Source organism: Aegilops tauschii, chromosome 5 (genome assembly GCF_002575655.3).
Source record: "Aegilops tauschii subsp. strangulata cultivar AL8/78 chromosome 5, Aet v6.0, whole genome shotgun sequence".
In the NCBI taxonomy this organism is placed as follows: domain Eukaryota; kingdom Viridiplantae; phylum Streptophyta; class Magnoliopsida; order Poales; family Poaceae; genus Aegilops; species Aegilops tauschii.
The window spans coordinates 459,966,279-460,037,951 of record NC_053039.3 but is presented as its reverse complement, the minus strand read 5'-3'; the positions used below and the strand labels follow the sequence as shown (position 1 = coordinate 460,037,951).

At 51.7% G+C, this 71,673-nt stretch overlaps 2 protein-coding genes and 1 long non-coding RNA gene across 3 annotated transcripts; 1 reads left to right on the top strand and 2 right to left on the bottom strand.

Moving 5' to 3' along the window:
- Nucleotides 1–40,218: 40,218 nt before the first annotated feature.
- On the bottom strand, nt 40,219–41,787 carry LOC109738147 (ricin B-like lectin R40C1). The gene is made up of 2 exons (XM_045229148.1): nt 40,868–41,787; nt 40,219–40,770 (listed from the first exon to the last, which is right to left on the bottom strand). Exons 1-2 carry the CDS (start codon nt 41,348–41,350, stop codon nt 40,390–40,392), a joined length of 864 nt encoding a protein of 287 aa, XP_045085083.1. The 5' UTR covers nt 41,351–41,787; the 3' UTR covers nt 40,219–40,389.
- A 5,094-nt stretch (nt 41,788–46,881) lies between these two features.
- Nucleotides 46,882–58,244, top strand: LOC141023014 (uncharacterized). The gene is made up of 5 exons (XM_073499319.1): nt 46,882–47,571; nt 47,675–47,987; nt 48,141–48,334; nt 48,515–48,988; nt 57,990–58,244. The coding sequence occupies exons 1-5, from the start codon at nt 46,882–46,884 to the stop codon at nt 58,242–58,244; spliced, it is 1,926 nt and encodes a 641-aa protein (XP_073355420.1).
- Nucleotides 58,245–61,741: 3,497 nt separating this feature from the next.
- Nucleotides 61,742–65,091, bottom strand: LOC109764733 (uncharacterized). The gene is made up of 3 exons (XR_002233233.4): nt 64,915–65,091; nt 62,361–62,466; nt 61,742–62,247 (listed from the first exon to the last, which is right to left on the bottom strand). It is a non-coding gene; the product is annotated as an uncharacterized lncRNA (long non-coding RNA).
- Between the last annotated feature and the right edge of the window lie 6,582 nt (nt 65,092–71,673).

Sequence of the window (71,673 nt, the reverse complement as noted above, 5' to 3'; positions counted from 1 at the left end):
AGCATCAAAGACAAAGGACCGCCCTCTTGGGGCCGGCTGGTCCAAGCGGCCGGCTGCTAGAGGGCGGCGGCATCCAGAAGACGGCCACTGAGTGGGCCGACTCCTAGCAGGCGGCCTCGAGAGAGGCTGGCTCCTAGCAGGCGGCTCCTCATGCCCTCGAAGTTAGCACCCACATAATCACGACGACACAGGGCGTGGCTATAGTGCGGCCTGCCACCCCGGAATCCAGGGCGGAGCGTGGCCACAGTACAGCGCACTGGGTGGACATCCCTCGCCCGGCGCGGCACTGTTGCCACGCAGCCCGTGACATCATCCATGGCAGAGAAGGCCATGCTTCCACGACGGGTTGTTGGTACGGCCCACAGGCGGCGGGCCCTACCTGTCCGTCAGAAGCTAGAAGGCGGCGAGCCTTGACCAGTAGGCTCATGGGGAGGCCGGCTCCTGACCGGACGGCCCTCCCCCGTCCTTGGAGTTTGTGCGCCATTAACCAGAAGAGATGGGAGTGGCTACAGTGAACGCCCACCAGGCGGCGGGATTGTAGCCACGCTCTCCCTGACAAAACACACATCATCAGAGGCATTGCCACAGTACTAAGCAGCCGGCAAGACCCGCAAGCGGCGGACGCGGCCTGTCGGCCATGTACGAGACAACCGGCGGACCCCAGCTGCCGGCGGAGAAGTCGGCCACCAGAGACACTGACAACCGGGTCCTACCACCCTGCAAGATTACCATTGTACCCCTGGGGGGTAGGCCTATATAAACCCCCCAGGGCACCCATGCAAAGGGTTCAACCTCTTAGACCACCCGCACACATAGAAAGAGGAGTAGAGCTAGCCCTGCCCTTCTTCCTCCTCTAGCAAGAACAGCTCAAAGAGCAACTTGTAGCTACTTGTTGAGATAGTGATCATGCGGAGACCCCGCAGAGCAGGACCAGGGGTGTTATCTCCTAGGAGAGCCCCGAACCTGGATAAAGTGTGCCGACGTTCGTGTATACGCCTCATCCCGTTTCCAGGCACCGGCGACCACTACAAAAAAATACACTTCCGTGATGATACGTGTTTGTCACAGTAGGTCGCATTTTCTGTCATGCATGTACATCCATGACAAATTTATGACAGAATCAAGATAGTCATACCTGTGCTGTCGTAGAAGTGTTCCATGACATTGCCAAAATTATCATCACGGAGTGTCCACTTCCATGACGATAAATTGCGCGTCACAGAAGTGCTTTCGTCAAGGGTGACCGACACGTGGCATCCACCGTAACGGAACACCGTTAAGCTATCGGGTCGGGTTTTGGATCCGATAACCCGTTAACAGCCCCGACCAATGGGGATTTTCCACGTGTAAAATCATCATTGGCTGGAGGAAACACGTGTCGGCTCATCGTTGGGACAGATGTCATCCACTCATTGGACGGAAGGCGCCTATGATACGTCAACACGTGGCATGGAACAACAGAGGCCCATTCCTGTGAAAAGGCCGGCCCGTTTGACTTGGTCAAAAGGTGGCGGGCCGGCCCATGGAAAGCCTGTTAACGGCATGTTCGCATATAGCCCATTTACAGCCCGCTAACCCAAGGCCCGTTACGCCCTATCCGAATTAGGCCCAGTAGCGTCATCTGGGCCATCCAATATGATTCCAGCCCATTTTCACTTCTGGCCCATGTATGGCCCATGACGTCTTTCGGCCCATATGAGGCCCTATGTAACTCTTGGCCTATTAACGGCCCGTGGTGAAACTGGCCCGTAATGAACAGTGTATCACTTTACACCCATTAACGGCCCGTGGTGAAACTGGCCCGTAATGAACAGTGTATCACTTTATACCCATTAACGGCCCGTGGTGAAACTGGCCCGTAATGAACAGTGTATCACTTTATACCCATTAACGGCCCGTTATTCCGTTGGGCCGTTTCCAGCCCATGTTATCTTTCGGCCTTCTCAGAGCCCATTTATTCTTGGGCTCATTTCCAGCATTCGTTTACTTACGGCCCGTTACTGTCATTTTCTGCTTGTGGGCCAAATTCAGCCCGTGGTTACAGTCGGCACGTTTGTGGTCCGTTAATATGTTGGGCCGTTTTCATAGCGTCATCAAATACGGCCTATTAACGATGGCCTGTTATGGTCGGCCCATGAACGGACGATTCCAACTCTAGCCCGTTTACGACCATAATGCGGCCTGCTATTGGCCCATGTTTGGCCAATCGATCATACGGCCCGTATAAGGCCCATTGATGATACGGCCCCTAGAAGGCCCATTGTTTCTACGACCCGTAGAAGGCCTACTGTTTCTACGGCCCGTAGAAGGCCCACTGTTTCTACGGCCCGTAGGAGGCCCAGTGTCACTACAGTAAATATTAGCCCATGGTTATTGTGGCCTAGTTTTAAAAAATAGGTTATTGCAGCCACTAGCAAACCGCGGAAAAAGAACTGCACTGACTACAAGCAAACAAATAAACAAGACAACAAGGAAATAAATAAGCAAGCAACTTATGCTAGGCTATCATGGCTATTACACATATTACATCCACTGGGCATCAAAGTTCGCCACCAGTGCAAATATAGGGAACAAAGCAGCATATAAACGCCGCAACAAAACAAGTCCAGAACTGAAATCACTTCAGAAGAGTTCAAGAAACAATATCCTGGGTACCCATAATGCTGGCAAGATGCTTAGCAAGCTTATTAACTTTCTCTTGTTTGGCGCTTAAACCCTCCAGCGCTTGGTGTTGCACAAGAAAGTACGCATCTGAATTCTGCAGGGACTTCCTCAGTCCTTCGGCTTCTTGCCGCAGCACAGCTGACTGATGCCTTTCAGCTTGTAGCTGAGACTGAAGAAGCCGAAGTGATTCAGGCAGCGAGTTCGAAGAGCTTGTGCCAGCGGTACTGGCCAGTAACTCGAACACTACATCAACGCAGGACTGTGGGGTTTTCTCACTGTCTACAAGATCGTTTTTATCACCTTTCTTGGAGACCAACAGGTTTGTCTCACTATCTTGAACCTTATCTGCATTACTTTCTCTACCATTGCATAGTGGGGTGCTCTTCTCCAATATTCTGTTTGCATACTACAAGAGAAACAAGCAGACACATCACATGTTTAGCTTGTAGTATACGAAACCCATTTTGGTAAACCGGTTCAGTAGTAAGGTGGACAGGATAACAACATGAAACAAACATATATCTATGTACTATGGTCACTGTATTGTCCATGTCATTCTAGTTTATGTTCCCTAATCAAGATAGAGACAGAGTTCAACTCATATATTTTTAAGACACAGCAGCATAGACAGAATATAAGTGTGAGAAACTACACAGCATTGGCAGCACTTGTAATGTGCATCAAATGAGAACATAACTATTTATACAACTTAAACTGAAATCAACATAGAGCAAGAAGTTAGAACAACAATCTAGTTAAAGAAATAGGTTTAAAACATACCTGTTGCGCCATTGGAGTTTCAATTGGATCCTTCAAATTCGAAAGTAGTTGGTATGAGTAAATACAGTGATGCAACGGCAAAGGAGTATGGACCATAGCTACGGAATCTGACCTGAGAACAGTTGCTCTTCTGCTTTAAACGTGGAGTTTGGGTTAGCTGTGGTGGTCTTCGTGCTTTGGGCACTGCAGTAGCTTTACAAACTGCTCGTGTGGGGGTACTCTGTGGTGGACATGGTGCTTTGTCAACTATAAGTGGGTTACTATCCGTTGGGGTTGCGGTTAGATGGGTTGTAGCTGGTTCTCTGCCCAACGGTGTAAGTGTCCAATCTGGAAGAGTCTCGATTATGTGTGGTGGGGCTAGTTTGTGGGCCAGTACAACCATGGTTCTATCTACATCGACGGGTAGCACTGTCTTTTCTGAAGAACGGGTTTTTGCTCCCTTAGATACTGCCATCACCCCCTCCAATTCAAATGGCTGATAAACAAGAAAAGAAATTGAACGTATAGACATTGTATGATAGACAGATGTGGTAATTCACATATATGTTGTCTAACCAAACATGACAACATGACACAATTTCACATATATGATGCCTAACTAAACATGATAGCATGACACAGTTTCAGATATATGATGGATAACTTAATAGGATATAATGGCATAATTCAACATATGATGAGTACCTAAACAGGATGACATGACAAAACTATATGATGTCTTTCTAAAATAGGTTGGGATGAAATAATTCACATACATGTTGTCTAAGTATACAGGATGGCATGATATAATTGACATAATTGATTCATATACTAAGCAGCTGGCACTCGCATGTATGATCTCTAAACTAAGCAGATAGAATTCAATATTGTGCATATGATGTCTAAACTAAGCAATGCAAGACACCATATGCATCATATGAGAAATATAAACATTGCAACTTAGAGCATACACCTCAGGTGGGATATAGGACTGGTCATCTGTCTCTGAATCCTCCTCTGAGGAGCTCCCTGTAACCATCGAGATATATGCTTCAACAGGTACCATTGCCTGCTCTGAAGACCTTGTTTTCACTCCAAATTTTTCCATAACCGGCTCAAATGGCTGATACACATGAAGAGTAGTTCAATATACACAGATTGTCAACAAATGGAATACGTAATGAAAAAAAAGATGGCATGAGATAATTCACATATATGATGCCTGGCTCCATGGCGGTGCATAATTCACATATATGATAACTGGCTGAAAAACATGGCATTGCATAATTCACATATCTGATATAGAAAGCAAACAGGAGGCATTCACACAAAGCATGTCTAATCTAAGCAGATGGCATGGCAATGCAAGACACCATATGCATGATATGAGCAATATAACCTAGCCAAGTTAGAGCATGCACCTCGGGGGGGGGGGGGGAATACGACTGGTCATCTCTCTCTGAATCCTCCTCTGAGGAGCTATCTGTAACCAGCAAGAAATCTGCATCGACAGGTAGCACTGACTGCTCAGAAGACCTTGTTTTCACTCCAGATTTTCCCATGACCGACTCAAATGGCTGATGCACAGGAAGAGTAGATGAATGTATAAACATTGTTGGCAAATGGAATACATTATGGAAAAAATAGGGCACAATACAATTCACATATACGATGACTGGCTAAACAGGATGGCATTGCATGATTCACGTATATGATGCCTGGCTAAAGAAGATGTCATTGCATAATTCCCATATACTCCCTCCGTTCCTAAATATTTGTCTTTTTAGAGATTTCAAATGGACTACCACATACGGATGTATATAGACATATTTTAGAGTGTAGATTCACTCATTTTGTTCCGTATGTAGTCACTTGTTGAGATCTCTAAAAAGACAAATATTTAGGAATGGTGGGAGTATGATATAGAAACCAAACAGGTGGCATTCACACAATGCAAGGCGCCATATGCATGATATGACCAACATCAACATGCCAGGTTAGAGCAAACACCTCAGGGGGTAAACAGGCGTGGTCGGCTCCTTCTGAATCTCCATCTGAACAGTTATCTTCCTCTGGAATACAATCTGGAAATGCAGGAGGGGGGGCACTTCGCCCACCATGGAGCAGCGTCTGCATGACATTATATTCGCACGCAACGGTCTTCTCTTTTTCTCTACATGTTCAGTACGATTGTGTACAATATCTGACATGCATAATAAAAAAATAGTTAGATTTTGTAAGGCCTAAGGGGTGCATGCAAAAATCAAGACTGATGGTAGCAAACGAGTGGATGGATCCAAAACTAATGATAGAAGGTAGATTATAGCTTCAGTTTAAAAAGATAGACAATGGATCATCTATTGTTTGTTGCCCACCCAACATGAACCACATAGAAGACCCCAGATGAACCAGATAGTAGATAGATACTATTCGTTGCTGGCTCGATATGAGACCCATGGGCAATTCAAAACTCAAGATTGAACGATAAAGTAGCATGTAATAATAATCGATGTATAACGTAAGCAAACACGAAAGACTGCGACCTCTCTTCCGGAACTGTGTAGTCCTCAGGTTCATCTGCTCAGTCGATGATGGCAATGCAGTTGGCAGGGCTGCCGGCAACGGGGAAGATGATCTGAGGCGGCGAAAGGAAGTCTGCAGGGGCAATCTCTGCTGCAGTGAACACTTCTGTCGATGGTGCACCTCAGGTGGGGTGGATGACGGCACGGCAGGAGCAGGACATAACACACAGAGTTTTCTTTGACGCCTATCTGAAAATGAAGTAAATCTGTAAGGGCTCCTTAGAATTGGAGGATTCTATAAACGCAGGGACAGGAAAAACACAGGAATAGGATAGGAATGCACGTGCAAAACAGAGCATTTGGAAACATAGAATTTCAGTCAACCTGGGTGTTTGGCTCACATGAATTGGAAGAACAGAGGAATGGGGAAACAAAGTGATGCGACGAGTGTACAACCTCTTTGGCATAGCCTTGTGGACCTCAGCATCATTGGGTTGGACGTGGAGGATGGTGATGATGCTGGTGTGACTGTTGGAGGCGGGGAAGAAGATCCGAGGCCTCTGGAAACGGCGCCGAGGGTACTGCTCCGCTGTGATGGACAGTTCCGTCGTTGGAGCAGCTCCGCTAAGGTGTACGGCGACGAGGCTGAAGCATGACAAGACAGCCAACGTTAATCTGAAGTGGGACCCTAATATCATCTGCAATAGATGATGTAAAATACATCACCAAAAAATGCTAGATGTAAAACGCATCAGCCGCGCCACAGCCGCTCCGACAGATGCTGTAAGTACTGTTCACTCTGAACTTAACTGAAGAAAATGAACTTCACAGTCGAAACTGAATTTTACTGTCGAAACTGATTGAACTAGTAACAGAGCATTGCAATAGATGTTTAGGGCGTTCGAGCACTAGTAGCAGAGAAGCAGTGATCTAAATCAGCAAACGCTCGAGCAGGGAACGCACTAGCAGAGAGCAAGTCATGCAGTAGCACCGCGAGCGAGTGCTAAAGCAGCAACTCCTGTAGCTGCCAGAGGTCGTGCAGCAGCAGCAGCAGCGCAAGCGAGAGCAAGAGCAGAGCAGCAGCACGAACGAAAGCAGGAGCAGTGCAGCAGCGCGACCGACAGCAAGAACAGAGTCGCAGCGCGAGCGAGAGCCGGAGCAGCTGCAGCTAGTGCTGTTGTGGAAGTCGCCGCTGAGGAAGCAACGACATGGGGGAGAGACGTCGTGGATGATGTGGCCGGCGACGGCGCCGTCGATGGAGACACGCCATGTCTGCTCGGCATCGAGCACCGGCAGCCCCGTGAGATCGAATAAAAGATAAAATGCAGCGGTGAGTGCAGAACCTTCTTGGTGGTGCCGAGTTGGCCTCGGTTTCATCGGAGGAATTGGTGAGGGTGATGCGGTTCCGGTGGGGCAGGTCAAGACTGCGCTGTGGGGATTGAGGTGGCGTGATAGACGAGGCGAAGTCAGGGCAGCTCCTTGGAGGTGGAGGACGGGGCGGCTGATCCGGCGGGATGACGAGATCGACAACGGATCCTCATCCGGTGCGGTGGATGAGGGACAACGAGCTGTTGCGGTGGACGACGTAGTCGGGGAAGAGTCTCCGGCTGGGCGGCGGTCGGGAGGCCGACGGAGGAGCGTGGGGTTTCGCGGGTTTTGGCGGCCTCGGTGTACGAATGGGGGGGGGGCGAAGGGGGAGGGGGAGCCAAGCTTAGGGACGCGCTTGTCCGAAATGTAGGATAAGTTACCAGCGTACCCCCACCGGTTTTGACACCGCGACGTGGAGCTTCATTTCCGGCTGAGGGGTAGAAGGGGGATTTCGCGTGTCTGGGCTGCGGGAGCGATTTCGGATGAGGAGGGAGTTCTCGCGCGCGTCCAAATTTCGGGATAACAAGGCGCGGCGCGGGTTGAAGAAGCGGGAGTTTCAAAGCAGGTGAGACAAAAGATACTCGAGCTTGAAAATTTCGGGATAACAAGGTGCGGATTCCTTGTTCGGCAGAACAAACTTAACGTGTAAAAAAACAATTCATACAAGACACAAGAGAGTCATGTCCCCTTTTACTATATTGCTATAGATGCCATTGAAAAAACTACAAGAAAAATGAAAAAAAAATCGGGAGAACAAGATTACCCTGCACAGTACCAAATCGATTCGCACTTCCCTCAACAACAACAAAAAACAAATCAATTCCCACCAAAGAAAGAGTAATGTCCCTTTTTATATGATTACAGATGCCATGATCTCGAATTTCAATTTTTGAATCCACGTTATGTTGAATTCGAATATATCGTTAGGTGACCTTGCGGTTTATAATTGATGTAGTCGTACATTTTGATCTTCCATCATATATGAACATTTTACTCCACCATGTGAACATATATATTGTCGTCTACCATATGGACTAAATTTGAATCAATTTTCCTTATTTGAATACGATTGTTGTCAAGTTATACAATAATTTAAATATTATCTTGATAACAAAAAACATACATATAGCAGTAATCATATTTCACTATGAACGACATGTACCATACGCTCTCCAATTCAAATATTTGTATCCATTTTATGTTGAATTCAAATCATAGTACATTATTGGTCTAGGTAGCGAGATGTTTGGGATAATCAAAACCCTGTTTTCATACGTATAATTTTTGGCTGAATTGGGACAAGTTTTGGTATAAGCCTCTTGTAAAACCGGAGATTCTCTCAACAAGCCTCGTGGTTCCGAGAGGGAACGTGTCACCTTTGTGTGCGAAACGATATACGCTGCCTCCCCCCTGATTTTATTTACAGAGGCAACATAGAACTATATGAGTGCCCTGTTAAATTTTGGAATTATTTCGGGTTCATTTGGCCTTTTTATACATTAATTGAGTTTCTGGACTTTTAATGTGCATAATCTAAATATGAATTGCATGCACATGCTCCGGTGCACAAAGTGGGTTGAAAAATCACATGTGTGTCCTTGGTTAAATTTCTAGGTCCCATGGAAGAAATGAGAATGAAATTCAAACATCTGGGCGTCATGGCTCGGCCGAGAACATCGAGAAACTTTGATTTTAAATTCATGTAAATCCAAAACTCGCCTAGAAATCATGAAACTTGGCATGGTGTCATGTCATGGCACTAACATGTTGTGGTAAAAAAATGGGCCGATTTGGAAGCTCGTGGTTCTAAGAGGGAACGTGCCACCTTTGAGTGTGAAATGATATACGCTGCCCCCCCCTTGAGTTTCTTAACAAAGGCAACATAGAACTACATTAGTGCCCTGTTAAATTTTGGAATTATTCCGGGTTCGTTCGTCGTTTTTTATACATTAATTGAGTTTCTGGTCATTTAATGTGCATAAGTCAAATTTGAACTACAAGCACATGCTCTCGTGCACCAAAGTTGGTTGAAAAATCACATTTGTGTCCTCGGGTGAATTTCTAGGTCCCATGCAAGAAATGAGAATAAAATTAAAACATCTGGGCATCGTGGCTCGGCCGAGAACATTGAGAAACTTGGTTTTAAAATTCTTGTAAATCCAAAACACGTCTAAAAATCATGAAACTTGGCATGGATGTCATGTCATGGTACTACCATGTTGTGGTAAAAAAATTGGCCGAATAGGAACAGATTTTGGTATAAGCTTCTTGCAAACCGAAGCTTCTCTCAAGAAGGCTCGTGGTTCTGAGAGGGAACGTGCCACCTTTGAGTGTGAAACGATATACGTTGTCCCCCTTGAGTTTATTTACAAAGGCAACATAGAACTACATGAGTGCCCTGTTAAATTTTGGAATTATTCCGGCTTTGTTTGGCCTTATTTACACATTAATTGAGTTTTTGGTCATTTAATGTGCATAATTCAAATTTGAACTACAAGCACATGCTCCCGTGCACCAAAGTTGGTTGAAAAATCACATTTGTGTCCTCGGGTGAATTTCTACTCCCTCCTTCCATCTATATAGGTCCTAATGCGTTTTTCGAGGCTAACTTTGACCAAACGTTAGAGCAATAATATATGACATGCAACTTACACAAAGCATACCTTCAAATTTGTATGTCAAAGGAGCTTCCAATAATATAATTTTCATAGTATACATCTCATGTGCTATTAATCTTGTCAATAGTCAAAGGCTGTCTTGAAAAACACATTAGGCCCTATATAGATGGAAGGAGGGAGTAGGTCCCATGCAAAAAATGAGAATAAAATTCAAACATCTGGGCATCGTGGCTCAGTCGAGAACATTGAGAAACTTGGTTTTAAAATCATGAAACTTGGCATGGTGTCATTTCATGGTAGTACCATGCCGTGGTAAAAAAAATTGGCCGAATAGGAACAAATTTTGGTATAAGCTTCTTGCAAATCGGAGCTTCTCTCAAGAAGGCTCGTGGTTCTGGGAGGGAACGTGTCACCTTTGTGTGCATAATTCAAATTTGAAATACAAGCACATGTTCTAGTGCACCAAAGTTGGTTGAAAAATCACATGTGTGTCCTCGGGTAAATTTCTAGGTTCCATGCAAGAAATGAGAATGAAATTCAAAATTCTGGGCGTCGTGGCTAGGTTGGAAACATTGAGAAACTTAGTTTTTTAATTCCTGTAAATCCAAAACACGCATGAAAATAATGAAACTTGGCTTGGTGCCATGACATGGCACCAACATGCTGTGGTAAATTTGCAGTCCGATTTGCGAAGGCGCACACATTAACAATCAACAAAGTCATTTTGGAACAAGTGCTATCACGTTACAATCGGAAACACAAGTATTATTGAAACCGTGGGCGTTCTACTTACTAGTACCATTTACGTGCCGCCACGCGTCCCCATTTTTTATTAGCTAGGAGGCGCCGTGCAGGGTAGCTATTTGAGTACGAGAGGCGTGCGATCAGACCCTTGCGCGTGCTTATCGGGAGGAGAGCCCTTTGACCTCCATCTGCCGTCCACCTCTCTTCCAAGGTCTCCATTAATGGCGCCCGAGCCTCTGTTTAATGGCGTGGCTATGTCTCACTCGATTGAGATTTAAGAGAGAAAAAAGAAAATCTGAAAGCACGGATCTTGATGTAAGATCCAACGGACCTATATAGCATCTACTGCGACTTATACCAAGACTGATGAATATATAAGGACGATTATTATTTTTTTGATCAGAGAAGGGCTTGTCCCTTCCGATTTTCATTACTGAAAACCACCACAATTCACAAGAAGTTCAGCACAACTCCAGCCTAACACGAAGGACTAAAAGCTACCAGATTGAAATCGCAACATCCCAAGAGGCCAACAAAGGCCAAACATCCGCGCTAGAACCCAACATTTCACAACCGACGACACAATCCACATCCTAAACCGATTATTACATCAAAAGAAACCAGGAAACTGAAGGAAGCCCAGCAGGAACTAGAAGAACAGCAACGCCAGGGTCGCCACAGCAAGAGTTTTCTTCATTCCAGCCTTGCAACATTGATCTTCCACAAAAAGATAAGGATGATTAATTGTCTTACATAATTAGAATGATAATTAAAAAAGCCACATGCAGCTACGCCCGAAATACACAAGGGCAAAAGAAGAAGGAAGACAAGGATCTGGCTCGCTGATCTGTACTTTCTTGATGCGTTGCTGCAGGCCGCGGGAACTAGTCTCCGCGGCGAGCTCTTTCGTGTCCTCAAGACGCTGCTTGAGAACATCCATGGATTCCTCCACTAGCCTTTGGCGCTCGTTGCGGAGCATGTCATTCTCGTCCATAAGTTTCTTCACGATGACGCCGGTCCTCTTCAACAAGGCACTGGTCTCCTCCTGCTGGTCTGCACTTCGGACGATCTTCTCCCTCAGCAGGTCGCGCTCGGCCCGGAGCCTCTCATTGCCCTGCCTTAGTTGCCGGATGACGACGGTAGCCTGTTCAAACGAGAATTTCATGTCGTCCTGCAACCTCGCCCAGCCGGAGATCTGATCCATCTGGCTATGGACGATCGCATGCATGCGCCTGTAACAGTCGTCGCCTTCCCGCGAGAAATTTTCCCAGGCTGCCGCGGCACGGCGGGACATCTCTGTTGCTTCTGCGGCGCGGCCGGACCAGTCTGCTGCATCGACAGCACGGCGGGACCTTCGTGCTGCTTCAGCGGCGCGGCGGGACCTCTGTGCTGCTACTTCCGCGCGGCGGGACATGTCGGCTGCTCTCGCAGCGAGGCGGGACATCTCTCGTGCTTCCACTTCCATGCTCGCCTCTCCCTGGTGGCACTCTCTCGACCCAGAACTCACGCTGGCCATGGCAGACGCAAGGGAAGGATGCTGAATGACTTGTTTGTTTTTGTGGATGAGGAGTTGAGGAGGAATGTGCAGTCATCTTGGCATACTAGTATTTATAACCGAGTACTAATACGCTCCTAAGTGGGAAACCGTTTACGTTGTGATCGGTGTGAACAGGTTTGCAATTAAATATAGCATGGTACTAATACGCTCCTAAGTGGGAAACCGTTTAGGTTGTGATCGGTGTGAACAGGTTTGCAATTCAATATAGCATGGAGTAATTTGGAATGTGACGAGACGCAAGCTCAAAATTTATTGACGGTTCTAGTTTCGAAGTGCGGCACTATTCCCGGATGGAGTACTTCTTTTTCTACTCCCTCCTTTCCGGTTTTATAGGGCTTATCTCAAAATTTTAGTTTTTCCATTTTATAAGGCTCAATTTGGTTGTTCCCCAACACATGTTCAGATTCCAAGGTGCATTAAATCATTGCATGCAAGTATTAAGAGAAAATTGACCAATGCATGTACTTTATGCATGCATGCATTGCAATTAATGCATTGATAAACATAATTTTTTGAGAAAAACAAGAGCATTAATTAGGTGCTTTTGCAACTACAAAAAATATTCCACCACTCACCATCTTGGTTGGTGAGATTTTTGAATTAAGCCCTATAAACCGGAAAGGAGGGAGTACTGCTGTGTACGTGCAATAACTGGCACCATCGTATACATATCTTACGGTTAATGGGGCGTTCGACAGGAATAGCCGTGTGGCGAGCTCTCACACACGCGTCTATTTTTTCTCAAAAAGGAGGATGATGACCCCCGGCCTCTGCATCTGGGAGTCACACACGCATCTGTAGCTACGAATTGTAGTGTTCTCAACCATCCGATTGGCTCTATCATGGATGTACCTATATACTAAAACATGTCTAGATACATCTATATTTTGACAAATGGAAGGCATGTATTGTGGAACGGAGGGAGTGCTTGTCATAAAAATGGATAAAAAGGGACGTATCTAGAACTAAAATACGTCTACATACATCTCCTTTTATCCATTTTGATGACAAGTAGTACTTCTTACCCAAAGGAACTTTATATCCAACAGACACAAAATATCCGTTCGACTGTTGGAAATTACTGATCTGGTGTTGAAGTAATTGCTGCATCGCCACCAAAACCCACCATTTCTTAAGCTAAAGTAGACCAAGGTAATCCCTATATTAGCATATTACTAAGATAAACAGAAGGCAATGTAGAAACATTTAGGACGTGAGCTTGTCAATCTGAATGTGGAGGGACACAAGCTTAGCCCCGGCCAGCAGCTTGGGCTGAACTGTCAAGAAGGTCAGCTCCTGCACGTCGATGTCGCCAGGATCCTTGCTGCTTGCCACCTCCATTTCCACCTTGATGGCGTCGGTCGTGCCTTTGGGCTCCCCCGGCGGGCCGTTCGCCCACAGCTTGGCCACGTAGTGCGGCAGTGGGGACGCCCCCGCTCTGATGCAGACGACCGACACGGCAATAGGCGCGCCGATGTCGAGCACGCCGCCGACCAAGAAAAACGCGCGGCGGTCCTCCTCCGCGAACAGCAAGAGCCGTGGCTCCGACAGTGGCACTTGCAGCTGGAGCACCTTGCCGTACTGGATCCTGTGCACGGGCATGGGATGCGCGGTGCTGATGTGGTGGTAGAGTGCCGGCGGCGGGCCTTCGTAGCCGCAGACGGGCATGGGGCATTTGCAGGGCGCGAGCGGACACACGCTCTAGTGATCGGCGAGCTTGTGGTAAGTGACGTAGAGCCCACAGCCTTCGTGCGGGCACTCCACCCTCACCGACGAAAGGACGGAGTCCACCGCTGTGTTCCGCACGTCGAAGCCACCGCCACGCTCGCACTTCTGGCACTGCCGCTGGTTCCCGGGGCGCTCGACGCGGCAGTCTGCGCAGGCCAGGTGCCCTCCCTTGCACTACAGAAATCAATCGAACAACACATCAATCAAGAAACCTGCACCTTGCTCAATCAGCCGAACGGACGAGGTGTATTCGAACCTCATATAGTGGAGGCGTCAAGGGGCGGAGGCACAAGGGGCAGTGGAGCACGGTGAGGTCCATCGAGACCTTAGAGAGCTCCATCGCCGGGTCCTGTTCGGTCTGCATGATCTCGCCCTCCTCATGCACAACCATCTCTCGACTTGGGTCGGGGTATTACAAAGCTTTACCGTCACATATTTTATACTACTTCAAGGTGCATTAAATCAACACATGCAAGTATCAAAAGGAGAGTCACGGCATGCATGCATGCGTTGTAATTAATGCATCGGTAAACGCAAATTATTGAAATATATCGAGTGCAGTGCTTTGATGTGTCGCGTCAACTCGTACATCAACGAGAAGTTTGATTATCCTCTCCCTCGCAGACTTAACTGCACCTGCCTTTGGCTGTATGACAGGTTGGCCACACACCCGTCGGGCCCACCTGTCATACACGCAAAGGCAGGAGCGTCCCTCCCTCGCCCATGAGCGTGGTGGCTGGCAAGACTAGGAGAAGCTTTCGCTACATGCTCTCCCTCCCGCACGCGGTGGACATGCACCAGTTCAATCTGTGTCAGATGGCCAGAAGCGTACTGTAGTACTCCTCCAGTGCAGTAGTACTCCATCATTGTTCGACTTCCCGAAGAGGCGAAGAGCCAAGCGTAGCCCGGACGCTCGTGTGGCAGTTTCATGTGTAGAGTAGTCTAGGATAGCGTGTACCGTGCCTGTAAGCTTAAAATCGTTGGGGTCGGCTCCATGCTATGTGGCCATCTCGAAGTTTTTAAAAAATATATTAAAATAGTCTTCTGGCCCTACCTGACACCCTGGTGATTGTAGTTTGCATGCTCATCTGGTCAAGACAGGAATATATATTTTAATTTGTTTTTTTTCGAAAAGGGGGGACTCCCCGGCCTCTGCATCAGAACGATGCATACGGCCACATATATTTTAATTTGTGGTGGGTAAATGTTAGAGGTTGCAGCAAATATATTGTACACTGCAGGTCTTTCAGCCAAATTTAGAGGCAAGCATGTGGGGCCAGTGCTATGATGTGTCGCGACAACTCGTACAACGAGGAGAAGCTTGATTTTACTACACGCCTTCTCCCTCACCCATGCGCGCGGTTGCTCGCAAACGAGGACATGCTTTTGCTTAGTAGTACTTCTACAACAAGCTATCCGTCCCGCTCGCGGTGGACGGACATGCAGCAGTGGATTCGACACTATAGAAGCAGTAGTAGTAACATCATTGTTCGTCTTCTCGAAGAGGCGAAGAGCCAAGCGCAAACCGAACGTTGCAGTTGCGAACATTGGAGCACGCATATAGCCAGGCTCTTGCATGAGACAAAATTGCTATGTGAGCCCACTATTGTACTAGTACGTACAACTACTTGCTAGTATAGCCCTGTAAACCAGAAAGGAGTATTTGCCCTTCTAGAGATTTCAACAAGTGACTAGACTACACCGAGACGGAGTACATATGGAGCAAAATGAGTGAATCTGCACCGTAAATAAATACGTACTAGTTCTATCGTTTTCCTCTCCGAGGTGCACAATATTGAGTATACTGACTAGTCTCTTTTTGACACGCATTTACGTTTTTTTACACAGTACAGACGCAAGCGCTCATATACACGCGCATACACTCACCCCTATGAACGCACACACGCACGGCACTATCATCTTGAAATTTACGAAGTCACCATAGGCACCTCGTCGTCGATGGGTCCATAGGTGCTTGAATGCCAAGGAGGGAGAGGGTAGCGGTTCCCGAGACGTTGAACGGTCAATGATGCATCCTCAATTACATGTAGAGGGAATTAATTGGAGAAGTAGAATAGAGCTAGCACGATGTGAATGCAACACAGATTGGACTCTCATATAATAAAGGCGCCCCACCACTCCAATCCATCTACTCCCAAGTCTCTGCGCAACACTGCTCACTCCAATCCAAGACCAAGTGACCAGAAGCCACAAGCACCTATGGAGGCGATGGACGCGAGCGACAGTCGGCTGTGCCAAATCATCCAAGGCACCGGCCTGCGGCCCCGCACCGCGCAGCGTTTCCAGACGGTGCTGGCGACCGCAGGCATCGTAGCCCTTGCCGACGCCAGCTCCGCCTCTCGCATGGACGACATGATGGTCAACTCCATCCGCAAGTTCACCGCCGTGAAGAAGCGCGCGGACGACCTTGCCGTACTGCTCCAGCCCGCGCGCCCAGGCTCCTCATTGCCTGCCACCCTCATCGGCCTCCATGGTGATGAACTCTTTCAAGCCCTGGTGGCCCTGCAGGTGCCAGAGGTCGCGACGAAGAATGTGCACCTCGAGGCCACGCTCGCCGCGCAGCGCCTCGCCATGCAAGAAACCGTCGACCTGCACATCCACGTCTATGAGGAAATCGTCTACATAGGCCACTACAAGGCAAGCGAGGACAGAAAGACGTTGGCCTTCTTCCAGCGGCTGGAATCTTTGGACGCCATTGTTCAGAAGCACGTCAACCTGGCCACGAAAGCCGCTGCTACTTAGGCGCCGTTCGGTGGGCCGGCGCCCGGAGTCGAGGAGGTGGACGTCGTCGATGGATGCATCTCTTCTTGCCTCCTGTAACCAGCACTGCATCGCCTCGTGGCCTTAATGTTTTATTAGTATAGTACTCCCTCCGTTCCCAAATATAAGTCTTTCTAAAGATTCCAGCAAGTGACTACTACATACGGAGCAAAATGAGTGAATCTACACTCTAAAGTATGTCTACATACATCTGTATGCTGTATTCCATTTGAAATAGTATCTAAAAAGGCTTATATTTATGAACGGAGGGAGTATATGGCATTTTTATTCCAGTCGTAACGTTTTCACTGTGAGGTGGGGCCGCAGTTGAGCAAACCCACCCCGCCCACCGGGCGTCGATCGAGTTTAGAATTAGAAGAGAGAAACGAGGGAGGAGAGCTAGCTGTAGCACTGACGCTATTGTCAGATGGGACTCGTGTTTATAGAATAGGAGTACTGAGCACTCGTGCCTCTTTTTTTTAGGGAAAAATTAGTCGTATGTCTAGTACCACTAGTTGGGTGCGTGCGACCTATAGCTGTCATCACTTAGGTCTCCTTTTCGAACCGCGGCTACGCTTCACAGTACATATTATTTCACGCATTTATCCTCCTATATGTACTCCTAGGCTATTTCCACGTGCTCCCATTCGCCGACATGTGGGACATAGAGCATCTGGGTCGTAGTGCATGCACGACTTGGAGCATATGCCGGGGTACTTTACATTTCAGACCTCACGAATTACATGCAAACCCCCCGCAGGAGAATAAATAAATGAATGAATTACTACATGAAACCGGATTATTTTCATGGAAACCGGAGCACGTTCATTAAATTTTGGACATAACACGTTTATAAAAAATTACCGGACCGAAACCAGTCTAAGGGCCTCTTTGATTTTTCCCGCAAAAAAGGGCCTCTTTGATTCGCACGATACTGAAAACACAGGAATGGGGAAGGTATGATGGCGATGAACCGAGACAAGGAGAACTCTAACTCAGTTAGAGGTTAGAGTTAGATTCTAACCCTGAACAACTCTAAACCAAAGAGGTGTATGGATGGCAGGGTTAGATTGACAATAAATGCTCTATCTCAATCATTTGACTACTTTGGACCCTATTTCCTGCCGGATTTGGAGGGTGCTTGGATACGTTTTAGTTCCATGACTAAAAGTAGTGGGACTAAAACTTGCTAGCCTCACGCATGCTTGGATCCAAATACTAAAGAGACTAAAATCAAGTTAATGAGCATTTATTATCCGCCAAACCCTCCAATCCAGAACTCGCCTGTGTTAAAGGAGAGGAGTTAAATGAGGAGAGAGAGGACTAATCCACATTTTAGTAGGGGTACCCCTGACTAAATTTTTTTAGTCTCAAGACTAGTTTTAGCCCCTCTTTAGTCAGGGGTGCATGGAACTTTAGCCTCTTAAAGAGACTATTTTTAGTCAGACTAAAATAAGTCCCTTGGATCCAAGCACCCTCTTGGTGTGGCCGGCTCTTCTGTGGCCTCCTCCCGCTCACAATTGACATAAACGAACAATCTATACAAATCAAGCATGCAAAACATGATAATTTTTACATTGTCCATACAAATGAGATATCCCACTTAAACATACAAGTCGTCAATCAAGCTTCACAAAATAAAAAAACACTTCATGAAACAAAGAATGAGCTAACTCATCACGGAAGTCATTCACGATAGGGAGGGAGCCCGGAGCCCCTCACGCACCGAGGGAGGAGCTCGCCATCGTCGCTCTGGAGGAAGGCTCTGTAGAGCCCAAGCCCCAGGAACCCCTCTGACGCCGGCCCTTGCGAGTTGAGGTCGACACCGGCATGGGTAGCAGGGCCGCTTGCCGCCAACTGGGAACTTAATCTTTGGGCCTCTAGAAATAATGCAAGCCTGTAACTAAAATACCTAGAAAGGTGAACTGAATCTTTGGGCCTCTAGAAATAATGCAAGCCTGAAACTGAAATACCTAGAAAGGTGAACTGAATCTTTGGGCCTCTAGAAATAATGCAAGCCTGAAAGTGAAATACCTAGAAAGGTGAACTGAATCTTTGGGCCTCTAGAAATAATGCAAGCCTGAAACTGAAATACCTAGAAAGGTGAAGTGAATCTTTGGGCCTCTAGAAATAATGCAAGCCTGAAATTGAAATACCTAGAAAGGTGAACTGAATCTTTGGGCCTCTAGAAATAATGCAAGCCTGAAATTGAAATACCTAGAAAGGTGACCTGAATCTTTGGGCCTCTAGAAAGATTTATTACCTCCTCAAGCAGCATCAAACAATTCCATGCGTGCACCACAAATCTATACCAAGTTTGATCAGGATCTACTTTTCCAAATCAGAATTAGCGCTAGAGCAAACAAGATCAATGATATGGCCGTGAGACAGAGAAGGAACGAACAAACTCACCCCTCTCGCGACCTCCCTGGTAGATGCGCCGCCGCCGCGCACGACAAAGGGAGAAAAACGACTGGTGAAGGGGGAGCGGGGCGACCTTCGAAGGCTGGAGGGAGAGGGCGGCCGGAGTAGGGCGGCGGAGGCCGGAAGGAGAGGGCGGCTGGAGGAGAGAGAGGGCGAGCGGCCCTATGGGGAACAGAGAGGAGTCGTGCGAGAGGGCGGGAGCGATCTGGTGCGGGCAGGGGAGATTTTTTAGTTCTCTTTTAGTGGGCCCGAGGATAACTAACCCAATTAGAACCTCTCCACTGGGCTAGTTTTTTTAGCTGGGTTAGAGCAAACTAGCTCAAACTAACCCCTCTTGTTTCGATAATTTGAGGCTATTTCAACACAAACTAGCTCTAACTCAGGGATCCAAACAAAGAGGAGTGTTACTGTACATGCTACAGTGTGGACTGTAGCACATAGTTTTTTATGGCCATATCACCACATTGTTTTCTACTGCTAGTTCACTGGGCTACCGTGGTTCGCACTGCTGGTTCACTGGGCTGCCGTGGTTTGCACTCCTCCGACCTGAGTAGTACTCTAGTATAGTACTAGTATATACCGCATCATTCTTTGCTCCTTCTTACTACTCCGACATGTGGGAGAGCCAGCATCCGGGTCGACGTGTCATGCACCATATTAGAGCGCGGAACGGAAGGGGGGCATCACCCCGGTCGGAGCGCCGGTAATTCATGACTATAGTGAGTGGTCACATCACAAGTCTTTCCAGCAGTAACGCGCTGTCAAATCGCACAGCCCCACTCACTCACCCTCCTCGCCTCTCTGTCAAACCGCCTACCCGAAAACTGTCGTGCGTACTGCCCGGGAAAAGCCCCGCCCTCAACTTTTAACTACGCGATAGTTCGAGCTTGTTCGTTCTATATAAATACAGTACTTACTTGTTGGTTCTGAATCTTGCAAGCTGGGAATCAATGAGATGTGTAGGCATCTTTGTTGTACATATTATTTGGATCTTATTTGTTGGTTCTGAATCTTGCAAGCTGGGAAACACGGCATGATGATGCAGAGGACAACAACCATAACAAACAGTTCAAACTTGGTAGTATTATCTTTGTGAAAGTGCGACAAATGTGCTGATCGTGAGCGTCCTGAGAATAATAATTCTAATTGTTGTGCATGTTGATCCTGTGGCACTGATAGAACGAGCGAATGCATTGCTTGTTTTAAGTATAAATTTCTATTAAAGCTAATTAAATTTAAGTAAAGTGACCACTAACTCCTGTTATTACAGCACCAATACACACCCGCTTGTGAACCGACGTGTGGCCGAGGGTGCATCTTCTGTCGGGCGTGCAGCGGACGAGGGAGGGGTAGTAACTGTTGTCGCCTATACACACTCAGCTTACTGTTGAATCCAGTTCCCCAAGAGCTGAAAAACGAACTGCTGCCGCCGCCTACACACTCGTTCACTCGAAGAGACTCCAATGGCGATCCGAGGGGTGAGCCTGCTGGATATGGACTTCAGCAAGGAGTTCCCCTTTGAGTTCGCCGTTCAGTCCTATGGCTACACCAAGTTGAATGTGATGTACACCAACGATACGGACTCGGTGAAGCTCTGCCTCGCCTCAGTCCTATGGCTGCACCAGGTTCTGGAGCATTCTCCCGTTTCATCGGCAGCGCCGACTGCACCTTCGCTATGGTGGAGAGATGGAAGAACGCGACGATTCGGCCATCTGGTGCAACAATCTTATCGACATCCAGAAGCAATACAAGATCATCAGCAACGGGCAGGAGAAGGACTTCGTGGTTGACCTCACTGAGACCATCATCGACCCCTGATATGCCAACATGAAAGAAGACGACCTGAACACATGGGAGGTACCTCCGAATATAGCCTACATAACCTACGCGGCCAAGGACGCATACGCATGCTACGACATGTACAGGCAGATCTTGGACATGAGGGCATGTCTGCTTCCCGTAACCGACGAGTACACGTACAGCCGCAGCGTCATGATCAAGCGTGCCAGGAAGGTCTAGATGTTGTACTTTATCATATGAGTGTTTCACGCATTAGCCTATGTGTCGTAATTATCTGTTTTGTCCGAAATATTTCTTTTAAGAACCCATTAACCTGATTGCTTTTTTAGTGGCTATTTGCTTATGTATGTAAACTAGTTCACTTGTCCGTAAAAAAACTAGTTCACTCGGCTGCCGTGCTTTGAATCTCCTTCCTCCCAACATATTCCCCTCCTCAGGTGGACCCAGCAAGTCTCTGAATTTTCTCCCACTTTCTTTTTCGATGTAAACTAAGTTTTCTCCCAGTACTTTCCCCTAGAACCAACTCAAATGTCCCACGTCTAGCCTAAAAAATAATAATACCCCACGTACTATTAACTCATCAAATTAAAATGATATTTTATTTCGTAAGTTGAAAGTTCTTACAAAATAATAATAATAATTGTTTATATATAACTTGGCAAGTTAACTCCTAGTGATTGCGTACATAAGCTTGCAAAGATTTTACTGACGTGCAATCATGTGTTTATGTTGTTTATAACATTTCTCCGTCTAGCCCAACATGATATTTTCACCCAGCCCAGCAAGTCTGCGGATTTCGAGAAAAATGCAAATGGGATTTAAACGGGCTGCATAGATGCTACATCATTGTTTCACCCAGCCCACCAAATGGACTAAAAAACAAATGGACTGGCTGACATGTGGGCCAGTAGGTCGAAGCCTAAGAAGGCGTTGGATTTACATCCAACGGCCGGTTCTTCTTAAATCTCTCGTCTTCTTCCCCCAGCGCTGCCGGAACTGCCTGCTCCAGCCTTCGGCGTCCAGCGGCGTTGTTTTGCGCTCCTCAGCGAAACGCTACCCCGCCGACAGCCAGGCCATCCCTCCACTCTGCACCTCTTGTTATTCTCTGCCGAGTGTAGGCCCACCCCGCACCCGAACCAGTCAAGTTTCCCACTCCTCTCCGTCTGCGACTCCACTGTCGCGTCTTCCCCCATCTCTGGGTCGTTCCAGTCTGGGGCCTCGCTGTCGTCCACCGCCTCGGTGCGCTCGGCGCGGCGTGGTCAGCATACGAGAGTCATCGGAAGAGGACTGTACGTGGAGAGCCTGACGGATGGGACCCACGAGGTCCATGGTCGCACGCAAGGAAAGTTCCTCCTTATTACGCACTGTACGTGGGAAGGGCTTCTGTATTTCGTGAAAAAAACGTTCCCCCCGCTGACAGGTCGGACCCACCAGCTATATCTTCGCACGCAAGGAAGTGCCTCCTTATTACGCACCAAAAAATGAATACCCCCTGCTAGCTGGGACCCACCATAGTGGGTGGCTGACTTGTGGGCCTACTAAGTTGACGAGGACGGAGGGCTTTGTCAACTTAGTCAATATGAACGATTCTAGCTCCAGTGACCGTACGATGTCCATCCAACGGCCATAGTGCTTCTTCAACCTCTGGTCTTCTTGCTCCAGCCGCCCAAAGCAGCGCCGGTCGTGCCGTGTGCTCCTGCCTCTCGTGGCCGGCTGTGATGCCGCGGAGGCCTCACCGCCCCCTACTACTCCCACCGCTGGCCCAGGGTATCCCTCTACTCACCCACACCCCCTGTTATTCTGCGGCGACGGCAGCCTCACGCCGCAGCCGAACCAGTGAACCCTCGTACTCCTCTCCACGTGGGCACCACTGCCGCGTCTTCCCTGGCTCCGCGTCGTCCCCTTCCTAGGCCTCGCCGTCGTCCACCGCCTTGGTGCTCTCGGCGCGGCGTGGTCAATGTGGTCAACGACCGACTTCCATCGGAAAAGTACTGTACGTGGAGAGGCTTACAGCTGGGTCCACGGCCACAGCGCAGTTTTTTTGTGATTTGCCAAGTAAGTCGCTTTATCAGGCCTGTTGGGCTGCAAATCTTTCAAGCCGAGGAGAGCTTCATTCGGCTGGCCGAGAAAATGGCCTATCAGTAATGAGAAATGGGCTGTACATTTTTAAAACACATCAAACCGGCAATTAGTTTCAAATATCTTTTTTTCATTTCGAGATTTTAAATTACATTAATTTTTATGCGTGGAGAATTTGTTGGATTTTATATTGATATACATTTATTTTTAAAATCAGTTTGAATGTGAGTCGAAATTTCGGGATTAAAAACAGTTCGGACCGCACTGAAATATGCAAAATTTCGTATAATTTTTTAACCGTGGCCACAATATGGGCTGTAATGCTAACAAAAAGAATATGGGCTCCAAAAAACCTTAATAATTAGCAAATGGGCTGTAAATTATTAGAAATAATGGCAGATGGGTTGTATGCTGTTTTCCACAGATTTGAGGCTTTCCTAGAAAAAGGTTGACGCACAAGCAGTGACTGTTGGATGTCCATCGAACGACCGTCGTGCTTCTTCAATCTCTACTCTTCCTGCTCCAGCCGCTCAAACAAGCGCCGGCGGGACTGCCTGCTCCCTCCTCCCCGCGGCCGGCTGTGCTGCCGCGCAGGCCTCACCGCCCCACCGTACTCCCATCGCTGGCCTAGCCATCCCTCTACTCACCCACACCTGCTGTTATTCTCCGGCGACGGTAGACGAACCAGTAAACCCTCGTACAGTCGTACTCCCCTCCGCGTGGGAAACAACTGCCGAGTCTTCCCTGCCTCCGTGTCGTTCCCTTCCTAAGCCTCGCCGTCGTCCACTGCCCTGGTGCTCTCGGCGCGGCCTGGTCAACATGGTCAACGACCGACATGCATCTGAAGTGGACTGTACGTGGAGAGGCCGACAGCTGGGTCCACGGCCGCACGCAAGGAAATGCCTCCTTATTACGCGCAAAATAATGATTCCTCCACCTAACATCAGGGACCCACCGAAAGGGCCTCTGTATTTCGCGAAAAAAACGTTACCGCCGCTGACAGCTCGGACCCACCAGCTATATCTTCGCATGCAAGGAAGTGCCTCCTTATTACGCACAAAAAAAATGAATACTCCCCCTGTTAGCTGGGACCCAGTATAGTGGCAGGCTGACTTGTGGGCCTACTAAGTTGACGGGGACGGAGGGCTTTGTCAACTTAGTCAATATGCACGATTCTAGCTCCAGTGACCGTATGATGTCCATCCAACGGCCGTAGTGCTTCTTCAACCTCTGGTCTTGTTGCTCCAGCCGCCCAAACCAGCGCCGGTCGTGCCTCGTGCTCCTGCCTCGCGTGGTCGGCTGCGATGCAGCGGAGGCCTCACCGCCCCCTACTACTCCCACTGCTGGCCAGGCCATCCCTCTACTCACCCACACCCCCTGTTATTCTGCGGCGACGGCAGCCTCACACCGCAGCGAACCAGTGAACCCTCGTACTCCTCTACGCATGGGCATCCACTGCCGCGTCTTCCCCGGCTCCGCGTCGTCCCCTTCCTAGGCATCGCCGTCGTCCACCGCCCTGGTGCTCTCGGCGCGACGTGGTCAACGTGGTCAAGGAACAGCTTCCATCGGACGTGGACTGTACGTGGAGAGGCTGACAGCTGGGTCCACGGCCGCAGCAAGGAAGTGCCTCCTTATTACGTGCAAAATAATTATTCCTCCACCGGACAGCTGGGACCCACCGGACGGGCCACCATATTTCACGAAAAAAACGTTTGCCCCTGACTGCTGGGACCCACCAGCTACATCTTCGCACGCAAGGAAGTGCGTCCGGGCAAAAAAAACGATTCGCCCCCTGACTGCTGGGACCCACCAGCTACATCTTCGCAGGCAAGGAAGTGCCTGACAGTCGGGACCCACCTGGTCGAAGGGTACGTAGCGTTGTCATTCTGGTCGTGAACGTGTACGTACATATATACTGGTGGATGTAGAGGCGCGCACGTGTCGTAGTAGAGGCGCGTACGTGTCGTAGTAGAGACGCGCACGTAGCATGTACACGTAAGTACAGCGGCCAGGGTGCAAGAAAGAAAATACGGCCACGTATGTGTACATACGGGCGGGGTCTCGAACGCCTACTCGCGCATACGTATGGCCAGGGCTCGTGTACATGGCTGGGTCGGAACGGAGAAACAACGTCGTCGTCGTGTTCATGGGGAGGCAACGGAATGCATCGTGTTCATGGGGAGGCAATGGAATGCGTCGTGTTCATCGGGAGGCAACGGAACGCGTGGGAGCCAACCGGCTGGGTCGGAACGGAATGCGTCGTCGTGTTCATCGGGAGGGCTTGGACGGAACAACCGATGGAAACGAGGCCTGGCGTACCGCAGAACGGAGGAAACGGCCTTGTGTTAGACCGGCCACGTTTGAAACGGGATCCTGTTCATCGGGAGGGGTCTGGCGTACCGCAAAACGGAGGAAACAGACCTCCTACGGTCGAAACGGGGGTCCTGTTGATCGGGAGGGGTGTGGCGTACCGCAAAACGGAGGAAACCGACTTGTGTTGGAGCGCTACGGTCGAAACGGGGGTCCTGTTCATCGGGAGGGGTGTGGCGTACCGCAAAACGGGACTCCACGGGATACTGTTCATCTCCACCGTCGACCCCCTCCAGCCTCCACGGGCTACTGTTCATCCAACGTCGACCTCCTCCAGCCTCCACCTGTGACTGTTCATCCACGGGCTCCTGTTCATCGAGCCTCCACCACGCGCTACTCCACCGGCTACTGTTCAACCAGCCCTCTCCACGGGCTCCTGTTCAACCACCCCTCCACGGGCTACTGTTCATCCAGCCCTCCACCGTCTACTGTTCATTCTGCCCTCCATGGGGTGGTCCTGTTCATCCTGCCCTCCACGGGGTCCTGTTCATCCAGCCCCAACCGGCTCGATCGATCGGGGTCCTGTTCATCCAGAGGCAACACCACGGGAGTCCTGTTCATCCACCCCCACCGGGAACTGTTCATCCAAACCCCCCAGCAACGCTCACTGTTCATCCAGAGGTAGCATCAATCGGCTTGAGTTAGTAGCAGTAGCGAAGGAATTGCTCGATCGGGTTCAGTTAACAGCCATCGATCGATCGCTCGAGTTCAGTAACGCGTAGCCTGCAGTGCAATCGCTCGGGTTCAGTTAGAGCCCAACGCCTCGCTCGGGTTCAGTTAGAGCCAACGCCTCGCACACACGCACGTACGTGTACGAGAGAAACGCGCATCGCTCGGCCCCCGACCTCTCACCGTAACCGGGAACTCCCCGAAATTTTCCTCGCCCTCGCTTCTACCACGGTTTTTTCCGTCATGGACGACCCAAAGAATGTCATGCAGCTGCGTCTCCGGCCCGCCCAGGACGAAAAGCCCATTTTCTGTCATGATTTTTTGTCATAGAAGTAGGAGCCCACCACATCTATGATGATACCGGGTTTTGTCACAATTATCGTCATAGAAGTAGCATATGTATGACAGAATTTTTTTTCCTTCGGCCCAAAATGTCACGGATGTGTCTTTTTTTTGTAGTGGACGTCTTACTCTCCCCCACCATGATAAGCCATCCTTTGGCATATGTCGCACCAAAACCCCGACATTTGGCGCCCACAGTGGGGCTAGGTGCACCGTCGTCCGGAGATCTATTCTGGACGGGAACCCTGTTCCTCCCTGGCGAGCGCAGCCAGCCCAGCACGCCCGATGGCATTTGCGCCGACGCGTTGCATGGCGCGGAAGTCGCCTGCGCGGCGAGCTGCCTCGCTGATCTCATCAGCGAGATCCGCCTCTCCAACGAGCCCGTGCCCGACGCGGGAGCAGCCAGCTCCGAGAGATGCCTCATCGACGTCATTGGCAAGCTCCACATCGCCAATGAGCCGGCCTCCGACCTAGAGTCGATCGGCTCCACCGACCCGATGCTTGTCGACTTCGACACGGCATCCCTCGACGCCTTCCCCACCAACGTGGTGGTCATCGACGATCCGCTCCCTCGTGCGGATAGCGGCGGCAGCACCGTCACGGAGGTGCTCGTCATCTGCCACGACGGAGCCTCTGGCGGATCCGGCCATGATCCGCTGTAGGCGGCGTTGCGAGATCTGTCCGCACCCATTGCGGCAGACGCCAACGCTGAGACGTTGGAGGCCTGCCGCGTCTCCCTCGTCGAGAACGCCAAGAAATTGGCCACCATGAGACGCCTCTCTGAGGCCTATCAGCGCGAGATCGATCGCGCCGTTGGCGGCACGCCGGCTCCTGGCGGACCCAGCCGCATAGGCATGGTCAGACAGCATGGGCCACCATCGCCAGCATGTTTCGAGCGGACCGCCCGGTCTACGCCACGCCCGCGGAGAACATACGTGCTGCCCAGGCGGCAGCAGATGAGCTGGACCACCTGGAAGGCGACGAGCGTCGCTCCATGACGGAGCGCGTTCAGCAGCTCATCGACGCGGCTGCCGCGCAGCAAGAAGCCGGCCGCCGCATGGAGGAGCCCGGCCAGCATGCCGAGAACCTCCCCCCTCACCGAGAGCATGGCGCGACCTCCCGGATGCCAACTGGTGGCATCCACGGCCCAAGAGATCCAGAGCCGGCTGCTAGCCGCAGCCAGACACGTATCACCATTGAGCCCGACCAAGACGGCCGCCCATGAGCAGTGGAACAACGGGACAACCATCAGCCTCCCCCACGCAGGGAGAGGCGCGCCTCCCCGCCGCCTGTTGAACATCCGACTCTTGGCGGCCGGCTTGGCCCCCGTGAAGAAGTCGGAGAAAACGATGCCCGCCGTCGGATCGACCGCCTGAATCGTTCCCTGGCACTAGAAGAAGAAGATGTGATCGGCCCGCCTTGTTTTGGCCCCCGCATTCGCGACGAGCCCTTCCCCAAAGGGTTCTCGCTCCCCAGAGACACGCCCAAGTACAACGGCTCCGTGAAGCCGGAAGATTGGTTGGTTGACTACTCCAACGCAGTCAACATAGCAAACAACAACAAGCGCGTTGCCATGAAGTACGTTCCGCTCATGCTCCAGGGCACGACCCGAACTTGGCGAAGCAGCCTCAAGCCGAAACAGCGTCAACAGTTGGATCGACTTCACTGAAGTCTTCGTTCGCAACTTCACCAGCACCTACAAGCGGCCGCCCAAGCCTCGCCAGCTCTCTCTGTGCGTCCAAGGCCCCACTGAGTCCACCCGCGACTACCTGACGCGGTGGGCCGAGCTGCGCAACTCCTGCGAAGGGGTGCACGAGGTGCAAGCCATAGAGTACTTCACTGCCGAATGCCGGGAGGGCACCTTGCTCAAGCACAAGCTCTTGTGCGACGAGCCGGCCACACTCGACGAACTGCTGATCATAGCAGACAAGTACGCCACTGCCGACTCCTCCATGAAGTCGGAGCTCCAGGTGGACGCTGCCGGGAAGGTGCTCCCTCAGGCTCCTCGAACGCCGGCTGGTGACAACAGTCGGCGCCAGCAGCAGAGCGACAACAAGCGCAAAGCCCCGCAGCCGCCTTCTACCAGTCGGCAGGTGGCGACAGTTCAGGACCAGCAGCCGGAGGTACAACCCATCCCCAAGCGTCAGAAGGGCGGCAAGTCTGCTTGGTTGCCCGCCTTCTCTTACAAGCAAACCCTCGATGCACCCTGCAAGTTCCACAGCGGGTGAAGCCGTCAAACCACACCACCCGGAAGTGTCATTGGCTCACTCGAATCTCCAAGGGCGAAGGACTGATGCCTCCTCTGCCTGCTGGCCAGCCGCCGCCGCCTCCTGCCTAGCAGCAGCCGGTCCGGCCCGTCGCCGCCATCCAAGACCAATTCCCTGAAGAACACGGAGCCTACGTCGTCTTCACTAGCCAGGCCGACGTCAGCAACACCGAGAGGTGAATGCTGTCGCTTCTGAAGCTCCAGAGTTCATGCACTGGTCCGAGAGGCCAATTAGTTGGAGCCGAGCTGACCACCCGGAGGTGATGCCTTCTCCGGGTTCTTATGCCCTGGTGTTGGATGCCACCTTTGCAACAGAGAGGCGAGCTGCTCGTTTCTCCTGGGTCCTGATAGACGGCGATAGCAGCATCAACATCCTCTACCGCAACACTATGGAGAAGTTGTGCATCAAGGAGAAGCAGCTCCAGCCCAGTCGGACTGTCTTCCACGGCATTCTGCCTGGCCTTTCCTGCTCACCAATTGGCAAGATCAAGATAGAGTCCTCTTCGGGGACAAAGATCACTTCCGCCGCGAAGCAATTTGGTTTGAGGTGGTTGACCTGGAGAGCCCTTATCATGCACTGCTTGGCCGACCTGCTTTGGCCAAGTTCATGGTTGTGCCCCACTACGCCTACCTCAAGATGAAGATGCCAGGAACCAAGGGCATTATCACCGTGTCTGGAGATTACTAGAAGTCGTCCGCTTGTGCTTCTGCCAGCAGCCGGCTGGCCGAGTCCCTTGTGATCGCTGCCGAGAGGAAGCTCCTTGACCGGGTGGTGGCCATGGCTAGCAAGCAGCCGGACCTGTCACTAGACCCCAAGGAGTCGGAACCTCAGGGCTCCTTCCAGCCGGCCAAAGAAACCAAGAAGATTCCCTTGGACCCAAACCACCCAGAGAGGTTTGCTGTCGTAGGTGCTCACCTTGACAGCAAATAGAAAGCGAGCTCGTCGATTTCCTCCGTGAGAATTGGGACATCTTCGCGTGGTCTCCCAAAGACATGCCGGGTGTTCCGACGGATTTCGCCGAGCACAAGCTACATGTCGGAGCAGATGCCAAACCAGTCAAGCAACCCCTCCGTCGCCTGTCAGAGGAGAAGAGAAGAATTGTTGGTGAAGAGATAGCCCGGCTTCTAGCAGCCGGCTTCATTATGGAAGTGTTCTTTTCAGATTGGCTTGCCAACCCGGTCCTTGTACTGAAGAAGAACAACAAGTGTCGCATATGTATTGACTACACCAGCCTCAACAAAGCTTGCCCCAAAGATCTGTTTGCTTTGCCTCGGATTGACCAACTGATAGACTCCACAGCCGGATGCGAGCTGTTGAGTTTTTTGGATGCCTACTCAGGATACCACCAGATCAAGTTGAACCCGGCCGACCGCCTAAAGACCGCCTTCATCACACCATTCGGAGCCTTCTGCTACCTAACCATGACATTCAGCTTGAGAAATGCCGGCGCCACCTTTCAGCGTTGCATGTAGAAGTGCCTCCTCAAGCAACTCGGCAGAAATTCCCACGTCTATGTAGACGATATTGTGGTGAAGACGGAGAAGCGCGGTACCCTCTTGGAAGATCTCAAGGAAACTTTTGAAAATATGCGCCGGTTTCAAATCAAGCTCAACCCAGAGAAATGTGTATTTGGAGTACCAGCCGGCCAGATCCTTGGCTTCCTGGTCTCAGAGCGCGGCATTGAATGCAACCATGTCAAGATCAAGGCCATCGAAAGGATGGAAAGACCCACCCGACTGCGAGACGTCCAGAAGTTTACCGGCTGCTTGGCATCCATCAGCTGGTTCATCAGTCGGCTGGGCGAGAAGGCTCTTCCCCTATACCAGCTCATGAAGAAAACCACTCACTTCGAGTGGAACGACAAGGCGGACGAAGCTTTTCTCCAACTCAAGAAGATGTTGACCATGCCGCCTGTTCTGGCAGCTCCGGCTGCTAAGGAGCCCGTGCTCCTCTACATCGCCGCCACCAGCCGGGTGGTCAGCACAGTCGTGGTAGTAGAACGCAAAGAAGACGGCAAAGCACTGCCGGTCCAGAGGCCTATGTATTACTTGAGCGAGGTGCTATCAGCCTCGAAGCAGAATTACCCCCATTACCAGAAGATGTGCTACAGCGTGCGCTTTGCCGCCAAGAAGCTCAAGCCATACTTTCAAGAGCACCCCATCACGGTCGTCTGCATCGCCCCACTTGCCGAGATCATTGGAAGCCGAGATGCATCGGGCCGAGTGGCCAAGTGGGCCATCGAGCTGGGCCCCTACACCATCTTCCACCAGCGTCGCACCGCCATCAAGTCACAAGCACTGGCCGACTTCCTCGTCGACTGGGCCGAGACCCAGTAACTGCCGCCAGCGCTGGACTCCACCCATTGGCGGATGCACTTTGATGGCTCGAAGATGCACACCGGTTTGGGAGCCGGCATCATCCTTACCTCTCCCAAAGGAGACAAGCTCAGATACGCATTGCAAATCCACTTTGCCGCCTCCAACAACGTGGCCGAGTATGAAGTGCTCGTGCATGGGCTCCGGCTGGCCAAGGAGCTCGGCATATGCCGGATCCTGTGCTACGGCGACTCAGACTTGATGGTCCAACAGTCGTCTGGTGACTGGGACGCCAAGGATGCAAATATGGTGATCTACCGCTTCCTCGTCCAGCAACTCAGCGGATATTTTGAAAGGGTGTGAGTTCCTTCACGTGCCACGGAACAACAACGAGCAAGCAGATGCCCTGGCACGGATCGGCTCCACCCGGCAAGCCATACCAGCCGGTGTCTCCCTTCAGCGCCTCCTCAAGCCGTCTATCAAGCCTTCGCCGGAATCAGAGTCCGTCTTCGTGCCGGCTGCTCCCGGAACAGTCGGATCCGACTCGGGGGCTGCAGCAGCCGGCCCGGGGACTTCGGCAGGCGGCTCAAGGGCTGCGTCAGTCGGCCCGGGGACTTCGGCAGGCGGCTCAGGGACTGCAGCAGTCGCACCGGCCTGGGACCGCAGAACCCGGCCCGGGGGCTGCAGCAGTCGGTCCAAGGACTTCAACAACGCAGCAAGAAGCGGCCGACTCCACCCCGCCGCCTCCCAACCCAACCGCCCTAGTACCAGTGGCCGTCATGACAGTCGAGGAAGTCCAAGCACCATCCTGGGAGAGAGCTGCCGGCTGATGAGATCTCGGCCCGGCAAGTGCAGCGCCGAGCGGGAGCCTACACAATAATAAACAGAGAGCTTGTCAGGCGCAGCGTGACTAGGGTCTTCCAGCGCTGCGTAGAAGCAGAGAAAGTCAAGGCAATCCTCAAAGATATCCACCAAGTCGAGTGCGGCCACCATGCGGCCTCTAGATCCCTTGTCGCCAAAGCTTTCCGCCATGGTTTCTTCTGGCCGACTGCTTTGGAGGACGCCAAGGATTTTGTCAAACATTGCAAGGGGTGCAAGAAATTCAGCTCCAAGCAACATCTGCCGGCTTCTGCACTCAAGACTATCCCTCTCACTTGGCCCTTTGCCGTGTGGGGGCTGGACATGGTGGGCCCATTCAAGATAGCGCACGGCGGCATGACTCATCTGCTTGTCGCTGTGGACAAATTCACCAAGTGGATTGAAGCAAAGCCAATCAAAAAGTTGAATGGTCCGACTGCTGTGACCTTCATCGCAGATATTACCGTCCGGTACGGTGTACCAAACAGCATCATCACCGACAATGGCACAAGCTTTGCCAAAGGCGCCTTGGCCCGTTTCTGCGCGACGCAGGGCATTCGACTGGACTTAGCGTCCGTTTCCCATCCGCAGTCAAATGGCCAAGTCGAGCGAGCAAACGGCCTCATCCTCTCCAGCATCAAGCCCCGACTAGTCGGGCCTCTGGAGCGTTCGGCCGGCTGCTAGATTGACGAGCTGCCGGCCGTCCTATGGAGCGTGCGCACCACTCCGAACAAGTCAACTGGCTTCACCCCTTTCTTCCTCGTGTACGGGGCCGAGGCCGTCATCCCAACTGACATCGAGTTCGACTCACCTCGCGTCACCATGTACACGAAGGCGGAGACGAAGGAAGCACGAGAAGACGGTGTCGATCTGCTAGAAGAGGGCCGGCTGTTGGCACTCAGCCGGTCCGCCATCTACCAGCAGAGTCTGCGCCGCTACCACAGTCGGAAGGTCAAGCCAAGATCTTTCCAAGAGGGCGACCTTGTGCTCCGACTGATCCAGCGAACAGCCAGCCAGCACAAGCCCTCGGCCCCTTGGGAAGGCCCCTTCGTCATCAGCAAAGCATTGGGCAAGGATTCCTACTATCTGATCGATGCACAGAAGCCCATGGCACGGAAGAGGGACGACTCCGGCGAGGAGACAGAGCGCCCATGGAATGCAAATCTCCTTCAAAGATTTTACAGTTGATGCAGTATGTACCACGCTACCTTTTGTATTAAGCACAAAGACATCGGGTCCCTCGAGGAGCACTCAGGGGCTACCCTTTTTATCTATATGATAAGTTTTATGCCTATGAATGTGTTATTTCATTCTTCTGCCTGGCACCGGGTTCGACCAGTCGGCCCGGGGGCTTGCCGCCTTGTACTATGTCGGTGCTACCTGCAGTCAGACAAGTAATGTGCCGGCATCTAAGCCCTCTCTTGCCACAAGCCGCAGTTCGCAGAGCGACAGTTCGGCTCGCAAGAGCTAAAGGCAAGAAACGATGCCCACATGAAAAATGGCTAAGGACCAAAGCACTCACATAGGCCAAGTCGGCTCCTCGCCTCACCGATCAGCTGCTGAGCAGCCGGCCGGCCGGCTTCCTACTTAGCTTGCTATGTTCCAGTCGGCCAAAGTAATTGCCCTCCCAAATGACTAAGTACTTGACCCAGCCACAGTCCGCAGAGCGGCTGTCTGGCTGGCAAGACGGCAGTCAAGGGAGGGCGGCAAAGGAAAAAGCCAAAGAACATAAAGCAATACAAGTCGGAACTCGGCAAAGCTTAACTCGTGCGGAAAATAATTTACACAGCAAAAGGCCCGTGGCCAGCATTCAACGAAGTTTGAATACACCCCCAGCGGGTGGAATTGCGCAAATTTAACAAGTTTGTTCGCGAGACTATTAAGCAGGAAAAATAAGATAAGTTGGCAGCCTAGGCCAAGGGAGCAGCAGGCGGGTCCGGCAGACTGGTGGAGTCGGCGGCGCCGGCTGGTGGAGTGGCCGGCTGGCGAGTCTCAGCTTGGTTTCCTTCAGCAGCAGTTGACGCACTCGCGCACAGCTCGTTGCTCAAGGCATGGTCGAGTTGAGGCTGGCCGTCCGCTCCGTCTTCTGGCGCATCGTCTTCACCATCCTCGCCCTCCTCGTCCTCGCCTTCGTTGCTGGAGGCGATCTCCTCCATCGAGTCTTCGCTGTCGTCCGGGTTCAGCCCGAACCAGTTTGGCGGCACCTCAGCACGCTCCTCGTCCAGCTCGGGGAGGAAGACGCCGGTCTCGGTGTACTCGGCGATCGCCGCCGCACGCCGAGTGAGCTCACGCCTCACCGCCACCAACTCTGCAGTGGCCTCCTGCCGAAACGTGGCCAACCACGCCTTGACGAACTCCAAAGCCCGCCGTGCGCCTGCCCAGGCTGAGGAGCCCTTCCACGCTTCAAAGCATCCGACGGCCACATCCAACTAGTCGGCGGTCCGCCTGGGGTGCGCGGAGCCTGGACGCTCGGCCAGAGGGTGGAGATCACCTGGGCTCCGACACGCTGCAGGCGGCAGAGCATTCGATGGGACGGCTGAAGACGAGCTTGGATGGCGAGAAGCTGCTCGCCGAGGGACCGAGGAGCGTTGGGCGTGATCTCTTCACCAGCCTGCCTTCGTTCATCACGGCGAGCTTCGATGGCCTGGCTGGCGGCGACGGCATAGCCAGGGAAGAAGTCTGCGCAGGCAGAAGAAAGAAGTCTGAAATCAGAAGCCGGCTCATGCAACAGTCGGTGGCAGAAAGGAAGGAAAGATAACTTACCGTCGACCATGTCTTCGATCTCGCCATAGCCGGCGTTCAGCGCCTTCTCCGCCTCAGCCTAGGCCGAGCGCTCAGTCTCAAACTCGGCCAGGAGATTGGGCTCGGTGTCCGTCGCTTTCTGGAGGGCCACCTTGTGACGGTCCGCCTGGTCCGCCAACTCCTTGACCAGGCGGTCGCGCTCCTGGGCCACCCTGCTGCACTCCTCCTCCTTGGCACGCAACGCGGTTTGGGCTTCGCCCAGCTACTGCTGTAAGACAGCGTTGGCCTCTACAAAAACAAGAAAGTAAAGAAAATCAACAAATCAACAAAGAGGGAAAGTGGTTGCCGGGAGATCCGGCCCGACTGCTCAGCAGTCGGCCCGAACCTCAGGGGCTACACCCGGCGGGTGCGCTGGCGTGCCCCCGCGAGAAAAGATGAAGACTTACTCCGGCTGTCGGACAAGTCGGCGGTTCGCTTGGCCAGCTCCTGGACCTGGGAGTTGAAGGTGACCGCGCGGATGTTATGGTAATCCTGCAACGAAGACAACAGAAGAAAAGGAAGGGTCAGCACTCGGAACTTACCTTTAAGTTCCGAGCCGCCTGCTCAGCAGCTGGCCCGGAATTCGGGGGCTACACCATGTGGGTGCGCTGGCGCGCCCCCACGGAAGCGTACAAAAATCAAAAACCAAGAACAAGGAACATACCCGGACGGCAACCCGCGACGCCAAGAACGTCTTCATGTATTGCTGGAGGGCGGTGCTTTGGGCCTAAAGCAGGGACTGGACTTCATGCGCAACCTTGTTCAGGACACTCGTCCCACCCCCAGACGTCCACTCTCGCGGGGCGGCACTAGTGGCCTCCGCCTCTGGGGCCGACGAGCTTGTGGCCCCGATCTCCTGCGGCCGCGGCGCCGAAGTCGCCTTCGCCGCGTGCCGGTGCACCGGAGTGCGGACCACGAGGGTCGTCCCCACCACCAGCTCGCCACCGACTTGAGACGTTGGCGGCACGTTAGGCCGACTGCCCTGAGCCTCGGCAGCCAGCGCCGGCTGAGGCACCTCCGTCCTCAAGATGACGGCATCGCCCCCTTCCCTCTCCATGAACGGCTGGACGTCGCCGGCTCCCCCAGTCGGCGCTGGGATCTCTGGCGCCGGCGGCACGGAGCGCAAGGGGGCGACAAGTTGTGGAGTCTGGCCGCGTGCGGCTTCCTCCGCTTGCGCCTTAGCGGCCGCGGCCGCCTGGGCCTTGGTCGCGGCGTCCGCCTGGGCCTTAGCCACGGCGTCGGCTTGGGCCTTGGCCACCGTGTCCGCCTCCTCCTGCGCCTCCTTGGCCGCCTCCCTCTGCCGTTCCGCCTCCTCCCGCTACTCACGCGCCTCCTGCGCGTTCCTTTCTGTTGCCTCCTGGAGGTCAGCGAGCGGGTCTATACGGCGGGCGTTGGCGGAGCCCTCCCCCGCCCCGATCACGGAGCCAGAGGCCGCCCGCTCAAGAGAGAGCGGGGCCCTGTTCAAACAAGAAAAGAAGAACTTCAGAAAGAGTTTGCAAAAAAGAAGAAAAAGGAAACGCAAGAAAATCAAGCACTTACGCCGAGACCATCGGGGGCTGCTTTGGGGCCTTCTGAAATTGGGCCGCCCTCGTGGTGGCCTCCTGCCATTTGGTCATGACGGCCGAGCTCTTGGACTTCTTCGACCGGCTGCCAAACAGCAACGAGCCGGCTCGGCGCTTCGGCGCGCCGCCTGGCGCAGTCAGCGCGGCGAAGGAGCTCGCGCCCGCCTTGTCGGCAACCGGCGGGCGGCGCGGCTCATTCTCCTCCTCGTCATCAACGGGCTAGTCCTCGAGACCGCCTCCTCCTCCGGAGCCGCCTGCTCCGCCACCGCCACCTGTGGCGTCGTCTTCTTCCAGGGCGGCCGCCCCCAAGTCGGGGTCGTCCACGTCACTCACTGACCGGTCCGTCAGGTACTCCTGACCCTGCTCTAGGGCGTCGGCTGCCGACTGGGTTGTGAAGATCTACATCGTGACCGACTGATCAGGCGGCAAAGCAGAACCCGGCAAATAAAGAGAAATAAGACTTGAGGACTCACCGCGGGCGGCGGGTGTGCGCGGGAGTAGGGCCGCTTGCCGAACTGCCACTCCGCCTCCGAGAGTTTGCAGTTCGAGATGTGGTTCGCCAGCCGGGCCACCTCCGTGTCCGGCATTTCCTTGGTGCACATCCGGCACGGGTCTCGATGCCCGCTCATCTGGCTGATCAGGTGAGGCCGACCTTGAAGAGGGAGCACTCGGCGCACTCCGAAGGCGGTCAGCAGATCCGACCCCTTGAGGCCCTCTGACTCCGTCATCACCTTAAGATGGGCAATGGCGGCGGAGGAGGCGGCCGACAGTGTCTTCGGTCGGAATGCCCAGTTGGTGCGGGGCTCAGCCGGCAGGCGGATGAAGTCCAGCGTCGGGTGGACATTCTTGACGTAGAAATAAGATTTTTGCCACAAATTGACCGACTGTGTCAAGCTGATAGCCGGGAAGCAGTTCCCGGCGCCCGGACGTCGCACCGCGACGAAGGCTCCGCACTGGTCCGCCTCCCCCTTGGCGGCAGTGCCGAGCTTGGTCTAGAAGAACTCCCCCCAGAGCTCGAGGGTGGGGAGGACGCCGAGGTAACCCTCGCAGAGAGTGACGAAGGCGGACAGCAGCACCACCGTGTTCGGTGTGAGGTGGGGTGGCTGGAGTCGATAGAACTGAAGGAAGGAGCGGAGGAAGCCGCTTGCCGGCAGACCGAAACCGCGAAGGAAATGCGACCGGAAGATGACGCGTTCGCCTTCCTCCGGCGCCAGCAAGATCTCCTTCTCGTGCGGAACACGTACATGTACGTAGCCCTCACCGGGCAGCCATCACGTTTGGCGGAGGAATGAGAGGTGATCCTCGTGGACATTCGAGCCGTCCCAGTCGCCAGCCCGTTCGCGCGCCATGAGAGCTGGAGCCCGACGGAGGCACGGCGCGGCGACAAACGCGCAAGCTCGCGGCGGAGCAGCGACGCTGCGGGAAGGATAGGCTCGGCGACGGTGGGCTGCGGCAGCACTTCGGCAAGATGCGGGAGTGTGGCGGCAGCAGTGAGAAGGAGAAAGGAGAAGGGAGAGGAGGGCGCGCATGCGTCTGCCGCTCCCCTCCTCCCTCTACTTATAGCCCCAGGCGGCAGAGCCGAGGGGGCGAGAACGTGGGGGGTCATGGGATTAACTGCGCCCACGACCCCGCGATTACCGTGCAGTAACGACGCATAATAACTGCGCCACGGAATCTCAGCCGTCCGCCTCGGCCGCAGCGGATCTGCGCGCGTGCCGAGGCCCGGTAGTGGTGGGCCCCTGCCTGCGGCAACGTCCCATCGCGCGCGTGGGCTGGCAGGCCGGTTCGGCTGGCTGATGCGGCGTGGCGTGCGGGCAGCGGGCGGCAAGCCTGGCGCCTGGCTGGCGCGCCACCTGGCTCCCACCACGACATTTTGGAATCACCAGGCGGCCTGCCTGGTCCCGTCCGACTCCTGCCAGCCGGTATTTCAGAAGACGGACGAAGCAAAGCAATCAGACCACTCGGAGTAGGAAGCTGCCGAGGCTCCTCGCCTTTTCAGCCGCGACGCCTCGCCAGCTTCGGGGACTACTGTCGGAGTAAATAACCACGGGTAGCCTCATCCGGCTCCCTTGGTATTTCAAGACATCGGGGCTGGCTGCGCCCCTCAAGCATCAAAGACAAAGGACCGCCCTCTTGGGGTCGGCTGGTCCAAGCGGCCGGCTGCTAGAGGGCGGCGGCATCGAGAAGACGGCCACGGAGTGGGCCAACTCCTAGCAGGCGGCTCCTCGCGCCCTCGAAGTTAGCACCCACATAATCACGACGAGACAGGCGTGGCTATAGTGTGGCCTGCCACCCCCGAATACAGGGCGGAGCGTGGCCATAGTACAACGCACTGGCCGGACATCCCTCACCCGGTGCGACACTGTTGCCACGCAGCCCATGACATCATCTATGGCAAAGAAGGCCATGCTTCCACGACGGGCTGCCGGTACGGCCCACAGGCGGCGGGCCCTACCTGTCCGTGAGAAGCCAGAAGGCGGCGAGCCCTGACAAGTAGGCTCATGGGGAGGCCGGCTCCTGACCAGGCGGCCCTCCCCCTTCCTTGGAGTTTGTGCGCCATTAACCAGAAGAGATGGGGAGTGGCTACAGTGAACGCCCACCAGGCGGCGGGACTGTAGCCATGCTCTCCGCGACAAAACACACATCATCAGAGGCACTGTCACAGTACTAAGCAGCCGGCAAGACCCGCAAGCGGCGGGCGCGGCCTGTCGGCCAAGTACGAGACAGCCGGCGGGACCCACCAGGCGGCGGGCCCCAACTGTCGGCGAAGAAGTCGGCCACCAGAGACACTGACAGTCGGGTCCTACCACCCGGCAATATTACCATTGTACCCCTAAGGGTAGGCCTATATAAACCCCTCAGGGCGCCCATGCAAAGGGTTCAGCCTCTTAGACCACCCACACACATAGAGAGAGGAGTAGAGCTAGCCACGCCCTTCTTCCTGCTCTAGCAAGAACAGCTCAAAGAGCAACTTGTAGCTACTTGTTGAGATAGTGATCATGCGGAGACCACGCAGAGCGGGACTAGGGGTGTTATCTCCTAGGAGAGCCCCGAACCTGGGTAAAGTGCGCCGGCGTTCGTGTCTACGCCTCATCCCATTTCCAGGCACCGGCGACGTCTTACTCTCCCCCACCATGATAAGTCATCCTTTGGCATATGTCGCACCAAAACCCTGACATTTATTTTGTACAAATATTGCATTTATCAATTGAAATCATTATTTTGGTATATGATCCTTAAGAGAAAATGTTCTATTACATGGCAAAAAGTCACACAATTTTATGTACTACTCAAAACATGATATATTTTAGAGAAACTTTTGCACTTATTAGTTCTCATGCCATTTTTCGGAATTTGTACTTACTACACATGGCATATTTACAGAGAGCTGTTTGTACTTCACATGGCAGTTTTTGGAAAAAAATTCCTACAATCATGGTATTTTTTGTTATATCATCATGGCAATTTTTTCCTACAATCATGGTAATTTTTGTGATATCATCATGGCCATTTTACCCCGTTCTCGGCATCTCTTTTAAGTCCTAGTAATTTTTACCCCCACCTGAAACGAGGCTTTTCCGGTCTGGCTTTTTAAAAGCCTAATGTTCCCTCATCATTGCATCTTCCGTACGTGTAAGAGGGTCACTCTGTGAGGAATTACTCCCTCCGTACCTAAATATAAGTTTTTGTAGAAATTTCATTATGGACTACATACAAAGCAAAATGAGTGAATCTACATTCTACAATGCATCTACATACATCCATATATGATTCATAATGAAATCTCTACGAAAACTTATATTTAGAAACGGAGTGAGTACTAGCGAATGATAAGGTTAGCTGGTTTCTCCCCTCGTTGGCGGTGAATGGGTCGTTTTGGGCCAGCCAGATATTGCGTCTTATAATTTAGTACCCTATATATCACATGTTTTGCTAGTCAAATTGAAGACCTAAAAGTCCAAGCCCACCTGCAAAGTAAGATGAGGTGATTTTTGTTTCATAACTCAAATTCATGGTCAAAGCTTGACTAAAAATATGAGAAGGGTTATTTGTGATCTGAGACAATACTAAAATGTTAAAGTGGTCATCAAGCAAAGCTTAATCAGATGCACTGAACCATAAACATAAGCAAAAATTTAGATGGCTCTCATCTGCAGACGAGACACAGGCAAGGCAGCAGCTAGCAGTTCCCGAGAACGGATAGGAAAGCCAGGTAAGGAAACGGCGTCGTCTTCCACTTCTGATTTGCGCCGCTGTGGGACTGGAACGAGATGACGGGCGTCCCATCATGCGCCCCGGTGGTCTCGCCCTCCGACGCATCGAGGACGTACCCGAGGTTGCTGACGCTGCGGATGCAATGGGACCCTTCCCTAAGATCGCCGCTCGTCGTCCACAGCAGCGCGACGTCCACCGAGTCCAGGCTGTAGCTGACGACTTCAACCTTCTGGTCGCCGTGGGAGCGCCTCAGCGCCTTCCCGGTGGACTTGTTCACCAGCGCGAACGAGCTGCGCCCCTCCGAGTCCGTCACGCGCCCGGTGTTCCGGAAGCTCTGCACCCAAGCCTACGTAGAAGAAGATAAGTGATAACAACACGCCGTGCTAAATGCAGAAGACTCGTAGGAGCACGAAGGAGCAAGCAAAAGCAGGGCAGGAACTGACCTGTGTGTCGTCGTCCAGGTCGGTGCGCGCGAGGACGGCGGCGCCGTCGCGGATGGCGAGACTCAGCTCGTTGTTGCACTCGCACGAGACCCGCACCGGCGGTCCGCGGCCAGCCGGCGCGTCAGAGATCCGCCAGAGCTGGTTGTGGCCGCGGTTCCAGCGGAAGAGGATGAGCCGCGTGCCGTCGCGCGCGCCGCCGAACTGCGGGGTCGCCTTCTCTGCGTCGAATATGTAATCCATGTTATTGACCATGTGGATTAGCCGGTAGCCTCCGCCCACGTCGCCGGTCTCCGCCCACAGGACCGACTCGTCGAGGTACCCCGGGTTGAACCGGATGGCTCTGACGGGCAGATTGTAGCCGAGGGAGTGCTTCAGCGCGTCTCCGGTGGCCTTGTTGACCAGAGCGAACGCCGGGTTGCCGGCCTCGTCCTTGAGGACCTTGACGCCGCCGGCGTACATCACGTCCTTCTGCCAGAGCTGCATCGAACGTGGGGAGAATGCATAAAGGTCACACAGGAGTAGGACTGTAGCACACAGGAAAGGGGAGGAAGCAGACGATGGAAGGTAGCCCTGCCTGGCGGTCGTCGCTGGGGTCGGCGGCGGCGAGGACGACTTCGCCGTCGACGAGGGCGAGGCTGAGGTCGTCGGAGGCGCGGCAGTGGATCCGGAACGTGTAGGCCATGGCTACGAATTACTGCTGTCCATGCGGGTCGAGCGTGGGGTGTGGGATTATTGTTTGGAACGCGGATTTATAAAGCATAGGTTTCTGGACACCTCTTATCCATACCCTTCAATACCGCTTTAAGATTCGTGCGACACAACTAACTTAAAACATAAATTTTTCTCTTTTTTGTTCCTTCAAAACAAAACGACATATGAACCTCAAACTTTGCAGGACAACAAAACATTCTTACTACAATGTGAGAAAAAACTTTCAGATTTTTTGCCCGACATAAATATACAAAATGAGATTTTTTGAGTAAAAAACATTATTTTTTGTGTATATGATACTCGAAAAAATCTGAAAGTTTTTTCCCACATTCTAGTTAGAATGTTTTGTTGTCCTATAAAGTTTCAAGTTCATATGTTGTTCTATTTAGTAGAAACAAAAAACACAAAAATTGCTCGCACGAATCGTGATGCGAAAATGAATGGCTAGATAAGGGGGTGTAGAAAAGCCTATGCTTTCTCAAATGTTAACCTTATTGTTTGATTACTCGCGCTTTATACTGCTACTACCTTGGAAGTTGAAAAGTGGATAGGCACCGTCGACGTTCGAAATTCTGGAATGAATTCTGGAGCAGAATAAAGTGGATAGGTTCGTGTCCCCATAATTGCATCGGAAATAATTAATGGCGGGAAGGGAGCGAGGGAGGTGTCGTTCGTTCGAATTCGTCTTCTCGGTAGTGCCTGTCCGCTGTTGCGCATCAACTTCCTTCGCTCTTTCTTTCGTGCGCGTTTGCCTCTTCATCATTATTCATCATTGAAAAAAAAAATCAAGTTAGCAGTATAAAAGATAAGAGTACCATCGTGGGGACTTGAACCCGGGTCTCTATCCAGGGCAAATATGACTTTTCTTTAGTGAAAATTGACTTTTTAGTGTTTTCCATTGCATTTGTGTTTACTTATTCATTCGGAAATGACATCCAACTACGTCAGGCCGGCTCAGGGAGGAGCGGCAGCGGCGGCACGGTCGACACGGTTTAGAGGTTGAAGACGAAGGGCATCTCAAGGATTTCGTTGCAATTTTCGTTTTTGTTGAGACAATACTTTGTACTGTCTGGTGTTTCTTTTAATGCAAGGGTCCTTTTTGCAAAAAGAAATAAATGACTTTTCGAACACACTCTAATGACAAGTAAGTGATTAATTACACTTATTTGTTAACATCGCGTATTAACATGCATGCAAATGACATGAACAAACATATGGAACCATGCAAAAACTACAACCACTTTATTCCCCAGTCTAGAGGCTAATAGTTCTTATTAATTTTGCAAGTTAACAAATAAGAGTTCAAATACAAATATTGAAGGAGTCATCCTATAAATTTAATATTAAAAAATATAATTCACAAAAACTCAAAGACACTAAACTATGTAGATTTGACTAAATCCCGGCATGGTGTAGGCATTCCTAACATATAATGGGTAAACCTATGTTTTGTGGCCTCATACATGTATCAACAACTTCTTAAGTTGCCTACTTCAAACAACAATAGCATTAACTTCATACCGGATCCCATAGTTTGCAGTAAGACATTTACAACTACGACCAAGATAACAACATGGTCATGCTATGAATTCATGCCATGCACTAAAATATGAAAAGACAAGTGGAATCAACTTAAATGTATTTTTGAATGACCAATAAATAGAAACTGGATGTAAGTTTACTAGCAAAAAGGCCCGTGTGTTGTAACGGGGCATACATAATCTAGGAAAAAAGTGCATGACTATGAGTCACACATAATTTAGTCGTTCAACATCAATCGTGTGACCGTATCTAATATATGCGTTAAGATTCCTCGTGTATATCTTCTTGTTCTCTCACCCTCTCTGGTGGCACTTATCCTAGTGCCAATGACATGGTCCATTCTGAAGCCATTTCATGGTATAACATTAGCAACCATCCACTCATATGATGCATGCACCCGGGATATATATTTCTTCTTATTATTCCACCTACGAGATTTAACGATGTTAGAAAGATAGCTTATCAGCCAACATGGATGTACATTGCACACGACAAAAAGCAGTAATTATGTTCATATCTAAACGTCTTATATTTCTTTACAGAGGGAGTATATTCTATTTAGAATAAAAATGACCAAGAATCAAAGCTTCTGTGCATACTTATTACTCAGTACACTTATCATGTTACAAGCTAATCCCGTGGCATTATAGAACTTGGTAGAGTTTAGTAACACTTTGATGGAAAAATGATCAACCAAATGATCTGCATGAGCAGACTACCTTATCAGAAATGAGTACATGACTCTCCTCCCTTGCTGCTGGTAACTTATAACGCTAATACAGCACACTAAACTCAACTCAATCAAGGTAATATGTATGCTCCCTCTGAAACACGCCCTTAACTACTGAAGAAAAATAAGAAGTAGTAGTCAGCTTCATGCAAAAAATCTTGACGAAAAAGAAGAAATAACAATCAGCTCCATGTGTAAAAACAAATTATGCTGCAGTGTAAAAGAAACATAATTAAGTTACAGAAGGTTGACCAGCTATTCCTGCCCACTAAGAAAATCTGTAGCCCTATCAACCAGAAGTATTGCACAATGCTAAACTTAACATATCTATACCACACCGTGCATCCAAACCTATTTCAGCAAGAGAAAGATCTATTATTTTAGTTTTACTTAATTTTTGTAAGCAATTAAAATTGTTGGAAGTGTTGCCGTGCAATGTCAGCTCTACATGGACCGAATAAACCACAGTAAGCTGATGTTACTCCGTGATAATAGAGGTTCAAAGTGTAGAAGGAAAACCAGTGAAAAGGGTAAAAACTGACTGTAGTAGAATAGTGATGAAAAATGAGTAGTAGTAATTACTAACTTCGCTTTGGTTGCGTCACAAAGGTCACTGATGACTCACCTTTGTCCTCATCGTGCTTGCGCTACCCACGCTTCGCATCACTGCAGCTATATATGCCCACTGCATGCAGTAGTAGGCGTTGAGCTGATGACGAGCAGCTGCTGAATTCCCAATGATCCTAGGGTTAAGATTGCGATATCCTAGGTGGCTCCTCCACTGCACGATCTTGTTGCCCAATAAGACCTAAAAATAGGACCAATTCGGCACAGCAAGAGAAAATAAAATAAGAAGCAGCAAAGTTGAAGGGCGACAAAAAAAACGATGGTGCAAAGGCCTAATCGATCAATCACCAAGAAAACAATGCGGAAAATCAATCGGGTCTGTCTAGAACGCATCTAGATGTGACATAGTTATGTCACATCTAACCTTATGTCCACTATGTTTCTCGTCTATTTTTTGTCTCAGTTTTTTTTTGTTCCTTGTTACTGCGTTATTTGTGGGAGCTTAGAAGTAACAACCTTAAAAAACATCTAGATGTGAATTAGGCAAACTGAAATCATAAGCCTAATCACGAGCAGCCACAAAATCCATCACACATGCCTAATCACCAGCAACCGAATAGAATAAGTACCCTGCTCCACTCCCCCGGCCCTCGCGTCGCCCCGCGGGCGACTCGAGGGCGACTAGGGTTCTGCCGCGCCGCCACCCTCATCGATCCCCTTTCCCTCGCTGTCGTCGGAGGCAACCGCCGGGCAAGCCCGTGCGGCCGTCGAGGAGGGCGACGACGAGGCTCTCGGCTGCTTCGTCATTCGGGCGGAGGGTCTCTGGTGCGCCGGGGCGGCGGCCTCGGGTGCTGCTGCGGTCCCGCTTGTTCGCCAGGGGCGGCCGCGGATGCTGGACCGGCTCCTCGGCCGCATGGGCGGCGAGGCTCCGACAGAAGTTTCCTGTGGCACAGGGTCGCGCCGTTGGCCTCCGGTGCCTGGATCTGAAGTATGGCGTTCATCCACCTCCTCTGGCCTCTGCCCCCGCCGGATCCAGCTGCTGGTGACCCCGGTCACCATCCGGCTGCCAGCCGGGCGTGGTGGTGTGAGTTCCTGACCAGGAGAAATCCCTTGGCCGTCCCGGACGGCCTGCCGGTGGCGACGTCCACGGACGCCGCGCCCCTTCCTGGAGGCATCGACAAGGTCTGTTCTCCCCATCCCCTCCCCTCGGTTCCCGGATGAAAGTCCAGTATCCTCCGGATTCGGCGCCGTCGGCGTTTCGCGTCGTGTCCTCCTTGGGGGCGGCGTTGGGGGAACCTGAGGCGTAGGTGTGTGGGCTATGAGTGTGGTTGGTGCCGGTCGGCTGGTGGGTTGGGATTCCGGTGAGTGCAGTCCGGCGAGTTCCCCTGTTTGGCTATCCTCTGTCTTGGTGCTCGGCCTCCTATGTCCGCCTTTTGTTGGAGGGTCGTCGCCCTCGAGTCTGGGCTGGAGGGGAAAGGGTTCTCTTCCCGGCAGCAGTGTTGCGGTGGTGCGCTGAGCTCCGGTGCCTCTCAGCATCAACAGGTCTCTCCGGTTCAGTTCGCCGCCTTTTGGCTCCCAGCTTCTTCTGTTCCAAGGTTTCTTCCACAGTTTACCCCCTCTGTTTGGTCGTCCAAGGGGTGCGGCTTGGCTTCTGACAAGGACATCTTTTGCAACGAGGTGCTCATGTGATCAACAGTCGAAGGTGTACTCCGGTCTGCATTCCTCCCAGCTCTAGGGTGAGTGCCTCCTCTCGACTGCGGTGTCCTCGAGCCTAGACGAGGGGAAAGGGTTCCCCTTCGTCGAGGGAGAAGGAGGGTGCGTGGTCATTTCGTCTCCTGGTGCTGTAGTCGACGTTGTTGAACATGTCTACATGTACGTAGGTCTGGGTTCTGTATGCAGTACCTGTAGTATTTGTCTCCCTCTGTATGTACGTGTATCTTAGGAGACAAGATACCGGTCGCACCCCTTGTACCTATATATGTGCCTAGTGCACGATCAATCAATTATCGATGCACCAAATCATTCTCTACATGGTATCTATCGCAAGTCGATCTTCCAGCTTCCGCTAACCCTAGCCGCCGCCTCAGGCCGCCGCCGCCGCCGCGATCTCCCGCCGCCGCCGCCGCCGCCCCAAGCCGCCGCCACTACCTCTCCTTCCCGCGCGCCACCTCCCCACCGCGCGCCTCCACGCCGCGCCGCCTCCTGCTGCCGCGCCGCCTCTCCTTAGCAGCGCCGCCGCCTCCCTCCCCACGATCTCATCGCCATGTCTTCCAACGCCTCCACCTAATCCAACCCCTTCGCCGTCGACCCTGCCGAGATCCGCGACATCAACGTCCATGCCCGCGTCCCCGTGACCCTCGACGCCTCCAACTCCACGTACTTCGCGTGGAAGACGTACTTCACGCTGCTCTTCCGCGAGAACAATCTCGTGGATCACGTGGATGGCACCGTGGACTCCCGCACCATGGTGGACGACGCCGAGTGGACCGCGATCGACGCCACGATCATCCGGTGGTTCTTCACCACCATCTCCAAGGACTTGTTCCACACGGTCGTGAGTGCCGGCGACGACGCCCGCGCCCTGTGGGTCAAGCTGAACGGCCTCTTCACCGACAACCAGCTTCAGCGCCGCGTTTTTCTGCAGCAGGAATTTTTTGACTGTCACCAGGATGAACAGTCCATTGATGACTACTGCCGCCGCCTGAAGACGTTGGCGGACGAGCTCCGTGACATTGGAGCCAAGGTGGACGACGACCTCCTCCTCAGCACGCTCACCGCCGGCCTCAACGAGGACTTCGGCAACGCCGCCTCTAACCTCACCTTGATGGCGGAGCCCTCCTTCCTCAAGTTTGTGGCGTACTTGAGGTTGGAGGAGCGCCGGATGAAGGGGGTCAAGAAGCATGTGCAGCACCACGCCCTCGCCGCCAGCACCTCCCGCGGCGCCCCTCCACCGACCGCCCCACCCGCGCCGCGCCAGCAGCCGCCGCCACCAGCGCCTCCGGGGTACTTCCCCCTCCCGCCCGCGCCTCCCGCCCTTCCCGCTGCCCCCCAGCAGCCGGGTGGCGGGCGCCGCGGCAACCGCCGCGGGGGCGGCCGCAAGCAGCAACAGGCGCCGGGGGGGCCGTCAGCCGCAGCAGGTGACTCCCCCATGGACGTACGGCACCAACCCGTGGACCGGCGTCGTCCATGCCTACTCCATGCCGGTTCCTCGGGCTTCGGCTCCGGGCATCCTTGGGCCCCGCCCGGCGGGTCACCAGGCCCTCTTCGCCGCGCCGAACGCCGCTCACTACAGGTCCGCGCCGGCGCCGGCCTACGGGTCCGTGCCGGCCTATGGCGCCGCCGCCGCGCCGGCCTATGGGATCGCGCCCTCCTACGGCGCCGCCGCTGCTCCGGCCTTCGGGGCTGCTCCCGCGCCGGCCTACGGCGGGTTCTACCCTCCTCAGGCGCCGCCGCCGTGGGACCCGGCCTTGCTCGCCGCACTGCACTCCGCCCCGTCACCGAGCTCCTATGGTGGCGGTGGTGACTGGTACATGGACTCGGGCGCCACTGCTCACATGACTGCTCATCCCGGTAACCTCACATCTGCCACTCCCGTTCATACTCCCACCCGTATCACCGTTGGTAACGGTTCCTCCCTACCCATTACTCACGTCGGTCATATGTCTTTTCCTTCTACTTCTACTCCTGTGCATATGTCTAATGTTCTTGTGTCTCCTGCCTTAGTCACTAATCTTGTTTCCGTTCGTCGCCTTACTCGTGAGAATCCTATAACTTTTGAATTTGACGATATCGGTTTTTCTGTGAAGGACGCCCGTACACGGATGGTGCTCCACCGATGTGATAGCCCGGACGAGCTTTATCCAGTGCATCCCTCCGGCGCCACCACCACCCGTCGCCCCGCCGCCTTCGCCGCCAGTGTCGATCTTTGGCATGCCCGTCTCGGTCATCCCAACTCCACCACTATGCGTCAGATTCTTCAAAGTTTTTCTTTCTCATGTAATAAAGTCGACGATCACTCTTGCGAGGCTTGCCGTCTTGGCAAGCACGTTCGTCTTCCCTTTAGCGAGTCTACAAACATTTCCACCTTTCCGTTTCAGTTGTTGCATAGTGATGTTTGGACGTCCCCGGTTGCTAGCAACACGGGCTATTTATACTATCTGGTGATATTAGATGATTTTACTCATTATGTGTGGACCTTCCCTCTCCGTCGCAAGTCCGACGCTCTTGCCACACTCACCGCTTTTTATTCATATGTCACCACCCAGTTCGGTCGTCCTATTCTCGCCTTGCAAACTGACAATGGCAAGGAGTTTGACAACCTCGTCGTCCGCACTTTACTTGCATCCCACGGCACCATCTTTCGCCTCACCTGCCCCTACACGTCTCAGCAGAATGGTCGCGCCGAGCGCGTCCTTCGCACGCTTAACGACTGTGTCCGCACGTTGCTCTTCCACTCCTACGTGCCTCCTCGGTTCTGGCCGGACGCGCTCGCGACCGCCAACCTCCTCATTAACATTCGCCCTTGTCGTTCCCGCTGGAACTACACCCCTCACCAGCTCCTCTTCGGTGCGGTTCCATCTTATGATGGTCTTCGCATTTTCGGGTGTCTCTGTTATCCTAGCACCGCATCCACTGCTCCTCACAAACTCGCGCCCCGGTCCCTTCCTTGCATCTTCCTTGGCTATCCTCCCAACACCAAAGGTTACCGGTGCTATGATCCAGTCTCCCACCGCGTTTTTGTTGGGAATCGTAGCATAATTTAAAATTTTCCTACGCTCACCAAGATGCATCTATGGAGTCTACTAGCAACGAGGGGAAAGGAGTGGATCTACATACCCTTGTAGATCGCGAGCGGAAGCGTTCCAATGAACGTGGATGACGGAGTCGTACTCGCCGTGATCCAAATCACCGATGACCGAGTGCCGAACGGACGGCACCTCCGCGTTCAACACACGTACGGTGCAGCGACGTCTCCTCCTTTCTTGATCCAGCAAGGGGGGAGGAGAGGTTGATGGAGATCCAACAGCACGACGGCGTGGTGGTGGATGTAGCGGCTCTCCGGCAGGGCTTCGTCGAGCTTCTGCGCGAGAGAGAGAGGTGTTGCAGGGGAGGAGGGAGGCGCCAAAGGCTGTAGTATGCTGCCCTCCCTCCCCCCCCCTTTATATAGGCCCCCAAGGGGGGGTGCGCAGCCCTTGGAGATGGGATCTCCAAGGGGGGGCGGCGGCCAAGGGGGAAGGGGTTGCCTTGCCCCCCAAGGCAAGGGGAAACTCCCCCCCCCCCCTAGGGTTCCCAACCCTAGGCGCATGGGGGGGAGGCCCAAAGTGGCGCCCCAGCCCATTAGGGGCTGGTTCCCCTCCACTTTCAGCCCACGGGGCCCTCCGGGACAGGTGGCCCCACCCGGTGGACCCCCGGGACCCTTCCGGTGGTCCCGGTACAATACCGATAACCCCCGAAACTTTCCCTGTGGCCAAAACTGGACTTCCTATATATAATTCTTCACCTCCGGACCATTCCGGAACCTCTCGTGACGTCCGGGATCTCATCCGGGACTCCGAACAACTTTCGGGTTTCCGCATACATATATCTCTACAACCCTAGCGTCACCGGACCTTAAGTGTGTAGACCCTACGGGTTCGGGAGACATGCAGACATGACCGAGACGCCTCTCCGGTCAATAACCAACAGCGGGATCTGGATACCCATGTTGGCTCCCACATGTTCCACGATGATATCATCGGGTGAACCACGGTGTCGAGGATTCAATCAATCCGTATGCAATTCCCTTTGTCAATCGGTATGTTACTTGCCCGAGATTCGATCGTCGGTATCCCAATACCTTGTTCAATCTCGTTACCGGCAAGTCTCTTTACTCGTACCGCAATGCATGATCCCGTGACTAACGCCTTAGTCACATTGAGCTCATTATGATGATGCATTACCGAGTGGGCCCAGAGATACCTCTCCGTTTACACGGAGTGACAAATCCCAGTCTCGATCCGTGCCAACCCAACAGACACTTTCGGAGATACCCGTAATGCACCTTTATAGTCACCCAGTTACGTTGTGACGTTTGGCACACCCAAAGCACTCCTACGGTATCCGGGAGTTGCACGATCTCATGGTCTAAGGAAAAGATACTTGACATTGGAAAAGCTCTAGCAAACGAAACTACACGATCTTTTATGCTATGCTTAAGTTGGGTCTTGTCCATCACATCATTCTCCTAATGATGTGATCCCGTTATCAATGACATCCTATGTCCATAGTCAGGAAACCATGACTATCTGTTGATCAACGAGCTAGTCAACTAGAGGCTTACTAGGGACAGGTTGTGGTCTATGTATTCACACATGTATTACGATTTCCGGACAATACAATTATAGCATGAATAAAAGACTATTATCATGAACACAGAAATATAATAATAACCATTTATTATTGCCTCTAGGGCATATTTCCAACAGTCTCCCACTTGCACTAGAGTCAGTAATCTAGTTACATTGTGATGAATCGAACACCCATTGCGTCCTGGTGTTGATCATGTTTTGCCCTAGGGAGAGGTTTAGTCAACGGATCTGCTACATTCAGGTCCGTGTGTACTTTACAAATATCTATGTCTCCATTTTGAACACTTTCACGAATGGAGTTGAAGCGACGCTTGATATGCCTGGTCTTCCTGTGAAACGTGGGCTCCTTCGCAAGGGCAATAGCTCCAGTGTTGTCACAGAAGAGAGTCATTGGGCCCGACGCATTGGGAATCACCCCTAGGTCGGTAATGAACTCCTTCATCCAGACTGTTTCCTGTGCTGCCTCCGAGGCTGCCATGTATTCCGCTTCACATGTAGATCCCGCCACGACGCTTTGCTTGCAACTGCACCAGCTTACTGCTCCTCTATTCAAAATATACACGTATCCGGTCTGTGACTTCGAGTCATCCGGATCTGTGTCGAAGCTAGCGTCGACGTAACCCTTTACGACGAGCTCTTCGTCACCTCCATAGACAAGAAACATATCCTTAGTCCTCTTCAGGTACTTCAGGATATTCTTGACCGCTGTCCAGTGTTCCTTGCCGGGATTACTTTGGTACCTTCCTACCAAACTTACGGCAAGGTTTACATCAGGTCTGGTACACAGCATGGCATACATAATAGACCCTATGGCCGAGGCATAGGGGATGACACTCATCTCTTCTATATCTTCTGCCGTGGTCGGGCATTGAGCCGTGCTCAATTGCACACCTTGCAATATAGGCAAGAACCCCTTCTTGGACTGATCCATACTGAACTTCTTCAATATCTTGTCAAGGTATGTACTCTGTGAAAGACCAATGAGGCGTCTTGATCTATCTCTATAGATCTTGATGCCTAATATGTAAGCAGCTTCTCCAAGGTCCTTCATTGAAAAACACTTATTCAAATAGGCCTTTATACTTTCCAAGAATTCTATATCATTTCCCATCAATAATATGTCATCCACATATAATATGAGAAATGCTACAGAGCTCCCACTCACTTTCTTGTAAACACAGGCTTCTCCATAAGTCTGTGTAAACCCAAACGCTTTGATCATCTCATCAAAGCGAATGTTCCAACTCCGAGATGCTTGCACCAGCCCATAGATTGAGCGCTGGAGCTTGCATACTTTGTTAGCATTCTTAGGATCGACAAAACCTTCCGGCTGCATCATATACAACTCTTCCTTAAGGAAGCCGTTAAGGAATGCCGTTTTGACGTCCATCTGCCATATCTCATAATCATAGTATGCGGCAATTGCTAACATGATTCGGACGGACTTCAGCTTCGCTACGGGTGAGAAAGTCTCATCGTAGTCAACCCCTTGAACTTGTCGATAACCCTTAGCGACAAGTCGAGCTTTGTAGATGGTCACATTACCATCTGCGTCTGTCTTCTTCTTAAAGATCCATTTGTTTTCTATGGCTCGCCGCTCATCGGGCAAGTCAGTCAAAGTCCATACTTTGTTTTCATACATGGATTCTATCTCGGATTTCATGGCTTCTAGCCATTTGTCGGAATCCGGGCCCGCCATCGCTTCTTCATAGTTCGAAGGTTCACCGTTGTCTAACAACATGATTTCCAGGACAGGGTTGCCGTACCACTCTGGTGCGGAACGTGTCCTTGTGGACCTACGAAGTTCAGTGGCAACTTGATCCGAAGCTTCATGATCATCATCATTAACTTCCTCCCCCGTCGGTGTAGGCACCACAGGAACATTTTCCCGCGCTGCGCTATTTTCCGACTCGGAAGGGGTGACTATCACCTCATCAAGTTCCACTTTCCTCCCACTCAATTCTTTCGAGAGAAACTCCTTCTCTAGAAAGGACCCGTTCTTGGCAACGAAGATCTTGCCTTCGGATCTGAGGTAGAAGGTGTACCCAATAGTTTCCTTAGGGTATCCTATGAAGACGCATTTTTCCGATTTGGGTTCGAGCTTTTCAGGTTGAAGTTTCTTGACATAAGCATCGCATCCCCAAACTTTTAGAAACGACAGCTTAGGTTTCTTCCCAAACCATAATTCATACGGTGTCGCCTCAACGGATTTAGACGGTGCCCTATTTAAAGTGAATGCGGCAGTCTCTAAAGCATAACCCCAAAATGAGAGCGGTAAATCGGTAAGAGACATCATAGATCGCACCATATCCAATAGAGTGCGATTACGACGTTCGGACACACCATTTCTTTGAGGTGTTCCAGGCGGCGTGAGTTGTGAAACTATTCCACATTTCCTTAAGTGTGTACCAAATTCGTGACTTAAATATTCTCCACCACGATCTGATCGTAAGAATTTTATTTTCCTGTCACGTTGATTCTCAACCTCACTCTGAAATTCCTTGAACTTTTCAAAGGTTTCAGACTTGTGTTTCATTAGGTAGACATACCCATATCTACTTAAATCATCAGTGAGAGTGAGAACATAACGATATCCTCCGCGAGCCTCAACACTCATTGGACCGCACACATCGGTATGTATGATTTCCAATAAGTTGGTTGCTCGCTCCATTGTTCCGGAGAACGGAGTCTTGGTCATCTTACCCATGAGGCATGGTTCGCACGTGTCAAATGATTCGTAATCAAGAGACTCCAAAAGTCCATCTGCATGGAGCTTCTTCATGCGCTTGACACCAATGTGACCAAGGCGGCAGTGCCACAAGTATGTGGGACTATCGTTATCAACTTTACATCTTTTGGTATTCACACTATGAACATGTGTAGCATCACGTTCGAGATTCATCAAGAATAAACCATTGACCAGCGGGGCATGACCATAAAACATATCTCTCAAATAAATAGAACAACCATTATTCTCAGATTTAAATGAGTAGCCATCTCGAATTAAACGAGATCCAGATACAATGTTCATGCTCAAAGCTGGCACTAAATAACAATTATTGAGGTTTATAACTAATCCCGTGGGTAGATGCAGAGGTAGCGTGCCGACGGCGATCACATCGACCTTGGAACCATTCCCGACGCGCATCGTCATCTCGTCTTTTGCCAGTCTCCGTTTATTCCGTAGTTCCTGATTTGAGTTACAAATATGAGCAACCGCACCGGTATCAAATACCCAGGAGCTACTACGAGTACTGGTAAGGTACACATCAATTACTTGTATATCACATATACCTTGGGTGTTGCCGGCCTTCTTCTTGTCCGCTAAATATTTGGGGTAGTTCCGCTTCCAGTGACCACTTCCCTTGCAATAAAAGCACTCAGTCTCGGGCTTGGGTCCATTCTTTGACTTCTTCCCGGTAACTGGCTTACCGGGCGCGGCAACTCCCTTGCCGTCCTTCTTGAAGTTCTTCTTACCCTTGCCCTTCTTGAACTTAGTGGTTTTATTCACCATCAACACTTGATGTTCTTTTCTGATCTCTACCTCAGCTGATTTCAGCATTGAATATACCTCGGGAATGGTCTTTTCCATCCCCTGCATATTGTAGTTCATCACAAAGCTCTTGTAGCTTGGTGGAAGCGACTGGAGGATTCTGTCAATAACCGCGTCATCCGGGAGATTAACTCCCAGCTGAGACAAGCGGTTGTGCAACCCAGACATTCTGAGTATGTGCTCACTAACAGAACTGTTCTCCTCCATTTTACAGCTGAAGAACTTGTCGGAGACATCATATCTCTCGACCCGGGCATGAGCTTGAAAAACCAGTTTCAGCTCCTCGAACATCTCGTATGCTCCATGTTTCTCAAAACGCTTTTGGAGACCCGGTTCTAAGCTGTAAAGCATGCCGCACTGAACGAGGGAGTAATCATCAGCACGCTGCTGCCAAGCGTTCATAACGTCTTGGTTCTCAGGGATTGGTGCTTCACCTAGCGGTGCTTCTAAGACATAATCTTTCTTGGCAACTATGAGGATGAGCCTCAGGTTCCGGACCCAGTCCGTATAGTTGCTGCCATCATCTTTCAGCTTGGTTTTCTCTAGGAACGCGTTGAAATTGAGGACAACGTGGGCCATTTGATCTACAATACATAGTGTAAAGATTTTTAGACTAAGTTCATGATAATTAAGTTCATATAATCAAATTATTTAATGAACTCCCACTCAGATAGACATCCCTCTAGTTATCTAAGTGAAACATGATCCGAACTCAACTAGGCCGTGTCCGATCATCACGTGAGACGGACTAGTCAAGATCGGTGAACATCTCCATGTTGATCGTATCTTCTATACGACTCATGCTCGACCTTTCGGTCCTCCGTGTTCCGAGGCCATGTCTGTACATGCTAGGCTCGTCAAGTCAACCTAAGTGTATTGCGTGTGTTCCGAGGCCATGTCTGTACATGCTAGGCTCGTCAACACCCGTTGTATGCGAACGTAAGAATCTATCACACCCGATCATCACGTGGTGCTTCGAAACGACGAACCTTCGCAACGGTGCACAGTTAGGGTGAACACTTTCTTGAAATTATTATAAGGGATCATCCTACTTGCTACCGTCGTACTAAGCAAATAAGATGCAAAAACATGATAAACATCACATGCAATCAAATAGTGACATGATATGGCCAATATCATCATGCTCCTTTGATCTCCATCTTCGGGGCACCATGATCATCTTCGTCACCGGCATGACACCATGATCTCCATCATCATGATCTCCATCATTGTGTCTTCATGAAGTTGTCACGCCAACGATTACTTCTACTTCTATGGCTAACCGTTTAGCAACAAAGTAAAGTAAATTACATGGCGTTATTCAATGACACGCAGGTCATGCAAAATAATAAAGACAACTCCTATGGCTCCTGCCGGTTGTCATACTCATCGACATGCAAGTCGTGATTCCTATTACAAGAATATGATCGATCTCATACATCACATATATCATTCATCACATCTTCTGGCCATATCATATCACATATATCACTTGCTGCAAAAACAAGTTAGACGTCCTCTAATTGTTGTTGCAAGTTTTTACGTGGTTTGTAGGTTTCTAGCAAGAACGATTTCTTACCTACGTATGACCACAACGTGATTTGCCAATTTCTATTTACCCTTCATAAGGACCCTTTTCATCGAATCCGTTCCGACTAAAGTAGGAGAGACAGACACCCGCTAGCCACCTTATGCAACTAGTGCATGTCAGTCGGTGGAACCTGTCTCACGTAAGCGTACGTGTAAGGTCGGTCCGGGCCGCTTCATCCTACAATGCCGCCGAAACAAGAAACGACTAGTAGCGGCAAGAAGAATTGGCAACATCAACGCCCACAACTTCTTTGTGTTCTACTCGTGCATAGTAACTACGCATAGGCCTGGCTCATGATGCCACTGTTGGGAATCGTAGCATAATTTAAAATTTTCCTACGCTCACCAAGATGCATCTATGGAGTCTACTAGCAACGAGGGGAAAGGAGTGGATCTACATACCCTTGTAGATCGCGAGCGGAAGCGTTCCAATGAACGTGGATGACGGAGTCGTACTCGCCGTGATCCAAATCACCGATGACCGAGTGCCGAACGGACGGCACCTCCGCGTTCAACACACGTACGGTGCAGCGACGTCTCCTCCTTTCTTGATCCAGCAAGGGGGGAGGAGAGGTTGATGGAGATCCAACAGCACGACGGCGTGGTGGTGGATGTAGCGGCTCTCCGGCAGGGCTTCGTCGAGCTTCTGCGCGAGAGAGAGAGGTGTTGCAGGGGAGGAGGGAGGCGCCAAAGGCTGTAGTATGCTGCCCTCCCTCCCCCCCCCTTTATATAGGCCCCCAAGGGGGGGTGCGCAGCCCTTGGAGATGGGATCTCCAAGGGGGGGGCGGCGGCCAAGGGGGAAGGGGTTGCCTTGCCCCCCAAGGCAAGGGGAAACTCCCCCCCCCCTAGGGTTCCCAACCCTAGGCGCATGGGGGGGAGGCCCAAAGTGGCGCCCCAGCCCATTAGGGGCTGGTTCCCCTCCACTTTCAGCCCACGGGGCCCTCCGGGACAGGTGGCCCCACCCGGTGGACCCCCGGGACCCTTCCGGTGGTCCCGGTACAATACCGATAACCCCCGAAACTTTCCCTGTGGCCAAAACTGGACTTCCTATATATAATTCTTCACCTCCGGACCATTCCGGAACCTCTCGTGACGTCCGGGATCTCATCCGAGACTCCGAACAACTTTCGGGTTTCCGCATACATATATCTCTACAACCCTAGCGTCACCGGACCTTAAGTGTGTAGACCCTACGGGTTCGGGAGACATGCAGACATGACCGAGACGCCTCTCCGGTCAATAACCAACAGCGGGATCTGGATACCCATGTTGGCTCCCACATGTTCCACGATGATATCATCGGGTGAACCACGGTGTCGAGGATTCAATCAATCCGTATGCAATTCCCTTTGTCAATCGGTATGTTACTTGCCCGAGATTCGATCGTCGGTATCCCAATACCTTGTTCAATCTCATTACCGGCAAGTCTCTTTACTCGTACCGCAATGCATGATCCCGTGACTAACGCCTTAGTCACATTGAGCTCATTATGATGATGCATTACCGAGTGGGCCCAGAGATACCTCTCCGTTTACACGGAGTGACAAATCCCAGTCTCGATCCGTGCCAACCCAACAGACACTTTCGGAGATACCCGTAATGCACCTTTATAGTCACCCAGTTACGTTGTGACGTTTGGCACACCCAAAGCACTCCTACGGTATCCGGGAGTTGCACGATCTCATGGTCTAAGGAAAAGATACTTGACATTGGAAAAGCTCTAGCAAACGAAACTACACGATCTTTTATGCTATGCTTAAGTTGGGTCTTGTCCATCACATCATTCTCCTAATGATGTGATCCCGTTATCAATGACATCCTATGTCCATAGTCAGGAAACCATGACTATCTGTTGATCAACGAGCTAGTCAACTAGAGGCTTACTAGGGACAGGTTGTGGTCTATGTATTCACACATGTATTACGATTTCCGGACAATACAATTATAGCATGAATAAAAGACTATTATCATGAACACAGAAATATAATAATAACCATTTATTATTGCCTCTAGGGCATATTTCCAACAGTTTTCACTTCGCGGCATGTGTACTTTGATGAGCTCGTGTTCCCGTTTCAGCAGGTACCGTCACCTTCGGAGTCTCCTGCGGCGCGGTTCGCCCCTGCCTCCACCTTTGGCGGACCGCCCAGCCGCGCCCCGGGTCCGGCCCTGCCTGCGCTCCCCGCGCCGCCGGCCCCTGGCGCTGCGGCCCCAGCCGCGGCCCCCGACGCAGCGGCCTCCTCGGCCGCCCCCACGGCCCCCGTCGCGGCCCCGGCGGCGATCATAGAGACCGACCGCCCCGGGGGCGGCGCGGAGCGGAAGCGACGGCGCGGCTAGGGTTTGGATCGGTTAGGCTGATACCATGTTAGAAGGGAGAGAGAGGGATTGTTGCGGAATATGATGGATTGGTGGAATAGTTCGTTGTATTGCTTGAGCCTCGTGGGCATATATATAGGAGTACATGATCTACTTGGAGTACAAGGCAAGCCAGAATATTTCCTAGTCTAACCTATGTTTCCTAATACAATCACGTTACTCAACAGCGTCCGCGACGCTCCTGTTGTTCGCAACGCTACCGCTACGATTGCGGGGGGATGTTAGAGATATATTTGGGATACTTGTATTTGGTAGTCTAGGATTTGTAATCCGTCTCCTGCCTTATCTTCAGGAGGGGCGTCTTGCCCTCCAAGTCTTGTACTCAATATATACTCGCCTCGAGGCTCAATAATACAACGAAATATTCCACCAAACCTTTCTCTCCCTTCTAACATGGTATCTATCGCAAGTCGATCCTAAACCCTAGCCGCCGCCGCTTCCGCACCCGCGCGCCGCCCCGGGGCGGTCGGCCTCCATGACCGCCACCGGGGGCTGCGCCGCCCGTACCTAGGGTTCGTCCGCCGGTCGTGTTGGCCGGCTGCCCTAGAGAGTCTTTTTCCCCGAGCCTTGCTCCGGGGTTTTCTCTCTCCCGCCGGTCATCTTGATCGCGCGGTTTCTTTTTGGTTTTCCGATCTATTCTTGATCGGTTTGCGTCGCCCACCGCCGCCATCGACCCCGAGCGCCTCTACTCCGACCCTGGCGCGACCAGCCGGCCTCTCCTCCGACCCGGCGGCCACGCGCGCCGAGACGGCCCGTCAGGGCCAGCCACCGTCCGCGCGTCGGTCCGCCCGTCGCCCTGCACCGGCCGTCACCGCCCTGCTTTGACCGGGACACCTGCATCGCCCCGACCCGGCGGCCTCGCGCCATGCGACGGCCAATCATAGCCGTCACTCGCGCGCCGGTCCGCCCATCGATCCACATCACCCGCCTCCGTCGCGTCTGCACGGCGGCCCGGTACCTCGCCGGCCTCGTCCTCGGCTGCGTCGGGACGGCTGCGTCAGGCTCATTGGCTGCCTCAACTCGGGCGCCGCTGCTCCGTTGGTCACTCGGGCATCGCTGCCCGGGCGCCGGCGTTGCTTTGGCAGCCCGGGTGCCGGTGCTGACAAGCTCGTCCGCACGACGTCCCACGCCGTCCGTCGTCGCCAGTTTCATCTCGGACTCCGCCGCCACCACGTCTCCACCGAGCGGCGTCCCCGACCTCGCGCATGATCGGCTTGATCATCCGCTCACCGCCGCGATCCGCCTCATCTACGCCACGCGACCGACCTGGCCCGTCGGTTACGCGCGCCTTCGCAGGTCCCGTGAAGATCGTCCCCGAGTTCAGCGCGCCTCTCCACCGATCGAGCATCGGGCTGCCACTGCGTCGCTCCGTCGGGCCGCAGCGCCGCCGCCCCGTGGTTCTCCTCGCGGCTGCATCGACTCGTGCGTCGCCGCTGCGTCGCCCCTTCGGGCCGTAGTGTCGCGATACGCGGTCCCCGCCGCCGCCCCGAGGCCGTCCCGCGATTGCACCGACTCGCGAACCGCCGTTGCGTCGCCCCTTCGGGCCGCAGCGTCGCGGCCCGCGGTCCCGGCCGCCGCCCCGAGGTCTTCCCGCCGTCGCCCCGACCCGCCTGCCGCTGCTACGTTGCCCCTTCGGGTCGTAGCGCCGCGGCCCGCGGTCCACTCCGCCGTCACCGCGCGTCGACCTCCCGTGGTATGCACCGCGCCGTCTCCCTTGGCACGGAAACGCCACCGTCCGCGCCGGTCTTCGTCACGCCGTTAGGGTTCTTCGCCTACTTCGAGCACCGCCGCCGCACTCCTAACCTAGCCGCCGCCGCTGCCGCTCTTCTTTGGCCGCTGCCGTGGCTACCTCCGTAGCTGCCGCCGCCGCCCGTCCACCCCACTTCGTCTTCGTCCAGCACCAGCTCGTCGCCAGCGTCGCCGTCATCTACCCCGACCGCTTCATCTACTCCGACAACCGCGGGCGACATTGGCCCCGCGCCGATTGGCGCCGCAACCGTCGTCGAGTCCTTCTCTGCTGGCCTCTCCGACCTCTTCGACATGGCGTACAGCTCGTGCAGGTCCCAGTCTACGCATGGGTTTGGATCGGTTAGGCTGATACCATGTTAGAAGGGAGAGAGAGGTTTGGTGGAATATTTCGTTGTATTATTGAGCCTCGAGGGCGAGTATATATTGAGTACAAGACTTGGAGGGCAAGACGCCTCTCCTGGAGATAAGGTAGGAGACGGATTACAAATCCTAGACTACCAAATACAAGTATCCCAAATATATCTCTAACATCCCCCGCAATCGTAGCGGTAGCGTTGCGAACAACAGGAGCGTCGCGGACGGTCAGGCCAGAGAGAATAGCAGCCGACGAACTGACATGCACCAAATCATTCTCTACAGACGTGCTTGCTCTCTGAGCGTTGGACTGTCCTTTGATGTTGTTCTGTTCTCCTTCCTTGGGCTTCCCATCTTGTAGGGCGACTCCACTTCAGGCTGTGTTTCAATCTTAGATTTTTCTTAGTGCCTTGTGGTGTGTGTTGTGTTGTAAGCTATCGATCAGCACCCTTGTATCTTAAATTCCTGGCCGGTTGATGGCTTTGTTAATTCAAAACCGGGCTCTTCTTGAGCCTTCGTTTTAAAAAAAATTCACCAGTAACCAGTAGCCACAGATCCACCAGCACATTCCTTAAAAAGCCGCAACCTAAGTTAAAGGCTTGAAACACAGATCATGCACTTATGCATGACAGCGTGAGCAGCAAAGTGTGACAGGAAATCAAAACGTGGAGACGGAGATCAGTCAGAGACCAGCGAGTGGACGCAGGAAAGCCAGGTGGCTGGTGACACCAGGTCTTCGATTGCACATCTCCAGCGCTTGTGGTTCCAAACATCCAATGGTGCGCCCGTTGCTCCGGCATCTCTTGTGCGACCGTCGGAGATGTGGCTGAGGAAACCCAGGGCTAGGGTGTTGGGCGCCTACGAATCTTTGCTCTGGGTGTCAGGCGACACTGCGGCGGCCGTGGAGAAGGTTGGCTGGCTGAGCATGGCAAGGGCCCCGACGTGTTCGATGGCAAGCGTGACGCGCCCTGAGGGGTGCGCGGGCGACGGTGTCGGTGACTCGGCGGGGCAAGTCCATCTTCGGAGGCAGCCAGCTGGTTGCGCGGGACGGGGCTGACATAGTTGAAGGAGAGCGCGAGGACGATTGATGGCGGAGGAGTCGAAGAGCAGGCCGAGTCGGCGGCAGAGGGTAGGTCATAGGGGCGGATTGAACCCCACGGGACGCAGCGGCCATGAACAACAGCTTTGATCTGGGTTTATGTTTTATCTCGAGTATCTCTACTATTAAAGGGGATCGAACGTCGTGTTGGTTCGACCTCTCCTCGTGGTTCGACCACCTCGTTCGATCCTCCGCCTGTAAGACAGCCATCGCGCGGTGTCCCACACCTCCACACAAAATCCAGCCCGCAAGCCCAAAAAATCAAGGGCAACTCATCCGATATTCAGCCCATGGACCACCGTCAAACGAGCCAAACCCCACGATCACATGCCCAGCCAACAAACAAAACAGTTCGGCAACCCACGAACGAGGTCCATCGACCAAAAATCAAACCATCGAACTAGCTCCATCGACCCGCCAACGCACGTCGCCACCAGGGACAGAAACGCCGGTTCTTCCTCGCATACGAGCTCCATCGACGCCAGTTCTTCCTCACGCACCAGCTCCATCGACCCGACCCGCGCATGCGCCGAGAAGAGAAACGGCACTTCAGTCAGCCGTCAGTCCACATCGTTGTTCACACGCGAGGCCAGCTGTGCGATCAGCACAACTGCACCGCAACCTCGGCGTCCGAACCACAACCTTCGCTCGACGGCTGTTGCGAGGCGACGGCTGTTGCTGCAAAGGACGGAGATCCACCTTTGTTCGGTGACCATCATGCCCTAGGTTTGCCATCATCAACTGTTTCAGCAATGTAGTTACCTGCATATTACAGTACTACTCAGAATGCATCTTTAACTTGAACTCCAACTACATTGAAAAAGCATCACAGGACAGAGGTATCTCCAACCAACTTTGTACCAACAGTTAAATACCTTTCTGTCCACCGTAGTGTGTGAGCTGTGTCCCTGTTCGACTTGCGCTCTTCTTATTGCTGCAGTGTGCTGGAAGGCTTCGGCTTTCTTAGATTCTTACTGCTTTCTGTATAGAAGAGAAAATGGTATGGTAAAGATAATATTTATTGAACAAATCTCTAATCTGCACTATTAGACAAGAGCAAGATGCCCAGGTTAAAAGACAACATCTCTGTTTTTTTTGGCGCAACATGCCCAGGTTAAAAGACAACAGCAATATGCTCAGGTTAAAAGACAATATCTCTGTTTTTTTGGCAGTAATAATAGCCTTGTCACTACCTACAGTAGAACATCATACTTTGTTAGCTTTTTCTTGTCACTATCTACATATTATTGTTGATAATATAATCATATAAAGACTGCAGGTTTAGTTCAGAACATAAAGCTTCTATACGACACAAAGATGTCACAGGACAGAGGGCATCTCTATGATAAAGGGAAAAAAGGTATGTGTATGCAAATCACATGTCTGCACATAAAGTATTCAATAACCTTTCATAACTTATCCTATATTAATCTTAATTATCACTTGTTGAATATCAGAGGACACCGAGATCACAACCCAGGAATACACACCGGCCACCATCTGCTTTTTTCATACGCGAACCAGCGGGCGCTACTAACTACAGTGTTTATCTTCCGATGATGATGACAGTGTGCCCACGCAACTGCCTATGATGGTTCCTATAGCAGGCAATCTCACGGCCTTTCAGCCAGTACAACAATTGGAAACCTCAATCGGTATCGCCCTTACACACGATATTTTTTCACTTTGCATTTATACATTTGTTAAACGAACGTGGTACTATACCTGTTTAAGCTGGAAATAACAAGAGACAGCGTGAAATTTCAAACAGATGCAGGAGGAAGATGTTTGGACGGTGACTTGCTAAAGAAGAACAAAAATACTAAGGTGCCGTATTTCTTTCTAATGCATATGTTTTTTAATATGGTAAAAACCTGTGGCATCTAATATCATATATAGCAATATAAAAACTGACTTAAACTTCAATTGCATAGAATCTCTTGTTAGAAATACATGGATAAGGAACTATGTATCTGATAATTAATGAAGAACCCAAGCTGACTGAAGCCATCAGTGATCTCCTCATATCTCTACTATCTCAACTATTAAAGGATGAGTTTTTCTAGGCGACAGATACTTCGATATGAAGAAAAGGAACATAATCTGTTGATCTGCTTTTTTCTGTACCTCTGTGATAAGATTTAGCACGCAGCTGTCCTTAATTTCTAACACGTTCTTAAACATCAATTTCAGGCCTCAAAATTCAATGCAGAAGGTGATTCCAAAGTACCATGTACAGGATTAGAAACATCAACCTTAAGCTATTTGCCAAAAGATGCAGACCAAGCTTTGCATTCGATTTTTACAAATGGTACATCAGTATGACTGTCACCATTGTAGAGTACTGACTTTTATGTCAGGTTACCTTGCATAAATCTGTATGATTCTGCCATAGTGTTTTGCTTTGTTGAAATGCATTGTGGGTGTGTACAATTCAAAATTTGGTCAGGATTGGCAGATCGAACAGGAAAGGTTTAATCCTCATCTCACTAAATAAACAACCTAATCCTAACCGTATACTGATACTACTCATCTAGCTAGCCTTATGCTGCAAGTACAAGTTAATTTTACTCCTCCCTAATTAACAGTACTCCTGAATGACAGATATAACTACTCCTGAATGACCAATACTACTGGAGGAGTACTCCTTAACTGAAAAGATTTAAGTTAATTAAAGGAAAAGGCTTCAGTTTATTTTTATTAACAAAAAATGTTTTAGTTAATTTGAGTTTACACAAAAGGTTTCAGTTAATTACTACTGGAGGAGTAAATTAAAAGGTTTAAGTTAATTAAAGGAAAAGGTTTGAATTTATTTTAATTAATAGAAAAATGTTTCAGACAAAGTTACAGTTAAAGCAGATAAGAGAATGCTCCTACTGTACTGAAAAAGAAGAGAGGGAGACAGGACACTACTGCACTTGCTACAGAGTCTGTAGGGGGAACTACTCAAGCAGTGCACTGCACTGCAAGCAGTGCAAGCAAGCAAAATTGCAAGCTACTGCTGCTGCAAGCAAATTCTGTTAAAGCAAGTTCTTCCTACTGCAATTTAAAGCAAGCACAACTTGCACAATTCACAACAAAAAGGCAGGACAAGGAAAGTGTAATGGTGGATGACTGAGTGATGCTACCAAATCAAAAAATGGACAATTTGCACAGGTTGTAAACAATTATCCCTCTGAATGAACGAATGAATGAAGCTCGTGATTGATTGCAAGAACAATTCCATGAATGATCTTAGCTGAATTTGACTGAATTGTCTTAGCTGAATTTGACTGAATTATTCAGTCCATGGATGATCCAGTAACAATCCTAACAAAATCCTTAACTGAATTTGACTGAATTATGCACAAACATTATCTTGACTGAATTATGCATCAGTAAGTTGCAGCAAGCATAACATGGAGCATAGCAGAGCATAACATGGAGTACCTTCCATGGCGACCCAGGAAGAAGCAGAGTTGGAGAAGCATGTCCATGTCCATCCGGGAAGCGGCGCCTCCTGCCTATTTCCTTGGCCATTGTACTATTTCCGGCGGGGGCGTGGGTGGAGGTGGAGGGCGGGGGCGTAGGCGGAGGTGGAAGACGACCGTCATCAGGCTACTCCCTTTCTCCTCTCCTCGCTGCTGTATTTGGTGGCCCTTCCATGGCGTCGCCCTGGTCATGGAGACGGGGGTCAGAGAGGGAGGGAGAAGAGACGGGGGTGGGTCAGAGAGAGAGAAGAGGAGGGATTCGTACCCATGGACCCATGGCTCCCTGAGCTCGCTGGCTAGGGATTCGGCTCCTCCGCCGCTGCGGCTGCGTGGTCGTGGAGGAGGACGGCGCTGTGAGGTGAGGAAGAAAGCCCCGCTCCGCTGCTCCAGCGCCGCTCCACATCAAGCGCCGCTGCGAAGCCGGCGTGGACGCACGCGGATCCAGCCTCCGCCGCCCAGAAGCTCGTCGCCGGCGCCTAAAAAATCAAGCTTTTGACCTACGGTACGGGGTGCGCGGTAGGAGGAAACGGGGTGCGTGGTGGTGAAGAGAAAGGGAGTCGAGGAGAGGGCGGTGACGGCGGCGAGGAGAGGCCGGCGACGACGGGGATCTGGAGGAGAGCGAGAAGGGGCGGGTGAGAGGGGGGACGAGAGAGTGAGCTCGAGTGTGTGAGAGCGGTGGTGGGAGGGTATTTCTGAAAGTGAAAGGTATTCTAGCGTGAAGTATAGGAAAAGGGCTAAGCGGTGAGGAGAAAGCGAGAGCGGTGAGGAGAGAGTGAGACCGGCAAGGAGCGGTGAGGAGAGAGTCACATCTGCACTTCCTTGGTTCCTAAATATGAAGTATAATTTTTTTAGAGATTTCAATAAAGGACTACATACGAATGTATAAAGACATATTTTAAAATGTAGAATTACTCATTTTGCTTCGTATGTAGTCCATGTTCGAACCGAGGTATTTAGAAACGGAGGGAGTAGAACCAAGGTATTTAGACGGTCTACGAGGACTATCAAATTTCTTAGATGTCTGTCCTTTTAAACTTTTTTTTCATGTTGCATATGAATTATGATACTATTCCCCGGAAAAAATGGTAGTACTATATTTAATTCATATAGTTGTATATGTATTTCACTTTACAAAATGTGTCACTGATGAATATGGATATTGTTAATTCACGTCGAGTTATCATTTTACATCATATTTCATATTCCTGTTCTGTCGCAACGCACGGGCATTCAACTAGTATATAGTACACGTAATATAAAGAAGCTAGCCTAATAGTACAATACGATTTGATGAAGAAGCCAACACGGACACCACAATTAGCTCCCCGTACGATTCGTATGGATTTTCTCTACACTGACCGAACTAAGAGAATCTCCAACAGCCGCGCTAAATAAGCGTCGCGCCGTAAATTTGTCTTTTTTAGCACGCGCGTAATTGGTAGAGGGGCTCCAGCGGACGCGCAATAAGCGCGCGCGGCATATAGAGTTGGGCGCGCGGTCCGAATCACCATCGCGCGCTGTGTATTTGGTGCGCCCGCTTCCGCGCGCGGCACACTCGAGCGCTCGCGCCGCACTCTCTCCGCCGCGCCACCTTCGCCCTGCACCCGCCGCCAGCGGCGAATTGACCCGAGGACGCCCGCGCCGGCACCCCTCTCACCCCTTCCTACAGCCGCGACCCCTCCACCGCAGTCGTCGCCCCCGCAAACCCTAGCGCGGGGAGCTTTGGCTCCGCCTCCGCCGGAGCTCCTCCGAGCACCGGCATCGCGCGCGGCCTCTTCATGCCGCCACGGATGACCTTGGTGGCGGGTGGCGTCGCGAGGGCGCCCGCCGTGAAGCCACGTGCCCCCCTCTCGAAGCTCCCAAATGGGGCGCGGGCGAAGAAGGGCAAGGCATCCGCGAAGAAGAACAAGGCGGCGGACGGCTCCGGCTCCGGCTCCTCGAAGCCGTCGAGGAAGAAGCTTGCAGGGCATGCGACGGGCGCGGCGGCTACCAAAGCGCCGGCGAGCTCACTTGTTGAGCCGGCGGCCGACGCGCACAATGTGTTCGAGGAAATGCCCCAAAGGTATAAAATTTCGCCAACTTTTTTGTTGTTGTTATTTTTTGAATGCATACATATAGATAGCTTATTTGCATTGTTCTATATACTTTGTAGTGTCAACGATGAGGCATACATGTCAACTATGGGTGTTGGCTCCAATAATTCGCATTTGTCTCAAACCAATGACATCCATTTCGATGACCATGAGTTCGAGGTGGACGAGGATGGTGAGGGCATTGTCGACGCACCGAAAGGAAGAGGAGGCAACTATGTTGGGGAATGTAGAAATTCAAAAAAAAAATCCTATGATCACGCAAGACCTATCTAGGAGAAGTATAGCAACGAGCGGGGAGAGTGTGTCCACGTACCTGTACCATCATAGACCGAAAGCGGAAGCGTTTAGTAACGCGGTTGATGTAGTCGAACGTCTTCACGATCCAACTGATCCAAGTACCGAACGTACGGCACCTTCGTGTTCAGCACACGTTCAGCACGATGATGTCCCTCGAGCTCTTGATCCATTTGAGGATGAGGGAGAGTTCCGTCAGCACGACGGCGTGGCGACGGTGATGATGAAGTTACCGGCGCAGGGCTTCGCCTAAGCACTACGACGATATGACCGAGGTGTTGAACTGTGGAGGGGGGCACCGCACACGGCTAAGAGATTGTCTGTTGTGCTATTGGGGTGCCCCCTGGCCACGTATATAAAGGAGGGAGGGAGAGAGGAGGCCAGCCAGGTTGGGCGCGCCAGGAGGGTCCTACTTGGACTCCTAGTCCAAGTAGGATTCGCCCCCCCCTTTTCCTTTCTTCCACCGGAGGGAAAGGAAGGAGCGGAGAAGGAGAAGGAAGGAGGGGGCCGCGCCCCCACCCCTAGTCCAATCGGTTTGGGCAGGGGGAGGCGTGCGCCACCTCATGGCCCTTCTTCCCTCTCTCCACTAAGAGCAACCCTAGCAGACCCCGCATCCGGTCGGCCCGCAAAACGCGTTTGCAGGTCGTGGAAAACCGCTTTTGCGGGCTGGCTCGGATAGCCACATATGCAGACCCCGCAAACGGACCCGTAAAAAAGTACATTCGCGGAATATACTTTTTTACGGGTCGGCTTTGCGGGGTCTGCTCGGACACCGCCGCGACGACCCGCAAATGTAAAACGGCAATTCTCGCATTTGACATAGGTTTCCACAAATAAGTTCAAATTCAAACGACATAACACAGTTTCACGTGCAAATAAAAGCCAAGTTCAGTACGACAAACGCAAAAGAGGGCCCTGCAAAAGTTTGCGCCCATGTCCGGCACCATCTCGGTCGATCTTCACTCCGCGCCATCGAGTCCGTCTTGAAGTTCACCGCCACCACCGACTCCACCTCCGGCGTTTGTTCCAACTCCCGCACCGAAATCATCGACATTGCCACCATATGGAGCGGAGAAAAGATCTCCCGAACTGTAGCACGCACCGGCCGACGCAACCATTCTCCTCTTCAAGATTTCTCTCCTTGCCATATCATGCCATGTTTTGGTGAGATCGTCCATGTCATTGCGGTTCATTGACATGATCTTGTTCTCTTCGGCGAGCAGCTTGGACATGGCTTTGTTTTCTGCAGCGCGTGCTCCTCTCCCCTCAATGGCAGCTTTGCGCAGCCCCTCTTCCTTGAGCACTTGCCACTTTTCTTGCTTCTCCTTTGACTTCTTCTCAGCCAACTCTTTCTTGATCTCCAACGACTTCAACAACATCAACTCGTTTGATTGCACCATGGCATCAATCTTCTCCCTCAAGCTCGATGCTTCTTGCTCTCTCTTTATCTTCTCCTTAGTCTTCTTGTCGCCATCGGGCTTGTGCAAATTTCTTGGGCCATCATCATCCTCATCTTCATCCATGTTTGTAAGTCAGCCTCTCTTTGGTGGGGATTCTTTGTCGCTCAACGTCCACTTCTCGCACTTTTGGAGCAACTCCCAACAATGCTCTAGTTTGAAGAATTTGCTTTCCAAAACTTCCATGTCTTTGTATCTATGTTGAGCAATCTTGTCTTACACAATGTGAACAAAGTGATGCAATCATTTCACATGATGCAAATATGATGATGCACAACTTGAACAAAGGCAAAACAAACTCACATAGTCGGATTCCACGGTTCCACTTGGAGGTGTATTGCATACTTGCTCCAAGCAAGCTGCCCAACGGCTGCACATAGGCTTGATATTCTCCCAACGCCCTTGAAGCGACCGAAATGCGCATGGAGTCCTATTGGGATGCTTTGCCATAATGCGAAAGTATTGATCTTCGATCCTTTGCCAATATCTCTTGGCGGTTTGAGAAGTACCCGTGCATGCATCAAGAGACACCGCACTCCATGCTTTGATCAAAGCTTGATCTTCCAAGATAATGTAGTTCTTCGATCTTTGGCTTTTCCCAGTTCTTGTTTGCGATTGCTCATCCGCTTCCGCTTCGATCTCCTCCAATTCGTCCTCACAACCATGATCCCACGCCGCCCTCTGTTTCATTGTAGTCGAATGAGGCGAAGGGGGCTTGATCAATGTCAACCGCGTTCGTGTCCAACAAGTTCACGAACTCGGTGGTTGCATTGTTCGAACCACCGCTATAGTAAACAACAACAAGTCACGAGCTATCGAGAATAATGGCGAAAATGAAAGGAAATCACCATGACCGAAGACGCATACCTTCCGGCCATTTCGTCGAACACCTCGCTTGCAGGGGGAGCGTCACTGTTGAACGGCATCGCCGGAGCACCTCGTTCCGGTATGGAGTGAGTGGATGAAGAAGATGGCTTCTTTGTAGCTGGAATCTTCCTCTGCTTTCCGCCCGCGACCTTGCCGACATTCTCCGTCGGAGGTCGGGATCCTGCTGCGGCGTTGGCGCCCGGAGCGCGGGCCTTCGCGGCGGGGGCAGCCGGTTTCCCGCCCTGCACGACCATGTTGCCCTACCGCTTGCGGGTAAGCGCGACGTTTGCTTGGGCGACGGCGGCGGGGCCAACATGGCCGGTGACGAGATCCGCCCGAGGGGAAGGAGCGTGCGCAACCTCGACGGTGACGGGGGACAGCAGGGGGTCATCCATGGCGGCGAGGGACGGTAGGGGAGGAAGCACCGGAGAGTTCGGAGGCGGGGCAATGGTGGCGGAGGGTGGGGTAGCGGGAAAGGGCGCGCGGAAATGTTCTTCCCGCCAAATCGCGCTGCGGATGAGGCTGAGCTCGGGTCGGCCTCCCAGCCCATGACACTAGAGGATGGGGGAGAAGATTTGCTGCGGCCCGCAAAAATATTTGCGGGCCGGGGCGGGATGCGGGGTCTGATCGGGCAGATTTTCCCGCCCCGACCCGCACTTTGGCGGTTATTTTGCGGGCCGGGACAGGATGCGGGGTCTGCTAGTGTTGCTCTAAAGCCCACTAAGGCCCATTAACTTCCCCAGGGGGTTCCGGTAACCTCCCGATACTCCGGAAAAATGCCCTAATGTCTCGGAACCATTCCGATGTCCAAATGCAACCTTCCAATATATGAATCTTTACCTCTCCACCATTTCGAGACTCCTTCTCATGTCCGTGATCTCATTCGGGATACCGAACAAACTTCGGTCATCAAATCACATAACTCATAATACAAATCGTCATCGAACGTTAAACGTGCGGACCCTACGGGTTCGAGAACTATGTAGACATGACCGAGACACATCTCCGGTCAATAACCAATAGCGGAACCTGGATGCTCATATTGGCTCCTACATATTCTACGAAGATCTTTATCGGTCAAACCGCATAACAACATACGTTGTTCCCTTTGTCATCGGTATGTTACTTGCCCGAGATTCGATCGTCGGTATCTTCATACCTAGTTCAATCTCGTTACCGACAAGTCTCTTTACTCGTTCTGTAGTGCATCATCCCTTAACTAACTCATTAGTCACATTGCTTGCAAGGCTTATAGTGATGTGCATTACCGAGAGGGCCCAGAGATACCTCTCCGATACACGGAGTGACAAATCCTAGTCTTGATCTATGCCAACTCAACAAACACCTTCGGAGACACCTGTAGAGCATCTTTATAATCACCCAGTTACGTTGTGACATTTGATAGCACATAAGGTGTTCCTCCGGTATTCGGGAGTTGCATAATCTCATAGTCAGAAGAACATGTAAAAGTCATGAAGAAAGCAATAGCAATAAAACTAAACGATCATTATGCTAAGCTAACGGATGGGTCTTGTCCATCACATCATTCTCTAATGATGTGATCTCGTTCATCAAATGACAACACATTGCTACCTCTTGAGCACTTCGTTGGTTTCCCTTGAAGAGGAAAGGGTGATGCAGCAAAGTAGCGTAAGTATTTCCCTCAGTTTTTGAGAACCAAGGTATCAATCCAGTAGGAGGCCACGCACGGGTCCCTCGCACCTATACAAACAAATAAATCCTCGCAACCAACGTGATAAGGGGTTGTCAATCCCTACACGGTCACTTACGAGAGTGAGATATGATAGATATGATAAGATAATATTTTTGGTATTTTTATGATAAAGATGCAAAGTAAAGAAAACAAAATAAAACGGCGCTAGAAATAGCTTGTTGTCGGGGGATTAATATGATGGAAAATAGACCCGGGGGCCATAGGTTTCACTAGTGGCTTCTCTCATGAGCATAAGTATTACGGTGGGTGAACAAATTACTGTTGAGCAATTG

What these genes read in the sequence shown, in the direction of transcription:
- LOC109738147 (XM_045229148.1), bottom strand. Translation starts at nt 41,350, where the DNA reads ATGCAGCTCTGGCAGAAGGACGTGATGTACGCCGGCGGCGTCAAGGTC. An exon ending in ACCTGGACGACGACACACAG is followed by an intron (nt 40,771 to 40,867) that starts GTCAGTTCCTGC and finishes TCTTCTACGTAG; the next exon opens with GCTTGGGTGCAGAGCTTCCG.
- LOC141023014 (XM_073499319.1), top strand. Translation starts at nt 46,882, where the DNA reads ATGGTGGACGACGCCGAGTGGACCGCGATCGACGCCACGATCATCCGG. An exon ending in CAGGTGACTCCCCCATGGAC is followed by an intron (nt 47,572 to 47,674) that starts GTACGGCACCAA and finishes GCGGGTCACCAG; the next exon opens with GCCCTCTTCGCCGCGCCGAA. An exon ending in ACCAGCTCCTCTTCGGTGCG is followed by an intron (nt 48,989 to 57,989) that starts GTTCCATCTTAT and finishes CCGTTTCAGCAG; the next exon opens with GTACCGTCACCTTCGGAGTC.